At 41.4% G+C, this 72089-nt stretch overlaps 1 protein-coding gene and 1 pseudogene across 1 annotated transcript; both read right to left on the bottom strand.

Annotated features, from left to right (window-relative positions):
• Window positions 1-15774: 15774 nt before the first annotated feature.
• On the bottom strand, window positions 15775-64708 carry LOC112918237 (mitochondrial adenyl nucleotide antiporter SLC25A24). Its single transcript, XM_072754462.1, has 10 exons — window positions 64304-64708; window positions 52986-53112; window positions 49052-49139; window positions 36049-36160; window positions 34061-34219; window positions 31657-31809; window positions 27072-27179; window positions 25010-25177; window positions 20205-20355; window positions 15775-17709 (listed from the first exon to the last, which is right to left on the bottom strand). The coding sequence occupies exons 1-10, from the start codon at window positions 64484-64486 to the stop codon at window positions 17525-17527; spliced, it is 1434 nt and encodes a 477-aa protein (XP_072610563.1). The 5' UTR covers window positions 64487-64708; the 3' UTR covers window positions 15775-17524.
• Window positions 39702-41608, bottom strand: LOC112918236 (segment polarity protein dishevelled homolog DVL-3 pseudogene; annotated as a pseudogene).
• Window positions 64709-72089: the final 7381 nt, after the last annotated feature.

Here is a 72089-nt window from a genome sequence, read left to right as displayed (position 1 = left end):
CATATATGTGAAAACAAAAATTTAAAAGACATATATGTGAAAATAAAAATAAAAGCAAAAGCAGGAAGGAAAGAATGGAACAAAGCTGGCCTTGTTTAACGTACCTACACTGAGCAGATGTCAGGTGCTGGGGTGTCAGGACGGGGCGGTGCAGCCCGGCAGGAGGCACGTGCAGACACGTGGAACAGGGAGCCGAAGCCGCTCGAGGACCCTAGACATGAGCAGGAGGGGTGAGAAGTGGAGAAGTGTGTGTGTGTGGGGGGGGGGGGGGGGGGGGGGGTGAGGGGCCAAAAGTGAAGGGGCCTTGAAGGCCGCTGTGGAGGGTGGATGTGGAGGGGGCAGGGCCGGGAGGTGGGAGAAACGGGGGAAGCGAGGGCTGAAGTCCCATCAGCGAGCAAGCAAGAGCTAAGGGGGCCCAGCAGAAGGGCTTTGGGTGGCCAAACCCAAAGCACAGATGACCCCTGGACATGGAGGAGGAGGCTGGGGATGGCTGGTGGCCTTGTAGCCCCAGTGACCGGCTGTGTCTCGGAAAGCCGGAGTTCAGGAGGCGGCCGCCTCCCCGGCTGCAGGAGAGGGCGGCCGGGCTCTGCTCCTAAGGCCAGGCCTGGCCGAGGTGTGGGTGCAGGCCGGGCGGGCGGACGTGCGGGTGGGGGTGGGGCCCTGCTGGCCTCTGGCCTCCACAGGCCCCGGAAACGGCACCCATCTCCTGGCCAGTGACCTAGTGCTGACCCGTGTTCCAGAACGGCCCCCCTCCATGTCTCAGCTCAGCTCGGTCCTTCTCGGGCATGTCTATCCCCGTTTATACCTTATAAGCTGCAAGGGCTAAAGAAACAAAAGATGGAAATGTGTTATCCTGGAGTACACTCCCCGGTATCTGTGTGCTTAATCTTTCATATTTTCAATTAAATCATGAGGAAATAATTATGCAAGCCAGAATTTCACCATCCACAGGGAGATGATTAGTTTATTATCCTTGAGAGGTTTGTACCAGGGCATCTAAATCTTTAGATAAGGAGCTAATTTAATTTTGGTCCCCCTTCTGCTAAGATTTCATACTCTGGGGTAATATATCCAAAAAAGAGAAAACATGTGAGATCTCTGGGTCAAGAAAATTAACATGATTATTAATAAATAGAAAGTTGGCCATTTTACCTCAAAGGCCCACCAAGTTCTTTCTCACATATATTTACTCTTAAAGAATACACATTTATTCTTAAAGATGATATAAGGCAAAAAAAGTTCCAAAAACAAAACAACCAAGTTATACCTGAGGCCAACTGTTCTAGGAAAAGTCTTGTTTTTATATGTTTATGTTACCAAGCTTACAACACCTTGAATCATAGAGTTTTCAGCCTGAAGGAGACCACTGTACAGAACTCCACTGTTTCAGGGGTGAAATGAAGGCTCCAGGCAGAGCAATAGCTTGGTGAAGCTCACTCAGCTGGCTAGTGGCCCAGCCAGGGCGAGAACCAGATTTTCTGCTCTCGATCCAGCATTTTCTCCTCTACATTATACTGTCTCCCCTACTGACATCTAATCATTTGTTTAAAAATTAAATTTTAATTGAAATTTAGATTGGGGTGCCTGGATGGCTCGGTTGGTTACGTGTCTGCCTTCAGCTCTGGGCTCCCTCCTTAGTAGGAGCCTGCTTCTTCCTCTCCCTCTATGGCTTGTGCTCTCTCTCTCTGTCAAGCAAATAAATAAAAGCTTAAAAAAGAAAAAAGAATAATCTAAAAATTAGGTTCTAGGGGCACCTGGGTGGCTCATTGAGTTAAGTGTCTGACTCTACATTGGGCTCCACACTGAACGTGGAGCCTTCTCAAAAAAAAACTTTAGTTTCTAGCATTTCTCCTGTTATATGGAAATGTTTGCATTTTCATGTCTTCCCAACAAAAAGTGCATATCATCTATTTTTTTTTACATACGCCTAGTGCCTCACAAAGGTTCTATCACGTGGTTAGCACACAACAACGAACACTTGCTGAATGGATTACTGTGTGTTCGGAGTGGTACCATGAACACTTGGTGCTGGTGCTTCCCATCAACATCTAGTATGTTCTGGTACGATTTCTTATGTCTTTACAATTGTCTACATCTCACTACTTCTTTTCATTCTATTTATGTACTTCAAATGGAAAAGGCAAAACCTGACCTCTTTTCATATCCCTCAGGCTCTTCTTTATTAAGCTGAAACTGAAAATATTAAACCACAGAAAGATTTTTGCTTCACGCCCCTTCTCCTGTAGATAGCAATGAGGACAAATGTTCTTTCACTGGATTTGATTAATTCTTTCATAATGGAACAAAAATTAACTCCACAGCCACAGTACATACAGCCAGAGGTAATTCAATGCCTAATGAATGAAATATTACATAACCAAACAGCTTAAGTGGCTATTCTTGATTCAAAAGGCACAGCCTCCATATTTTACAACATTTAATTTCCTTCCATTCTTTCTAATTTTGTCATTGTGCAGTAATTACTAGTCTTTGAAAACCGTGCCTTCCGCTCCTCCCGCTCCCACCCTAGTGAATGAACCAGGCCCACCCGCACTAGACTTCGCAGCCTTGATCCAGAAAGAGCACGAACCAGCAGGTCCTCGCTCTGTGTCCGGGTCGCTCCTGGGCACCCTCCTGCTGGCCCATCTCGCCGTTGCTCCCACTGCCTTCCCAGGTTCCCCTGCACCCTGACAAAGGGGGTTTGTGCCATGGCCCCATACCTTCTTAGTAACGTGGACTGATGATTCCGTTTGGACTTGCTGTCCCTCCAGGCTGGAATCCCTCCATCTGCCTCCTTGCCCCCTTCTGTGACAGCCAGCGGGCAGTGGTCCACCACTGGCCACAGCACAAGCTCCAGGGGGAGCCCCCATCTCCAGGGGGAGCCCCCAACGGGGGGAGGCTGGAAGGCATCAACACTGCTCACATTCCTATTTCCACTCATCCTCCTCTCGGGTCTTAAATTCTCCCCCTTGTCAGCCTCCCTAAAACCTTAGCCTGTATAGCTCTGTACCCCGTGCCCCACCTCTCTCATGCCCCCTCTTTCCTTCTAGAGCCTACCTCTCCCGTGAGGACACCCCTGGGCCTCTGCAGGGTAGGGGGTGGGGAGGGGTGCTCCTCACCGATCTCTTCAACTTTGAGACCATTGCCCACACGCACTCTCAATAAAGCTCTGCTCCTCCAAGGTGCTGCCTTCTGACCACTTATTCCTTTGCCACCAACACTTTTTGCCTCCTTCCTGGTTACTTCCTCTCATTCAGTAAAGACTTTCAGTAGTTAGCTCACCGGAAATTGTTCTCACCCCACACCGTCTCTCTGTCAGAGTTACTACTCAAAATCTCAGTGGGGCCCAAGCCCTCTCCTCCCAGGTAATCTGCAATCATTCCCACCACCTCTGTTCTTCAGGCCCTGTAGGACCTCTGGGCCATCGACCCACACCTTTCTCTATACAACAGTCTCCCGCCTTGTGCTACTCTGATTCCGGGGTCCTCGGGGGTTGCCACCGTCCCTTCCTCTCTGTGCTTTCATACCCTTGCCTGTTGAATCCTAGGTGTATCGAGCTATCTGACGTTTAGGACTGCGGGAGAAAATCCGATGTGGCGTGGTAGGCTTTGCTCTTGTGTCACACGCTTGTCTCCCTCTGGCCACCTCCATGGAGTGAAAACCAAGGGTCCTCTCTCAGCCTTCGCCTTACCTAAAGTGGCCTCCAACACACCCCCAAGTTCTGGCTTTCTCCCTACCTCGCCGCTGCTCCCGCCTCACCTCTCTGACCTCTCGCTGGAGGCTGCACTGGGCCTTAGGCCTCAGTGAGCAGCTCCTCCCCCTTATCTACTCTTGCTGCTTAGGTAACCATCAGATCTCCCGGGTTAAATACCATGTCCATGCTGAAGACTCCCAGACGTGTGTGTCTAGCCTGGCTTCCAGAACTGCCTTCTTGAACTTTTGCCTAGGCTACCTCATAGGCATCTTAAATTTCATGTGTCCCAAGCCCAGTTCTCCACGTCCCCACTCGGCCCCACCTCTTTTGGGATTCATGCAGTCTGCCCATCTCAACAAGAGGCAGCTTCATCATTCTCTCTCTCTCTCTCTCTCTCTCTCTTTCTCTCCCCCTCTCTCTCTCTCTCATCAAAAACTTGACTCAACAATTTTTGTTAAACCTTGACCTCATCTGTCAGCTAATCCTGTCAGCAATCCCTCCCATCTCCTCTCCGTAGGAGGGCTCTGGAGAGCGTTGCCCTCCTCATGTCCTTTCATCTCAACCGTTCATAACATCATGTATATGCAGTGGTCACGAGGCAACCAGTTTTCAGTGGTTCCCAGCCTTGGCTGCACACTGGGATCACCTGGAGGGGCAAGGCCCTTACAAACTCTGGTATCCATGTCCCACCCCCAGAGATTCTTATTGAAATGGTCTGTGGTAAGGTAAGGCCCTCCTGGGAGAGGGGTGGGTGGTGGGCTAAATGGGGAGGGGCATTAAGAAAGGCACTTGTGATGAGCGGGTAAGAGATGAATCCCTAGATTCTAGGCCTGAAACCGTTACACTATATGTTAACTAACTAGTATTTAAATACAAATTTGAAAGAAAAAAAAACATAGAAAACAAATAGTTAAAAAGCCCCTCCTGGCCCCCACCCAGGTGGTTCTAATGTGGGGCTAAGTTTCCTAGCCCCTGTGTTAGGGCTTAAAAAAGAGAGATCTGGGGAAAACCATTAGTATTAAGCAGTGTTTATCAAGTAGATTTCAGAATCAGCATCACGCTAAAAACAATATCCCCCATTAAAATAGACAATAATAAGAATTAAAACTGGGAAGCTTTATCACTATGCTCTATTCTTGTGAACAAAGACTTATCATCTTTACTTTTATTTTATTCTTTCTTCTTTTTATAAGAATCTTATCCGTTTTAAATAGTGATCATTTGGTGAGAAAAGCTTACCACTGGCTAAAAAACTGACTATCCCTAGATCTCAGCTCTGGATTCTCTGTTTTCTTTTTGAGCACAGCCATTTTTCTGTGACTTTTGAGGGAAATGCGCTGAAAAGCTCATCGCAGTTTTAGGCAGCCTCGATGCAGCTTAACAATTCGACAAGGTCGGTTTCACGACCTTGACTTTCTTTTTCAATTTTTTCTCACTTTTTTGGCAAAGGCATGCAGGCTGTGCTGGACCGGCTTCTCACAGGTGACCTGTCTGCAGTTTTTTAATGCTAAGTTCACGAACAAGAGGGAAGAGATAATTGGGGAGTCTAGAAGGATGCTAAGGGCACAGGAGGAGTGGTGGGCGGAGGAAGGAGAGAGGAAGAGGGAAGGAGGCCAGCACCCGGGCCTCTCCTCAGGTCCCCCCACCGGGGGGCAGGGGCAGGAGACCCTGGGAGAGGCGGCCTCCCCGACCAGTGGAATCTAACAGTTCTCTTCCCTAATTTCTATTTTTCTCTGATCGAAATTTGGAAATGTTTCCACCTGTTTAATGGAATTAATGAATACTCCAGGTTAACCCCAAAATACAGATTGAGTGGTCTGGTTTTCTTATTAAATTCTTCTTCTGACGCTCATTGTTCCAGGGATTCACCAGAGCATGTTTATCTCAATCTCAGTTTGAACCCTAAATTGTATTTCTTTCAAAACATGTCAAGCAGAGTATACTACGTGAATCCATTAAAACAACTTCTTGTAAAAAAAAAAAAAAAAGAAAGAAAGAAAGAAAGAAAGAAAGAAAGAAAGAAAGAAAGAAAGAAAGAAAGAAAGAAAAAAAGAGGGATCCCTGGGTGGCGCAGCGGTTTGGCGTCTGCCTTTGGCTCAGGGCGCGATCCTGGAGACCCGGGATCGAATCCCACATCGGGCTCCCGGTGCATGGAGCCTGCTTCTCCCTCTGCCTATGTCTCTGCCTCTCTCTCTCTCTCTCTGTGACTATCATAAATAAATAAAAATTTAAAAAAAAAAAAAAGGAAGAAAAAAAGAAAGAAAGAGAGAAAGAAAGAAAAAGAAAGAAAGAAAAAGAAAGAATCCTGAAAGAGAATGGAGCAAATTCAAGTCTGTGGTGCATTTTGCTTGTTTGTTTTGTTATTTTTACACTTATTTTACTGCCCTTGCACTTCAAGCTGGAATTATGAGGACACTTCTCAAATTATTTTAAGCAAATGAAAAAAAGATCCGTCACACTCTGAAAACAAATATCTCAAAATACCTCTTATGGTTACAATGTTCATATCTGAACACCTGACTATGACCCTGGCTAGGACCCGTGATGTTTGTTTTTCAATCGTTTGTAAGTTGATTCGCAAAGCAATTTTTAGAAAATTGTCTAAAACATGAGAATAAGCCTTTGTGTGCAGGGCTCCGTATGAAGGTCCTCCTTTGGTCACCTTCTGTCCCGGGATCGTGACGGGCCGACCCCCTTCCCTCCTCTAACCGAGGCGGAGGCTGCGCCGGAGGGAAACCGAGGGAGAGGCTGGGCCCGCGCGGAGGCGGCGGCTGAAGCCGCGGGGGGCGGCGGCGCCGGGGCCTGCGCGGGGCAAGGCCGCCGCCCGCTGGAGGACTCGCCGGCCGCCAGCCCGCCCGCTCGCATCGCCGCGCGCCAACAATCCGCAAACCCGAGACACAAACACTGCTTCCCACGGATCGGCGCGCGGCGGCGTCCCGCACAGAAGCGCCCCCACGGCGGCGCCCGCCGAGGCTTCTGCAGCAAACGCCGCACCACCAAGCCCCCGCGTGTCTTCCTACACGGTGCAGACCCGGGTGGGCAGCACTTCCCCCCGGTTATCAGGATTAAAGTCGTACTGTGGCTTTCCTGCGAGAACCACTTCCAGCGGCCCCTCCCCAGGCAATAATTGGTCCCGGCGGGGGAGCGCGGGGCTCGGGTGCCGCGGCTGGGGATAGGCCCGCCCTAGGCCCGCCCTAGGCCGCGGATGCGCTTGCGCGCTCCTCTTCCCATTCTGTTTGCCACGGTGTTCTGGGTGGCTTTAGGCTTTATTTATTTTCCCTTTTTTTTTTTTTTTTGCTTTATGTTTTAAATGCTTGTTTTAAGATTTTATTAAAATAGCACATGGGGGATCCCTGGGTGGCGCAGCGGTTTGGCGCCTGCCTTTGGCCCAGGGCGCGATCCTGGAATCCTGGATCGAATCCCACGTCGGGCTCCCGGTGCGTGGAGCCTGCTTCTCCCTCTGCCTGTGTCTCTGCCTCTCTCTCTCTCTCTCTCTCTCTGTCTCTCTCTGACTATCATAAATAAATAAGAATTAAAAAAAATTAAAATAGCACATGGGGATGAGCACTGGGTGTTCTATGTTGGCAAATCAGATTTAAATTTTAAAAATAAAGTAGCACATAGACCGGTACGTATTTGAAGGCGTCGGCCCCCTGTTTCCCCTCCGACAGGAGCCCTGTCCCCTAGAAGTAACCACTTGTGGGCGTGTAGGGGCTTCTTGCTATGCAGCATCCCTGATCTCGCAGTACACCGCGTCCGCTGCTGTGCGGCTCCGTGGATGGTGGACTGTTGGGGTTTGGGTTCCCTCCAAAGCAGCCCAGGAGTACGGGGTCCTGGGCAGGAGGGGGACGTAAGATGAAACAGGGAAGGAGGCCAGGAAAGGGCACAGCCCCAACCAGCTGCCACTGCGGGCACCTGGAGCCAGACCCCGTGCAGAAGTGGGAGCCAGCGGAAAAGCGAGCCCGGCCTCGGTAGTTTAGGGCTGCTCTTGTCACCGGGGCAGCCGAGTGAGCTCCAGCAGCAGGAGAAACTGAGGCATAGAAATGCAGAAGCTGCCTAGTTGGACCCAGAGCCACTGTGCAGTCGTGGTCAGGGTCAGGCCCCCCGAAGGCCATCTTACCTAGATGAGCAGGTCCCTAGCACACGGCCACCCCCCCTTCCCGTCTTCCCGATTCATCATTTTTAGTCCTTCCTTGGAAACCTACTTCACTTTAAGGATAAACTAACAGCTTTCTTTTTTGTTCCGTCCACAATAAGCAGTATGTTCATCCTCTAACATGAAGACCTTAGAGCCCCCATACCTCCCTGGGGCCCCTCCTCCTCTCTCCTACCTCTCTTCTGCTTATGTTTGCCTTCTCCTTTACCTCATTCTAGAGCTATATTTAAGTCCCAGATGCTCAGCCTAGAGTTTGACTCTAAAAAGCACACTGATGGGACAGCACAGGATTTTCCACCACAGAGTTAGTGTTCACTATCATTACTTTTCTTTTGTATTTGAGCTTTTTAATGTTTCCTGAGATTTCTAACTACCTTTTAATGCTTTCGAATTTTTGGCCTGTATATTATATTTACATTTCCCCCTAACCTCTTGTGCCAATCAGGGATGGAGTGGTTTTTTGAGCCCCTTGCTCTCCCTAGAGTTTCTGTGCGTGTCCTACAACCTCCTGCTCCTTTCTGGAGTCCTTCTCTGCACCTACTGTCATCCTGAGACCTCCTGGCACTGCTTCCCCAGGCTGGAGCTGCTGTTGCCTGTATCCTGTTCCCTCTTTTTTCTTGTATGTTTACTCTTCATTTTGCTTGAATATATCCTAAGAAGCTGTGCAGGAAGTAAATTTCCTTTCACTTTGGACATTTATTTTTCTTATCTTTCACTTAGCAAATTAATGCTTTTACGTCTAAATTGAAAATCACTTTTCTACCTTCTAGGGATATAGTTGCAAAATCTGATGTATTTTCTTACTCCTTTGCAGATGATTTATGTTTCCGCTTGCACCTCAGAGGCTTTTAAGATCTCTTTATCCTTGGTGTTCTGAGTTTTCCAATCATGGGTGTAGACATGTGTGTCTTTTGTTATTTATTGTGCTGGGCAGCAGGGGAAAAAAAATATCCTGGCTTCTCCCTTCCTCTGCCCTTCAATCTCCTGCTAGTGCCTCCTATTGACCAGCTCCAGCTGCAGGCAGCAGACCAGGAGCTGGAAAATATAGTTTGGAGAGTTGGCCTCAGGATACAGAGCAGGGTATGGGACAGGTAAGGAATGAATCTGGGAGCAGACATGCCCAGGACCAGCACAGTTAAGAGGACAAAATGTCATATAGAATATAATCTAATACTGCTTTTTACAGTTGTAAAGATTATAAAAGTAAAACATATGTAAAAACATATTGCTTTTTATAGTTTTAATGACTATAAAAATAAAAAGATTTAAAAAGTAAAACATGTAGAAATATGAACAATATGTAAGTCTGTATTTAAAAGTGTAAGTACTTGGGGCACTGGGGTAGCTCAGTGGTTGAGCATCTGTCTTTGGCTCAGGGCATGATCCCGGGGTCCTGGGATCGAGTCCCACATCGGGCTCCCTGCATGGAGTCTGCTTCTCCCTCTGCCTGTGTCTCTGCCTCTCTGTGTGTCTCTTATGAATAAATAAATAAAAATCTTTTAAATAAATAAATAAAATACAAGTGAAGGTTCTCATGCACACCCTACCTATGGCTACGTCCTGCCCCAAACAATGATGCTGCTCTGAGTTTTTCACCAGAGATTCTTATCTAGGCATTTACAAACTTTAGAAATACATGGATATGCAATAGCTATACATAATATGTTCTCGTTGTTTCTTTTACATCCTCTTTGCTCAATTTTGTTAGGATGGTTAAATTCCCATGTTTGTGCTCTTTTCTTTGAAAATATTAGAAATTATACAGCTATTTCCAGCCTTATGGTTTTGATTCTTAAATATTTCAGTGAAATATTCTATATGAAAAAATATACGTATCTTTAAAATCTGACTGGGTCTCCATTACCCAGCCTGAGATATCACAGTATTACTGAATATTCAGAATGCTCCCTAAACTATAATCCCCTCCCACTCAGCAGTACTCAGTAATCTGAATGTTGCTTTTCTTAAAATTGTATTTTCAATTATTTTAAATGCTATATTTGTAACTGATTGTGGTGGGAGTTCTTTAGTTTTTAAGATTATAAAAGGAAAACATACATAAAAACAGTTTTTAACATACGTTTTTTTACAGTTTAAAGATTATAAAAATAAGGTTAAAAAAGTAAAACATGGGGAAGCCTGGGTGGCTCCATTGGTTAAGCATCTGCCTTCAGCTCAGGTCATAATTTCAGGGTCCTGGGATCGAGCTTCATATTGGGCTCTGCTCAGTGGGTCTGCTTCTTCCTCTCCCTCTGCTCCTCCCCACGCTTGTGCTCTCACATTCTCTCTCAAATAAATATATAAAATCCTTTAAAAAAAAGTAAAACATACAGAAATTGGAACAATATATAAATCAACATTTAAAAGTGGAAGTTCTCATGCACACTCCACCTATGGCTATACCTTGCCCCAGAGAATGACCCTGCTCTGAATGTCATATTATAAGCATTCTTCTGCAACTTGCTTTTTTCACTCAATGTTATGGGCCTTTGTTGGCTTCCTACATATTGCTATCAAACTATCAAACACTACTGGGGGAGAAACATTTTAAATTAATACATGGAAAGGTATGCATTCTTCATGGGTCAAAATGTCATATAGAATATAATCTAATGCATCAAAAAATGTTATTTCTCTCCAAATTTATCTATAGAGTCAATGTAATCCCCAACCAAAGTTTTCCACAAGCTTTATTGTAAAGACTGAGAAGCTAATTCCAAAATTCATATGAAAATGCAAAGGACCTAAAATAGCTAAGCCAACCTTGAAAAAGAAGAACAAAGTTGGATGATTTACAGTACTTGATTTCAAGACTTACAAAACTACAGTAACAAAGACTGTCAAGCTGACTTAAAATACATAAATAGATCAACAGAACAGAGTAGACTCCAACAATAGAAGCACATTTCTATGGACAAATAATTTTCAACAAGGTACAAAGGTTATTCAATAAAGAAAAAACATCTCTTTCAACAAATGGTATGAGAACAATTGAATATCCATTTTCAAAAGCATAAACTTTAATCCACACCTTGGACCGTATACAAAAATTAACTCAAAACAGATCAGACTTAAAGGCCTTTAAACTGCAAAGCTTCTAGAGGCAAACAGTAGGAAATTTTTGTGACCTTAGCTTTAGCAAAGCTTTCTTAGATGCAATACTATTATTCATAAAGAACAAATTAATAAGTTGGATTACATCAAAATTTAAAACTGAACAAATTGATAAATTGGACTACATCAAAATTAGAAACTGTTCTTCAAAGACATAGCTATGAAAAGACAAGCACCAGACTGGGAGAAAATACTTGCAAACATGTATATCTGATAAAGGATTTTTATACAGAATAAATAAATAAATAAATAAATAAAATTCTCAACATCGTTAGTCATTAGGGAAATATAAATTAAAACCACAAGAAGATGGCACTACTCCTATTAGAATGATTAAAATTTTAAAAGACTGGCCACAAATCAAGAATGTGAAATAACGAGGACTCTCACTGATGGGAATAGAAAATAGTATGAAAACTTTGGTAAACAGTTTGGCAATTTATTAAGAAGCTAAACATACACTACAAGATGATCCAGCCAGGCCACTCCTAGGTATTCACCCAAGAGAAATAAAAACGTATGTCCACACAAAGCTTGTATGTGAATGTGCATAGCAGCTTTATTCGTAATAGCTAGAAACAACTCTAACATTCTTCAACAGGTCAATAACCCATAAACAAACTGTAGCATAGCCTGGAATGGAATACTACTCAGTGAGAAAAAGGGATGGATTATTATTATTAGTACTTTCAGCGACATGGAGGAAGCAGTACGCAGAGTCAAAGAAGCCAGACATTTATGTGAAATTTATTAAATGCAAGCTAATCTATAGTGATTTCCTAGTGGTTTCCTAGTGGAGTAGGAAACTTTTAAGGCTAATGGTATGCTCATCACCTTGACTGTGTTTATGGGAATACACATGTCAAAACTCATCAAATTATACACTTTAAATATGTGCAGTTTATTTTATCTCAATTATACACCAATAAGGCTGAGAAAAATATTACTTACAAAGACCTACTTAAGAAGTTACAATGTCTAAATGTGATTCTTATAAATATTAATTCATTTTTTTCTTCCAAGCAGTTATATTAAATTTATAACATCCTCATTAATCCACATTCTATAATGTACTATAAAGTATAGTAAGTACTATTACTTCTCCCTTCGCCCCAGGAGATATGTTCCAAGGCCCTCAGTGGATGCCAGGATCATACCGAACCCTATTTATACTGTTTTTTCCTATCTATATGAATGTACATGTGATAAAGTAAGATATTAACAATAATAACTAATAATAAAATTGAAAAATTGTAACAACAGATTATAACAAAAGTTATGTGAACATGGTCTATCAAAATATCCACTGTACTGTACTCACCCTTCTTGTGATGATGTGAGAAGATAAAATGCCTACATGCTGAGATGAGTGAGGGGAATGACGTAGGCGTTGCACGACGTAGAGTTAGACTACTTATTGACCTTCTTATGATTTGTCAGAAAAGGGATCATCTACTTCAGAACTGCCTTTGACCATGCAACTGAAACTGCGGAAGGCGAAACCACAGCTAGATAAGGGGAGACTTACTGTGCATATATTCTATGTGTAATCCGCATGATTTACATAATTCTTGGCTCACGTTGGAAGTCCAGGAGGTTCAATAAAAATACCTGTCTGCTCTAAACGGAAGTATGCACTGCAGTGGATGACTCCTGACAGTGGGGGGAGCCTGGACAGTAGTACACCTAACTAGATTGGCAATTACGTATACCCATTTGATCTCCCCAACCAAAGCAGTCAGTATCCCTGTGAAAGCTGCAGTCAACAAGGATGCAGAAATATCCCCAACCTCCACTCAGAGGCACCATTATATTGTATGGGGAAAAAAAAAAGACACTTTTTGGAAGGAGCATATAGAGTTTGGATTAAAATTTATGTCAGTCAGAAGTATCATCTTTGGACCCAACCAGCAGAGGTAAACTTGGCCCTACCTCAAGTTTGCATATCATCATAATCTGGATCAACTAAAATTTAACAATCATATTAGGACTATGTGAAAACAAATACAAGATAAACCATGGTGTTGAAAATTTAAAAATTGGGGTTAAACAGTTTATATGTTCTAAATGGTGGTCACTAGACTGCTGTGGGGGAAAAGTCCCATGACCAGCACCTTCAAAGTTCTGCTGTTGTAAGCCAGGTGTCATTATTTTACTGGTCCTGTGCTATTGCCACAATAGGCGAAAACCAGCTTTCCTATTTCATTTTGCATTGGATGATAGGAACCACTTAGAATTTTGTAAGTCCTCTGTAGTCAGTAAAACAAAGGGTAGACCATGGCAAAAAAGCCTTGGAAAATTACTACCTCTGGGCCGAGGCTCTGGGTCATTTGTCATGTGACTATCCATCCATCCAGGAACGAATGAGCTTGATTGTATTAGTGTTCTTCCCAAAGCCTTGCTGTTTATTTCCGAAGGTAATTTATAAAAGCTCAACAAGGGAAGGCGTGAAATGGGCTGCAAAAGTCATAAATCTATTCTGTCTCCCCACCCCCTTCAGAAATTATGCACACTTGATACTTGGAAGGACTGTACTAGAGATCCGTATTTATGGTTCTTGGTGCCCCAAATAGGCAAATCTGTAATTGAATAACATCATGAGCAATTATTAGTTATAAATAAGGATGTCCGTTCACTTCTCACCCTAGGGACCTGCCCACGTAGCTGTACTGAAGCAACATCTTGTGCTCCTTCTGCCCAGTCCGCTGACCAAGAGGAACTCCACTGTGGGGAATTCTGGAAGGGGGAGGGAATACCTCACCAGCATTACCATCTGATTATTAGCTCATAGTACCATAACAAAAAAGGGAAGAACTTTGTTGAATAACCTTTTTGACCAACGTATCTCTCTCGACGTTCTGAATCTTTTTGTTCATGCCTTACATGAAAAGTAAGTGAATTATTAAGGCTTGGCTGAGAAAGGAAAGTCTCCCCATAATAGCTGATCAAAATTCTCTAAAATAATAGTCATATACTTTTATTAGTCAAACGCACATAAAAAAAAGCAAAATTTTCAAACTACAGCAAAATTCTTCAATTGTCTGACTCTTTCCTCTCCTTAACATAGTTCTATTACTTTACAGAAGATGTTCTCTTATCTCTCCAGGATGAACATCTTTAACAAACAGTAAAGTAGGAAGGGAACAAGATCTGAAGAACAAAGATCACAAGTGGATGTTATAAAAATTCTTCCTCACCTTTAGTTTTCTTTCAGGTTCTTCTACTGTAAAAGCTTAAACACCTGACTCATTAATACTACCTATATTTCTACCCTTGTACCTTACCATCTATATATTCCCTACATGATCCAAAAGTTTCAGAAACAATTCTAGACTCCAAGTCATTCTTTTCCACATTACAAGTAATTTTTCCCTCTATTTCCTATCTCTTCCCAAGCCCTTGGGGAGTGTTGACTCTCCTTGACATTGTTAACTTTCCCGTTTAGACATTGTTTATTGAACTGTCTATGAAGCTACATTGCCATATATTAATAACGTTTTAGGGATTTAGAGATTCAGTAGGTGGAAAAACATGTTGGTAAGTTTAAGTTTGAGAGTACTTTAGAGTGTTTTTAAAATCCCTGGCCAGATCAGCACATTTTTCAGGAGTAACAAGATACAGATCACTTCTTTGTTACTGTTATCTTGACTTTGTGGAAGTAGATTCAAAGCAGGACAATTAACAACTAACAAAAAATAAGTAAAAGAATTGTTTTCAATATTGTACGACTTGTAAAAACAAATAAACAAATCCTGGGCAAATACAAGGTGGTCAGAGGATATGAAGATAGCTAGAGCCTTGCTAGTTTGCTAAGGCTGAAGATCTCTGTCTAATTCTCAGGAAAATATCTAGAAAGATTTTAAGGTCTCTACTCATTTTTTTAAATTAAAATTCTCAAAAAATATTAAAATTCTTCCTGGAGAGGGAGAGGCATATGGCAGCCAACAGACATGCTACCTAGGGAAGGGGCCAGTATGTTGGGACTGCAGTAGGGAAAACTGTGAGATGGACACGGAGGTTACCAGAAAGGAAAGGTGTTTTCAAATATTTCCAAGAAGAAAGCCCTACTCCCAGAGGAGCCCTACCTCCAGGAATCTTGTCCTGGAGTCCTGGGGACTGAGAAATGGAGAAACGCTCAGCTAATATGTCTCCTGTGGTAACCCTCTGGCTGGCAACGGTTGCTTACACCCTCCCTCTCAGGGTTCCTGAGAAAAGACAGAGAAGGACTGATGATATGTTTATTCCTGGAGTCTTGGTGGCATTTGAGTTGTAGCACAGACATTTCTTTGCAGTCTTAGTTTTATTATTTTTATTTTTTAAAATCAAATTTTGTATTTAAGTATAATCTTCATTGTAAAAAAAATTAATCACTTACCAGTAAACTTATTTAGCTTTGCTTCCCAAGCTTCAAGACAAACTGATACTCTACCAATTTGTGTCAAGAAATCCCATGATTTTGAATTCTCCTTGACATTGTGAACCCCCAGAGGTGTAACTCTAACTAGTAAATGTGAAATTTGGACACCAAGAAAAACATCATCTTATGCCAGTATGTATGAGAGACAACTGTTGTGGCTGTTCAGGAAAAGGCAAAATATTTGGAAAGACTGTAAGACTCAGATATGAAAAGAATTATTCAAACTGCTGCCAGTGATAGAAGCTGTATGATACAGCCTTTTTTTTTTTTGCCTATTTTTTAAAATGAGGAAACAAGTCATTTTTAAAACAAGTATATAGCTTTTTTTTTTTAATATAAATGGAAAGTACATATATAGTAATACTGGAAATAAACATCTTCAACTCTGGGCTCTTTTCAAAAGACACAAGATTATTTAAAAGGTACAAGATGCACAGATAAATCACATTCACACCTTATAAAGCTAAATAGCAGACAACTTAAATTCATAATGAACAATGACTGTTTTTCAGTAGCTCGAAATTCTGGTCATTAACTCTATAATCCTTATGAGTAGAAAAAGAAAAAGCTAATCATGTACCTTAATATTGTCATTTCTGTATTACTCAAAAATATATAAACAACCATGAAGAAATAGTGGAGTCTCAGGTTTATCACAGGTATAAATACCAAGACATTTATCAGGCATAACTAATGTATGAAACCTGTATTTTAGAATATGTTTCACAAACACAGCTCCAACATTTCTCTTTGGTTCAGAAAATGTAAGAGGTAGGTTCAAATAAAGTGTGCCCATCATGTCACTGGACTTGCACTAAAATGTTGGCAATAATAGAAATCACTAGAAATCAAACATGTGTTTGGGAACTAAATTAAAAAGCTACAGAATAACTTCAACTAATAAACATCTAAGCCCTAATTACACAAATCAAAACAAGATGGTTGACTACAAAAATGTTTCAGTAAAATAAAAATATGCTATCAATATTATAAATTTCCTATATCATAGCATGTTCCCAAAACTTGGAGCAAGGGAGACCATGAACATGTTCATGAGCATATAAGTATATGCTTATAACTTGGGCCTTTCATTTGAACGTAGGTACCTAATATATAATATCAACACATACTACTATTGAAATGCACTAACCTCCTAGGTGTGTGCTGCCCAAATTGAGAACTGCAGGTTCAAACAAATTCAACAGTGGGGGGCAATGAAAATGTCATCCACCCATGATCAACCTACTTCATGTAATTAAGAAATGTCAGATTACCAAGTATGCTCTCTAGGAGCCTTCCTGATTAAAACAGAATCTGATTCAAGGAGGAAACAAAGGACAAAGTAAAGAAGCTCTGAAGAAGCTGATAGAAGTAGAAGGGTTTTGTTTCCTGGTGCTTTTCAAAGCAAAGACAGAATAAGTAGGATCTTTCAAATAGGTTGCCTTCCATTGATAGTTTGACAATCAATGTGTCATTCCAGGAACCAAAAACAGGCAAGGAAAATGGTGAAGGGTAGACTGAAATAAATATCATCTCATCACTCCTCCTTAAAAATATAAATGGACTAGAGTATTTGCATGGCTGGAATTTTGGCACTTAAGTTCATTCTCATTCAGCTTTAAGGAAGATAAGGATACAAGCCCTCTACTTATTTGGTTGCTGTAAGGTAGGAAATCTATAAAGACACTCAAAAAATATGTAAAACAACTCAAGTTTCAAGTTTTTATGATCATTTTTTTAGAAAAAGACATTGAAGTATTAAGGAACTGGCATACACTTGAACCACCCAAAATAAAGATTAATGATTTATAATTACCACACAAAACAAATTTAATTTGAGCAATACATTTTTCAGATTTAGGACTCAGGGCAGATTTGTAGAAAGGTACTATCAAGAAAAGATAAAATACAATTTTTATGGCCCTTTCAAAATTGTATGAGCTTATCAAAACTATGATTTTTGACATTTCTGTATATATAAAATTGAGCCCAAATGTTTGAAGTAATCATTGATACGCTCTTCCTTTTTGCGTGTGAGAAGTATATGACTTCTTTTGCCATAGACTTTTAATTCTAAGAGAAAAAGTCATTCCAGAGTTGTTGAAAATTTCAATAATCATGCTAAAGCAAAAAATTCAACATGTCATTTCTGGGTTACTCCTAAAGTTTGCTTCATTTTTTCATAAGCCACATAACTGATGCCCACAGCAGGGAGAACCTTCATGAAGTTTGGAGTGATGCCTCTGTAAAGACCTGGTATTCCTTCTTTGGAAATTATTTGTTGAAAGAGGCCAACCATGTTCATTGGTTTGTTTCCTTCTATCATGGCTAGAAAAAGAAAAAAGAAAAGAAACCAGGCAAATTTAATATTTAGGCATGTTTTGTTATTACTACCATAAATTATTATGATTCAGAATGACATTAGAGAATACAATGAAAGGATAATATTTACTCCAAGCAGCCTAAGAAGTACCCCTTTGTATAATTCTCCTTGCAGGGCACCTAAGAGCGAGTTCCATAATTATAATAACAATGATAAAACAGTTATTTGTTGAGTGACTACTATGTGTTAGATACTGGGTTAATTACTTTACATACCAATCCTACAAGGCTTATACCCATTTTATAAATGAGGAATTAGGAGTCTTAGAAAGATGGAGAAACTTGGCCGAGTACACTTAGCCAGTAAGTGGGAGAGCTGAGAGCAGGTGGTCTTTCTGATTCCAAAGTTCCACCACCCTGCATGGCCACCACCACCCCTCCTCATCAACCACGTGCTGAAAAGAGAGTAGTTCAATCCTGGGAATTGAGGGGAACACTTTTGTGGAGCTTACAAAAATGTAGAGTCCCTGGGCTGTGAATATGACCTCAAGAGGCAAAAAAGGGAGGAAGGGACAGTCGTGTTGCTGCCACAACAAAGACAAAGGTGGGAACATGCATGTGCCACAGGGGCACTACTGATGTCAAAGTGGTTATTGCACAGGGGGTACCCAGCAGCAGGAGGCGGGCAAGGCAGGGCTCTTGGGGAAATGGACAGGAGGCGAAAAAATAAAGTGGGGCCAGATGACGACAGGCTTTGAAATTCCCACTACGATCTTTAGAATTTATTCTGAGGACACTGGAGAGTCACAAAGATTTCTGAACAGGAATAAAACAATCAGACGTTGACTTTAAAAATGACAGATCTGTCGGCCATGAGGGGACGGGGACTGAAATGTAGTTGGCAGACGGCAGGGAGGACTTGCCAGGTGACGCTTTCAATCAGACAGCCTGGGTTTGAAGTCTAGCTCCACTATTTACCAAATGTATAACCTAATGGAAGTCACTTAATCTCCTTCTGCCCCAGTTACTCATCTGTAAAATGCAGATGATGTTAGTGTCAATCCCGAAGATGGCTGTGGTGGTTAAATAAGAGGATACATATGAAATATTTAGTTACTACTTTGCATTTTTCTCTCCAGCCATATGATCTCCCAGCACCTCAAATGGTCCCCGTTTCTCCTGCCTCAGTGCCCTCACATATGCTTTTCCTCAGGCTAGAATGCTCTTTCTTTCCCAACCCGCCCACCATTGCCCAGCTAACTCCCACCTGTCTTCCCAGGCTGAGCTTAACAACAATGTTCTCTGGTTCCCAAGTAAGGCTAGAGCTTCTTGCTCTGTGCTCCCCTAACAAAGGGGAGGTGGCTTACTTGGTGTTGACCGTGTGTCTTCTCCGCTCAACAACGGCAAGGCCCACAACTGACTTGTGGACTGCTCTAACCTTAGCATCTGGCAGTTTCCAGCGCCTGCCCACGGCTCTGCAAGTATTTGTTAATTAACGAGTGAAGGCTTGGTTGGGGGGTGGTGAGGGAGGTTGGTACTTCAAAGAGAGACTGGGGACAGAGCTGTGGATACCCAGGGGACACTATTTAAAGAAATGATAGTGGGTGAGACTGGCCAGCAAAAGAGCCAAAAAGAAAAGAAAGGAACAGGCTACATACTTTAAATAGCAATAAAAGCCAGCAAATCTTAAAAGAATAATCAATGAACTGGCAGAGGGCCAGGAAGACTCAGTATAATCAAAGCCAAGAAAGGGGCGCCTGGCACAAGCATCCGTCTGTTAAACATCCGACTCTTGATTTTGGCTCAGGTCATGATCTCAGGGTGGTGAGACCAAGCCCCCCTCAGGCTCAGCACTGGGTGTGGAGCCTAATTGAGACTCTCTCTCTACCGCCCTCTCTAAAGCAAACACAAAAGCCAAGGGAGAGAACAATGGCACAATGAGGAAGGATCATAGTTCAATAGTTGTAGGGTCCAATAATAATAAATAATTCCAGCCACCATTTACCAAGAATTTGCCAAAGGCCAGGTGCTTTACATATATTGCTGCTAATTCTCACAACACTGCAGTTTTCATTTCCATTTACAGATGAGAAAATGAAAATCCAAAGTGGTTTGGGGCAAGAATCTAAACCCAACCCAACCCATCTAGATACTAAAGCTTACATACTCTTAAAACATGCACTGTCGATATGGGCAAAAAAAAAAAGATCTCAGTTTAGGCATAAAGCACAGATATGCAAACAGTACATGCACAGTGTATCTGTGGTATTAAAGATTCATGAAGGGACACCTGGGCAGCTCAGTCAGTTAAGCAATGGACTCTTGGTTTTGGCTCAGGTCACGGTCTCAGGGTCATGAGATCAAGCCCCATGTCAGGCTCCCTCCTCAGTGCAGCCTGCTTGGGTTTCTCTCTCCTTCTCCCTCTGCTCCTCCTCCCCTTCCCGCATGCTCTGTCTAAAATAAATAAATAAATGAACCTTTAAAAACAAAACACAACTCACCTTGAGCCTGCATGCGTGTTCTCACCAAAGCCAAGGGGTAGCTAGCCAGCTGACCACAGGTGCTGGATAAGGCACCACATCCCAGCAAGACCATGACTCCAGGGTTTACAGAGTCTTTGGCATAATTATCCAGCCAATGGGCCTTCAAGAGCTGCCAGAGTAACAGAAAAGAAGAAAATCAGTGCTTGCACTCAGCACAAACATTTTCACAGTCACTCTTGTCCTTACAAGAGACAGGCCACACTTCTGCAAGATCAAGTGGCACATTCTCAGGAGCAGCAGCCACTGTAGGAGGCAGCAGCTCTGCAGAGACAGGGAAGGGAAGCCACTGGGGATTCAGACCATGTGAGGTTTGCACTGGTTGCTCATTTTCTTCCAAACAAATGTCAAGATCAACAGCACTCCAAATACAGTATCTCAAGAACATTTCCTGTAGTGAGTATTAATAAAAACAATATAATTCTACTAATTGCATCTAATTTTGTACTTTACACATATGTTATTTCATTTAGTCCTTTCTCCGAGGTGGAGTTATTCTTACAATTTTAGAAATGAGAAAAATGAGTCTCAGGGCAATTTTTTTTAACAAGGGTGCAGAATCAAGAGTACTGATCCCCAGGCTATGCCTTTCCCCCTATTATCCTACATCCATGTATTTTCATTAGAAGGCAATTGAAAGTAATTGTATAAAATACATATGCTAATCTACTTTTTAAATATACAATATTTTAAGTATAAGAATCTATGCTAATATGTAAGGGAAATTATTGTTATGGTAGCACAAGCATAGTAATACACTACCTAAAGCTATCTACGGATTCAATGCAATTCAATTCCCTACCTACTCAAATCCCCATGGCATTTTTTGAAGAAAAAGAGAAAACGCCCTAAAATTCATATGGAATTTCAAGGGACCCCAATAAACCAAATAATCTTAGAAAAAAAGAATAAACTTGGAGGCTTCATACTCCCTGATTTTAATTAGACACTACAAAGTAACAGTAATCAGATAATGTGGTACTGCCATAAAGACTGACATACAGACCAATAGAACAAAATAGAGTCCACAAATAAACTCTTAAATACATGGCCAAATGATCGTCAACAAGGATGCCAAGACTACACGCTGGAGAAAGAACAGTCTCTGCAACAAACGATGTGGAGAAAATTAAATATCCACATGCAAAAGAATAAAGTTGAAGCTTTACCTTATACCATGTACAGAAATTAACTCAAAATGGGTTAAAGAAAAAAAAAATGGGTTTAAGACCTAAACATAACACCTAATACTATAAAACTTCCAGAAAAAAACATGGGATAAAAGCCTCAGGGCACTGAATTTGGCAATGATTTCTTAGATAGGACATCAAAAGCAGAGGAAACAAAAGCAAAAATAAATAAATGAACTCCACCCAACTTAAAAACTTCTGTGCAGCAAAGGAAACAATCAGCAGGGTGAAGGGCGATCTATGGAATCAGAGAATATATTTGCAAACCACACATATGATTATGGGTTATTAACCAAAACATATTTATAGAACTCCAATAACTCAACAATTTTTAAAAAAAACAATTAAAAATGGGCAAAAGCAACAGATATATGAAAAGATGCTCAACATTGCTAATCATCAGGAAAATGCAAATCAAAACCAAAATGAGATATCACCTTACCTATACTGAAATGACTTTTTTATCTAAAAGATAAGAAATAGGGACACCTGGGTGGCTCAGGGGGAAAGTACCTGACACTTGATTTGGCTTAGGTCATGGTCTCAGGATCGTAAGATCAAGCTGTGCATTGGGCTTCATGCTAGGTGGGGAACCTGCTTAAGATTCTTTCTCTCCCTCCCCTTCTCCCCCTCTGCCCACAAACCCCCTAGAGCTCACTCTAAAAAAAAAAAAAAAAAAAAGGAAGAAAGAAGAAACACTGTTGGCAGGGATGTGGCACAAAAGGAACCTTCATGCGCTGTTGGTAGGAGTATAAATTGATATGGCCACTGTGGAAAATAGTACAGAGGCCTGTCAAAAAATTAAAAGGTAGAACTACCGTACAATCCAGCAATTCCACTATTGGGTATTTACCCAGAGAAAATGAAAACACAAATTAATACCCTTATGTTTACTGTAGCATTATTTACAATAGCTAAGACACGAAAGCAACCTAAGCGTCCATAGACAGATGAATGGATAAAGAAGATATGATGTGTGTTCATGCATGTGCACGTGTGCATGTGTATACACACACAATGGAATATTATTCGGCCATAAAAAAGAATAAGATCTTGCCATTTGCAACAGTGTGAATGGACCTAGAGAGTATTATGAGGGTATTAAGTGAAGTAAGTCAGAGAAAGACACATACAATATGATTTAATTTATATGTGGAATCTAAAAAATGAACAAACAAAACAAAAAAAGTAGAAACAAATTCTTAAATACAGACAGTTGTCAGATGGGGGTGGGGGGCTGGGGAGGCAGAGACAGGCAAAATGGGTGAAGGGGAGTGAAAGGTAGATGCTTAAGTCATAGAATGAGTCAGTCACAGGGGTGAAGGGTACAGCACAGGGAATAGAGTCAATGGCATTGTAATTATGCTGTATGGTGACAGATGGGAGCTATACTTGTGGTGAGCACAGCATAACATATCGTCGAGTTGCCGAATCACTATGTTGTGCACCTAAAACTAATACAACCTGTGTCAGCTATATTTCAACAAAGAAAATTGGCAAAAAAAAAAAAAAAGCAAAAAAAAAAATTGGCAAAAAATTTTGGTAGACATTTCTCCAAAAAAGATGTATAAATGGACAACAAGCATATGAAAAGATGCTCAACCTCACACATTATCAGAGAAATGCAAATACAAACCATAATGAGACATTGCCTCGCATCTGTTAGGATGGCCACTATTAAAAACAACAACAACAAACTATCAAGTGTTAGCAAGGATGTAATTAGAATTCTTTTTTTTTTTTTTTTTGTAATTAGAATTCTTTTTTTCTTTAAATTTATTTATTTATGATAGTTACACAGAGAGAGAGAGGGGCAGAGACACAGGCAGAGGGAGAAGCAGGCTCCATGCACCGGGAGCCTGATGTGGGATTCAATCCCGGGTCTCCAGGATCGTGCCCTGGGCCAAAGGCAGGCGCCAAACCCCTGCACCACCCAGGGATCCCCTGTAATTAGAATTCTTATGTACTACGCGTAGGAATGAAATCGGGTACAGCTACTACGTAAACCAGTTTGACAGTTCCTCAAAGAGCTCAACACAGATTTACCATAGGATTCAGCAATTCTACACCTCAGTATACACCCAAAGGAACTGAAAGCAGAGACCTGACCAGATACTCGTATCCAGTATTTACTGCAGTATTATCCACAAAAGCCAGAAACTAGAAACAATCGAAGTATCCACCAACAGATGAACAGATAAACAAAATGTGGTATATACATAAAATGGGATATTATTCAGCCAACAAAAATGAAGTTCTGACACATGCTACAACATGGATGAACTTTGAAAACTTTATTCTAAATGAAATAAGCCAGACAAAAAAGGAAAATATTGTATGATTCTACTTGCATGAAATAACTAGAATGGATGAATTCACAGAGACAGAAAGAAGATCAGAGGTTACCAGGGGCTGGGGGAAAGGGAGAGTGGAGAATTATTTTAGAACAGTTATAGAGTTTATGTTTGGAATCATGAAAAAAGTACTGGAAATAGTGAACTGTACTCTTAAAAATGGTTAAAATGGCAAATTTTATGTTACATACATGCAGAAGGCAGACACTCAACCACTGAGCCACCCAGGTGTCCCTGAATTGTACACTTTAAATGAATGACACGTATGGTATGTAAATTTTATCCTAGTAAAACTGTTTAGAAAAAAATGGTAAAGTCCCCTAAGAAAACGTGTGACACATTCCATGCCCCGCCTTCCCCCGCTCAGCTATAGGCTTACTTCTATCACAGCACAACTACCTACCCAACACTGCTTCAGAGGTTTCTTGTCTCTCCCTGACCAAAACTTCAGTTTTTTAAAGGCAAAAACCGAGACTGTCAGATTCATAAATTATTAAATGGTTTAAATGGCAGAGCTGGTCCAAGATTTGTGATCTGAGCCATCTTTTCAGTACTGGGGATGAATCTGTGCCAGCCACATCAGTCTCTTGGCTTTATTGATGTCAGATTTTAACAAATCAAAGAAAATGTGCCCTCTTTGCTTATTTCCTCTCCCCTCAAAAAAATCCCTAGGACCATCTTCTAAGATAAACAATTTTATTTTTTTGGTGTGTAGGGAGCCAGATATGTATCAGGGGTCAATGCTGGTGGACAGAAGTTTGAGGAAAGAGTCCGGGAGAGAAGTAAATTGTGATGCAAATTTGACAAAGCATAGGACAGCCTCACAGAATCTCTCGCCCATCAGGGTTTCCCGTGTTGGGCTGGGCCTTCATCTCGCTGCCTGGCTCAGTGTGGGCACAGGGCTCTCCATGCAGGGCCTGTGGCAAGGCAGCTCTCTGCTAAGTGGAACAATTATATGTGAACGTGAGTTTGTGCTCTTCCTTAATAAAAGTAATTTGCAGGGAAATCTGATACAAAGGCAACCACAAGCATATGGAGTCCCATGTTCAAGGTACTTGGCAAAAAAAAAAAAAAAAAAAAAGATCAAGTAACACACTCCTGAATCCACTTTTAGTCACAAACTATTTCCTGGTATATATGTACTTCTTTACATAAGGTCAAATCCTAACAATAAGAACTATTTAACTACATTTTCAGATTCAAAAGATTGCTACAAACTTACCTCGTAGACAGCAAGATCTATGCCTGCATAAGGTATGATGCCTAGTAAGTTGGGGACATAGCCTTTGTAAAAAGCTCCCATGCCTTCATGTTTCAAAATCTTCTTGGCACAATCAAATATTCCAGAATATTGCCTAGTTTTGCCTATAGCCAGCCTGGTCTTCACAACCTAGTTATAAAAGAACGTAATGAAATATTATCATTTGTATTCATCCTGACATCATGGAATTCAAAGGAAGTAATTTTACAGAGAACAAATACCTAGCACATGTTGTCTCTCAAATGAATGCCCAATTTGTTGATCTGTCATCCCTCACATATTATGTCTATTGAAGGGCTAAGACCAGAGCCAAGAAGACTTATTTATTGTTTTTTTTTAACATTTTTATTTATTTTTTATTTATTTATGATAGTCACAGAGAGAGAGAGAGAGAGAGAGAGGCAGAGACATAGGCAGAGGGAGAAGCAGGCTCCATGCACCGGGAGCCCGACGTGGGACTCGATCCAGGGTCTCCAGGATCACGCCCTGGGCCAAAGGCAGGCACCAAACCGCTGCACCACCCAGGGGTCCCAAGACTTATTTATTGTAAAGAGGATCTGAATGAGGGTAGAGGAAATAGAAAATAATTTACAGATGTCTTAAAATTGACTGGTGGCCAATGAGATATGGGAGGTGAGGGAAATGGTAGCATACAGGATGGTCCCGGGTGTCTAGCTTGGATCACAGGAGCGGGGAGGGAAGGCAATGCTACTAACCGAGATGGAGGATATAAGAAAATGACATGAATTCAGTTAGAATAGTTCTTGAAGGGTGTGAGGAATAACATGAGCAATCATATTAAGAAGCTGACCAGGAAAGCTATATTAATAGGCATACCACACAGGTGAAAATTAAGGGTATATTTTGCTTAGATCTTTTTAGTTGTTGAAAGCCCTTTGCCGTATCAATAAAGGTAGCCAAATCTACATTATCATTTTTGCTCTAAGGCAAGAGTTGGCCAACTTCTCCTGCAAAGACCAGGAGTCTTTTAGTCTTTGCAAGCCTAAAATCTCAGGTCTGTTGCATATTTTTTTCATTTTCTTAACCAACTTTTAAAATGTATAAAACCATTCTTAGCTCAAGGGCTTTACAAAGTACTTCCCAGGCACGTGGTTTGCCTACCTATGCTGTAATGGTAGGATGTCTAGTTAGGACTGCCATCAACTCATCATATTTATTATTGAATTTGGCACAGTAACTCTTTGAAGAGGAATGGGTGTTAAAATTCCCATCAACACTGTGGCAGCCAGCCTCCAAGTGGGCCCCCAACTATCCCTGCCTCCTGGTGTTCTCACAGTGTGTAGTGCCCTCCCATGCTCTCCCATGGGTGTTCTGTATGACCAACAAAATACAGCAGAAATGACAAAAGATTGCAGCTTCCATCTTGAGTACTGGCTAACACACATTCATTCTCTCTCTCTCTCTCTCTTTCATATCACCGAGTTGGGGAAAACAGCTATTATGGGGGATCCCTGGGTGGCGCAGCGGTTTGGCGCCTGCCTTTGGCCCAGGGCGCGATCCTGGAGACCTGGGATCGAATTCCACATCGGGCTCCCAATGCATGGAGCCTGCTTCTCCCTCTGCCTGTGTCTCTGCCTCTCTCTTTCTTTCTGTGTGTGTGACTATCATAAAATAAATTTAAAAAAAATAAAAAAAAAAACAGCTATTATGTTGTGGGGGTACTCAGAGAGCCTAGGGAGAGGCCCCGGTGGTAAGGACCTGACATCTCCAGCTGTAATAGCCAGTGAGGCCCAGTAACAAACACATGAGTGAACTTGGGACGCAGACTTGTCTCCAGCTGAACACTGCAGTGACTGCAGCCCTGACCTGCACCTTGACTCTAGGCTCAAAGAAACCCTGAGCCAGGAGCACCCCATTAAGCTACTCCCAGATTCCTGACCCACAGAAACCCTGAGATAATAAATACTGGTGTTAAACTGCTAACCTGGGGATAACTTGCTGCCCAGCAATAGCTAATGACACAAACACCACCAACACAGTCAGACTTCACAATGGTACTTACCTCCATAGGATAAATAATAGTCTGTGCAGTCGCTCCAGCCAGGGAACCAGAAACAAATCTCTTAAAGGTTCCTACTTTTTGTCCTTCCTCAGTAAGCAACTTCTTGTACTGTATAAATACATTTAAAAATGTATATTAATACCTGCTAGAGACTGAATCATGTCTCCTCCTCCCAATCATGTTGAAGCTATAACCCCTCCCCACCAACTGTGGTGATACTTGGAGATGGGGCCTGTAGGAGATTATCAGGGTTAGATGAGGTCCTAAGGGTGGGGCCCTTGAAAGGATTAGTGTCCTTAAAACAGGCACCAGAGAGTTTTTTCTCCCCTCCTTTCCTTTCTCTCTCTCTCTCTTTTTTTTTTAAAGATTTTATTTGTTTATTCATGAGAGACACACAGAGAGAGGCAGAGACATAGGCAGAGGGAGAAGCAGGCTCCCTGTGGAGAGCCCGATGCGGGACTCAATCCTATGACCCTGGGATCATGACCTGAGCCCAAGGCAGACACTCAACCACTGAGCCACCCAGGTGCCCTTCTCTTCCTTCCCCTTTCTATACACTCATGCACTAAAGAAAGACCATATGAGCACACACAGCAAGAGGGTAGCCACGTGCAAGCTAGGAAGAGGGCCCTCATCAGAAACCAAATTGGTCAGGACCTGGGTCTTAGATGTTCCAGCTCCAGGACTATGGGAAATTCAATTCTGTTGTTTATTTAAAGATTTCACATATTTATTTGACAGAGAGAGAGAGCACAGACAGGGGAGTAGCAGAAGGAAAGGGAGAAGCAGGCTCCCTGCTACCGTGGGACTCAATCTCAGGACCCTAGGGCTATGACCTTTATGACCTGAGTCGAAGGTAGACACCTCACTGACTGAGCCACCCACGCACCCCGAAGTTCTGTTGTTTAAATAACCAATATGGTATTTTGTTATTTTGGCAGCCTGAGCTAAGTAAATACCAAAATACAAATCAGCTCTTAGTAACCAATTAATTGATAATATGATGATGTTTTTCCAACTGCATACACTGCATTAGCAATACGTGGCAGAAAAGCAAGGCTCAAATGCTAAAACATTTAGTTCACTGGAAAGCGGTCTTCAAGTTAGATTTCCACAGAACACAGATGTTCCAAAGATGGGACCCAGTTGTTCCTTTGCTAAAACACAATAATAGCATTCTTTCCCAGAAAATACAGGGTTAGGGGATGCCTGGGTGGCTCAGCGGTTTAGTGCCTGCCTTTGGCCTAGGGCATGATCCTGGAGTCCTGGGATCGAGTCCCACATTGGGCTCCCTGCACAGAGCCTGCTTCTCCTTCTGCCTGTGTCTCTGCCTCTCTCTGTCTCATGAATAAATAAATAAAATCTTAAAAAAAAAAAAAAAAAAAAGAAAAGAAAAAAGAAAATATAGGGTTGGTAAAGTGTTCACAATTTTGGGATGTTTTCCTTTTTTAAGATGTTTATTTTCCCCAGTATAAATAAAGTAAGTGATAGATATTAACAAAACAACTGAGAAAGACATTTCTGCAGGTGACAGTCACACTACCACGTCAACCCGAGAGCCCAGCTGGCCCACCAGTACTAACACAACCAACAGAGCTGATCAGGCCAAAGGTAAAATCTGATCCCAATGCAGTCAAAGTAACCGCAGATCACGATGGAAATAGGACGGGCTGTGGAGTCAGGCAGATCCGGGCCGGAACCCCAGGAACCTGTGGCTCTGAGCAAGTTCGTGAACATGTTCCCTCATCTGTGATAACAGGACCTTTTCTCACATGGTTGCCAAAGGATTAAATAAGCTAATACATATAATACAGCATAGTGCTGAGCCCATGGCAAACGTTCAGGAAAAGTCATTACTATCACCACTCTCTTCTACAACTTGGAAAGAAAGGCCCTGCCCAAACACAGACTGTGGTCATAAACCAGGCAAACCAGATTCCTTGTTTTAGAAAGGTGACAGTGGGTCTACGGAGATAATTATCCACTGACCTCGGAGGGAGAAGTGGACAAACGAAGAAAGAGAAGTGGGAGGCTGAGCTCTCAGAGCCACCCTGAAATCCTCTTGCCTATCCTTTTCTCTTCCATTTGTTGTAACACCTATTTCAGTGTTTCCGTTCTCTTCCAGCTGCCAATACCACTTCCTCCCTCATTCTCAGGAAATGTTCTTTCTTGGGAACACAGGGAAGAACAGAGGCCACCAAGCAAGAATATTCCTGCCCACCTTCCACAGAATTATCTACATCTACGTATATCTTTTTTTCCCAAAATGACATAAGCAGAGTGAGTCCTCTGTGCCATCAAAGCCACTCCTTCCCAGGGAGGAGCACTGGTCATAGCACTCGTGTCTCCCCAGCCCTTCCACCCCCACACATACCTCCTGTGAACACCTGCTGCATTCACCAGCCTCTCCTGTACTTTTAACTTCCATTTATTGTGTTGACATGCTTCCTTCAGCAACGGGCACATTAAAGTAAAACATATCAAAACCTTCCCTGGGCCCACCATCTTTCTTATCTATCACTCTTCCTCATTTCCTTTCCTTCCCTTTATTCAAGTCAAGCTCCGCAAAAATGTGTCTACGCTGGACAATTCTGGTCACCGCTGGGTGTACTCTCACTCATTTCAGAATGGTTCCTCATCTCTTCACTTCCCTGGATCCTTACACCAAGATCTCCCATCTGTGGGTTGCTCAATCCTAAAAGATACTTTTCTTAGTGTGTGTACCACTGTGTAGCCTTCCCGTAACCCTTTTGCATCCTCTCACTTCTAGGCCACCAGTCTCGGCACTGCCTCCTGTGTCTCTGGCTGTTCCTTCTCAGTCTCCTCTACAAAGGGCTCCTTCTACTTCTCCCCGGGCATATTCCCAGAATTCTTCTGTTCTGTAAGTCTTCCTCAGTGATCCATTCCAACGACTTCAACTCAAAAACCACTTCTCCATCAGAGATCAAAACTCCTACTGGACCGCTACCTTTCATGTTGCAGAGATGCCCCAAACTCTGCATGGCCAAAATGGAACCAGTCATTTTACCCCAAAACCTATTCCTCTTCTTGTAGTCTCCATGTGTGTAGTTGCCCAAATTAGGACCCAGAGTATCATCCTTGATTCCTCTTTTCTTTCTCACCTCCATGTCCACTCAGTCAGTGAGTCCTGGCAATTCTATTTCCAAAATATTTTTCAGTTCATTTCCTTCTTCTCCAGTTTCTCTAGCCACCACCTTACCCTGATGCTCATCATTTCTTACCTGGGTGACAGAATTATTTCCTGAATAATTTCCTGCCTCCAGTCTGGCCTTGCTGTCCTCTAATACATTCTCCATTTCTTCCTAAGTTGATATTGATATCAATATGATATTAAATGTAATAATATGTAAATAAATGTAAATAAAATGTAAATAGTATGATATTAAATGTAAATATACTCATTTCACTTCCCTACAGAAGATGCTTCAATAGCCCCTTTACCCTCTTCAGGATAAAATCAAGACTCCTATTACACTTGGCTTCTGTCTACCTGTCCAGCCTGCTTTCATCATTTTCTTCCCAGAAACACACTCCACTGCACTGGAACCAAATGAACCACCTTCAACCACCTTTCCTTAATGAATGATGCTCGCCTGTGCCTATATTTCTGGTCACATGCTGCTGCTGCTGCTGCTTCTGCTCAAAATACACACTTTCCTCTTCACCTGAGTGGACCTGAGATTCAGGCAGGCTTAGGCTCAAAGTCCACATCTGGCACTTCTGTGTTTTCACTCATTCAGTGAGGATCCACTGGCACTAGACTAAGTGTTGAGAATGCAGACCTGAAAACAAATGTTGCCTAAGTAAGCTCAATCTTATTAAGGGAGAGATAAGTACTGCGATCATCCAGTGTGACTGTTCAACAGAGGACAACAAAAAGACCTGTAACAATGAAGAAGGTTTCTTGGAGAATGTTTGCCACTATCTGTCATTCACCAACCTGAGTGAGTCAAGTCTTCGTAGGATGTTCACCCCTATCTGACATTTGCTTCAACAAACACTCACAGAGCACTTATCACAACGCCAGGTTCCAAGTGCTACAGTCCATGGAGAAGTAGCCAAGCCCCTGCCCTCATGGAGCTTTCATTCTAAATTCAGTTCAACTCATTCAAAATGAGTAAGCAAAAATCCTGTATTTCTTTTAAGAGTTGCTATGAAAAGAATACAGAAGTCTTTTTAAAATAAATAATTTGAAATTGAGAATTCTAAAATCTGTTTATTAGGAATCTGAATTTATGTAGTCTAATCTCCTGTCAGAGAAATTTCTCCTGGAGTATAAGTGGAAAATTATTATATAGTAAAACAAGAACCCCAAAAGAACTATGTGTTCATTGCTACTGAATCAGTTTTTTTAAAAAAAGATTTATTTATTCATGAGAGACAGAGAGAGAGAAAGAGAGAGAGGCAGAGACATAGGCAGAATGACTCTCCTGCGGGGAGCTTGATGTAGGACTTCATCCCAGATCCCAGGATCACACCCTGAGCCAAAGGCAGACACTCAACCACTGAGCCACCCAGGTGCCCCACACTGAATCAGTTTATTAACTCCACAAGTGACAATTACCTGTTCATACACCCAGAACTTAATAGCTGTCTCAGGAGCAATTTTAATGACATTTGTACCGTTTCCTCTCCAAAGGGAGCGGATACCTCCTTCTTTCACCATCTGTCGAAAGCCACCATATATGTTCATTTTGCCTGATTTTGAACCATGGACCTAAAAATAAAAGCAAAATGATATGAAACATTGGTGGCATGTTACTGCTACTATTTCTAAAGTAACTGTGCAATCCACCCTCTTTATTTTAATACTATTTATTACTGTAAGAAGATGTATTTAAAAATAGAATATAGAAAGTTCAGATAATGTATAATGATAGGAACAATTATTAGAGGCCATTTTAGAGGCCTGACTCTAAATCTAAAACTAAAAAACAAACAAACAAAAAACCCCAGTATCCTCAGCATGGGAAAGAAGACGGAAAGGACATAATCTAAATTAAAATTATTATGAACAACATTCATAAGATAACATGAACCAAATTATGTATTAGGTTATAGAACACCCCTTGGAATGCAAACAAGTTCACTTTAAGAAAACTTTTCAAAATATACTGCAGGTAATATACTATCTTTCCCCCTTAAGAAGTAATACCAAGATGAAATATAAAGAGGCCTGAAAACAATTTTGTATTATGTATATCAGAGCCGTAGACTCTGGAATGCACATAGCCTGGAAAGAAAAGTAAAAATTATACCTTCTATGGATTACTTCAAAGCCTCCCTAGGCAATAAATTCATGAAGACATGAATGCCTCGCCCCGTCAATACTTGGTTTAGATAACAGAAGTGATCGCTGTTTAAATACACTACACCTTATAACGGCCTCTATATAAAAAATCAGTAAATCTAACAAGCCAAAACAAATAAAGAAATCAGCTCTTCTTATTGTTTTGGCTTACACAAAATAAGTGACTACTGTAAAAAATAGAAAAACAAGATGTAAGAGGCTGATGATTGAAGGTCAGCCATGTGGGCAATATGTGGTTGATCCGCAATAAAGACTTGGGTGAACTTTCTTGGCTGGCTTGCAACACTGTGCATATTGTCACACATCAATGCCAGGAAAGGAGCACATCGTGACTTTACAGGGATTAGACAACAAAAGCTCTGCATTTCGTACTTTACAGGACTTGTCCTTATATGCTTTCTTTGGCTGATTTTAATCTGTATCTTTGCCCTGTAATAAGCCACAACCAAGAGTGTGCTTTAAGAGTCTTACTGAATTATTGAACCTGGAGGTTGTTTTGAAAAACCCCACTCATTCACCACACAGAACTTTCAAGAAATAAAGTCCAGAGATACCCATTTTCTTTTAAGTAAGCTTCACAATAAAATATGATAAAGGAAAAGAGGAATGCTTATTCAAGCTCAAAGTCAACTTACTATCATCCTTAAAGAAAAACACAAGCACTGATTCCTTCTCCTTTTTCTTTAAAGGACTATTTTTACCCCTACATGTATTTTGAGATTTAGGTACATTCTGAATGGTTGTTAGCTTAAAATATTGTCGGAAATCTTTTTATATTATATGTGAACTAAGGATGAGTACTAAAAAAGTATGTACCATAGGTATGACACAACACAACTTTTAAAACTATTTTCTAAGCAACTACTATATTCCAGTAGGGTGTTCCAGTGTATTAGGCATTTGCACATGCTTTATCATTTAATTCTTATAATCAGCCTTGTTAGCTATTCTTAATCCCACTCTAGGATAAAGGAAAATGAGATCTCAGGAGTTTCATGCAGTGTGAGAACTACAAGCTCTACAAAGATACAGTATTCCTCATCTAATTTGTTGTAAGGGAAAAGCCAATTACTTATCTGAGCCTCAGGTTCTCCACCAATAATGTGAGGATAAAATACCATTGCTATGAGGACTAAATGGGTTACCATAATAAGGACCAAATGAATAACAATTCCTTTCCTTTCTCTCTCTCCACTCAGATCAGACCACATTGCTAGTAAATAGCAAAGCCAGTCTATAAATCCAGATCTTTTTTGCTCACCTCATCTTTAGAAACACTTTAAAAATTACATCCATGTTTCAAGGGTCAAAACTTTAGAAATATCTCACTTTTGAGAATGTATATAAAACAAAAGGAAAATATTATCATTTCCTACAATAATGGGTAGATTTTTTTCCTCACTAAACATTTGAAAAGTCATGGAATGCCAGAGATTAAAAGTCCATCACACACTTGTACCCACAATTTAAGCTTTGGTGAAATACACATATGGACCAGAATCAGGGCTAAGAGCAATAAAATAGAGATTTCACACCTTTTTTTTTTTTAAAGGTATGAAAGAATATTATGGAGAAATTTTAAAACTTCCTTTTCAAAGCACTACATTTATCATTGTTTTAGAAATATGTAGGAGAAACACAAGATCATAAAGTTCACCTGCATCATGACTTTCAGACGATCCAAAGGGGCAGTGCTTGTTCGAGAGACAGCACCAGCAATACCTCCTGCCAAAAGTTGCCTCCACCACTGTCCAGACTTCTTTTCATCTTCCGTGAATTCATCCGGAATAGTTAAACTATCTCCTATGTCAATACCCTGTTAAGATGGAAAAAAGATCCCCATTCTCCTTCAATTAAAAAAAGATCACTGCAGAAGGTTTGTTTTGGAGAAGAATCGTGTTATTTTACAGTGAAGATCAACTTCATTCCTTCATTCCTCATTCCAATTTGAGCATGTAGATGATTTTAAATAGCTTCATCACACTAAATGAAGTGCAGAATCAGTTCACAATAAATGAAAGTTAACAGTACATTACAAATTTACAAAACCAACAATTACAACAACTTTCTTTCTTAATAGATTAAGTAAGAGTAACTTTTCTCCTCTTGGTCTAAGTCAGAATGAAAGGTCAGCCTTTTTGGCAGATGTGAATCCTTTTTAGCTACAGAAGAAATGAGTTTTGTCAATTCTTCAAAGATACTCCCTTTATCTCAAAATTCTATCCATGTTATTCTTTATACCATGCTATGTGCTTTAGACCTGTAAATAAAAATTAGATTAATGCTTTATATGTGAAAACCTCAAAACTCATTTCCTATGTAGATTGCTTATAAATATTTTTACAGACTTGTCATTTAAACTATGCAACAGATTCTTTATAAATTTTAGCCAACAGGGAGGTACTGTTTAAAAATAATCCTTCCTCCAATCTACTCTATAAACATTACCACAGATTATAAATATAAATATAATATATATTATAAATACAATATATATTATAAATATGCAGATAAATGGGAGTTCTAGAATGATAGTATGTTTACAACTTTATTATCTAAATGATTCTGCTGTAAAAGATTTTATAAGTAGGAGTATAGGAGAAAGAGGCTATGCTATAGTAGTAACCCTCTCTTTCTTTGTTTCAGTATCAAAAAAATGAATACATGATTATAGCTTCAACTGTCAACAACTATCTCCAAAAGTATAGTAAAAGTCTGATTATGTAAATATAAACTGACATAGATAGAAAATATATCTAGGTAACTGAACTACTAATATAGTATATTATTCTATACTCAGAGAAGAGGCATTAATCACCAGAATTTTATAATATTCTATTTAAGTTTGGCATTGTTACTAGCAGCAATGTGAACCCTAGGCTTCATTTATTATGTGTAAAATTTATTGAAATCCATGAATAAACATAGCAGACAAGCCCACTAGGAAAATTAAAATTCCCTCCAAGAGTTCCATTGGTTTCAGGAGCAGATTGCACAATAAACTGACCTTCATTTATACTAACATATGTTAGCAAAGTATTAATGAAATTTCACTAAAATTTGAAAGTTTTGAGAAATACAAATAGGTGTGATTGCTAAACAAAAGAGCCAAAATTGTTTTAACCTTCAATAATTGTAAGTACCTTATCCCAGAGACAAATCTAGAGAGTTGATAAAATAAGCAAAAATTTCAGAAGTCATCTCTAGCCATCATTAATGGCGAAGGAAATAGAATCTCGCAATCATGAGGTGCTGAGATTATTTAAGCAATGTAGTATCTATAAAAAGTAAAAACCTATGACTTTCACACTTCTCTTGGCAAAATACTTAAATGCAATAAAAGCTAGGCAGCTCATCTTCATAAGATTTTTAGAAGTGTATGATGAGTATTGTTGTACTCCTCCAACTATTGAACATGACAAAAATGGGTACCGCATTTGCAATATTTATGTAGCCTCAGGGTTTTAAGGTGTTGTTTTTTTTTTTAAGGTATTCTGAATATACGCCTAACAGAATAAGCAGAACTCTACAAGCTAAGGAGCCCTGGGAATTGGGCACCCCGGCCCAGAAGCCTTAGAGTATTCTCGTGTGATAAATAACTATGGCTTACAACTAAGTGTAATGTAATACATATGGCATACTTACAGTAGAACGTTTCCAGAAACGGATAATTTCCTCAATGTCTGTAGCAGGATTTAGTAAGAAATAGTCCCTCCATTCATTCCAGTCTATTGTCATTGTCCCATCAGTATCAATACTGAAAATTAAAAGAAGCTAATTAAAAAACAAGATAAAACTTATAAAAGTAAAACATTATTGGCCATTTTGCAAAATGACAGTTTCTTTTCCAACTCAATGTTCTTATCAGAAGATCCCAATTCACAATAAGAGGTTGTTAGAAATGGCAGCAAGCTCTTAATGTTGTTAGATAGCTTTAATCATTTACATGAAGAAGAACCCCAAAGTCACAGAGAGCTTTCACTAAAGACTAGTTTTGGGACTGTGTCAAACTCTAATCAATGAGCTATCAAACAGTCAAGCTGGGAGACTGAATACTGAGAGTTAGTAATGAATGGATTTATGATCCATTTTTTTCTTGCATTGGCTCACAAAGCCATTTCTTAACGTTCTAACATTTGGATGTGATTTTGGAATATACTCAAAATATTCTATCAGTTTCCTTCTCCAACTTCTTCAAAGCTAATAAAATTAGCAGTGATTATTTAAAAAAAAAATCTAACCTGGTTACTGGGTCCTTTGAGTCTTAAGAAATCCTAGTACCTCATCTTCAACATTTAACATTAATGTATTATAATAGCCTTAGATATTTTCCATTAACATTTTGCTTGTTTTACAAGTTCTTGGCAGTGTGCTATTTGTCCAGTTTTTTCCCAAGTCCAACTCTGAACTGGGCCAGGACCTTGTTTTGTTCACTCTCCATACCCAGGACCTAAAGTGGCTAGCACAAAGAAGATGCTCATTTATTTGCTGAATTAATGACTGTCTCTGAAAAAAAGTTTAGATGTCTCCTATAAACCTTATATTTATTCAATCATTATTGAATCTTTATGTATCTTTATGTAATCTTTATGTAGATAAAGCTGGCATAAAGATGGCAGTCAAATCAAATGTAATTTTCAGGTATTAATACTATCATGTTCTCTAGTGCCAATTTTAATTTTGGTCTGCATGTGTGAAATTACACAGACTTTAATTTGTCTCAGCACATGGGTGTTAACATTTCCCATGAGGATCCTAGTTACTACTAGGTCTATAACATTATTCTGGGTTGCAATATTTATAGCTCTGTTTTTATCAGTATTTTCTATTCTAATGCACTTATTTATCATCTGACCCTACCCCTCAACCTCCCATACATGCAGTCATGAGTATCCTCCACAAGGCAGGGATTTTTTATGGATTTGTTCACTGAGATGACCCAAGTGTTTAGAACAGTGCCTGGCAGAGACAATGTTTACTGAATGAATAAATGAATTCTAAATTCTGACAAACTTCTTAAATAAAATAGTCTCACTGTGCATTTAAATTGCATTTCTCTTCAAACCACTAATGGGGCTCCACATCCCTTATCATATTCACTTGCTTGTGTAAATGTTTCCCCTTGTGTGAAATGCCTGTTTGTCTCTTTTGCCCATTTTTTTTAATGGGTTGAGTGTCTTTTTCTTTTAATATGTATAGTTCATTATATAGTTATTTTAATACTTCATTATAAATTATCAAACCCTTTGTCTTTTTACTGTGCTAATGGTATCTATGAACAGATGCTTTTAATTTTAATATAGCTGAATTTATCAATCTTTTCATTTATGCTACTGCCTTTTGTGTCTTTTTAAAAAATAAATTCCTCCCTACACTGAGGTAAAGACATTTCCTTTTCTTCCTCCAAAAGTATGATAGTTTAACTTTCATGTTTAGGTTGATCTTTGTGTATGGTGTGAGGTAGGTACCCAGCTTCATTTTTGCCCGCATAGATAACCAGATGCACTGGCACCAAGTACAGCATAGTCTCTTCTTTTCTGCAAAGTGATCTGCAAAGCTACTTCTTTGTGTGACAAGTCCCAAATATGGATGGGTCTGTTTCTGGGATATTATGTTACATTTCTCAACTTGTCTATACCTGTACCACTATCATTATCTTAATACGAACTCTCGATATCTGATGAGGAAGTCCCCTGCTTCTCATGGCTCTTCAAGAATGTCTAGATTATTTTGGGGCCTTTGCTTTTTGATAGTAATTTGAGACTCAGCTTAATAAGTTTCTCAAAAAAAAAAATTACTTTTTTTTTCCTGATGGCATTGTATCATTATCAATTTGGAGAAAAGGTACATCTTTTCTGTACTTAGTTATCTAACACAATATTTTAAGTTGCTCTTTTTTTTTAAGATTTTATTTATTCATGATAGACATAGAGAGAGAGAGGCAGATACACAGGCAGAGGGAGAAGCAGGCTCCATACTGGGAGCCCAACGTGGGACTCGATCCTGGGACTCCAGGATCGTGCCCTGGGCCGAAGGCAGGCACTAAACCGCTAAGCCACCCAGGGATCCCCATAAGTTGCTCTTTTGTAAGTATTGATTGTGGTACATTACACTTTCTATATACAGCTAATTTTTTATCTATATAGCTAACAGATCACTATGTTTTTCTCTAAATCACAATATTTTCTCTAAAATATTTATATCTACGAGTACCTGGGTGGCTAAGTCAGTTAGGCATCAGACTCTTAATATGCACTCAGGTCATGATCTCATGGGTCATGAGATGGAGCCCACGATCTGGCTCCACGCTTAGTGGACTATCTCCCTGTCCCTCCCCCAACTCACACACTCTCTTTCTCTAAAATAAGTAAATCTTTAAAAAAATATGTATATAAAGTAAAATATTTACAAATGTGCCATAAATGATGTTGGCCTATAATTTCCTTCTTTCATTAGTTGTCTGCCTTTGCTGTTATGATTATTATGGCCTCAACAGAATGGATCGGATACTGTGTTTCTACAGTCTCCATATATTTATAGACCTATTTTTTGATAGTTTATAAGGACCATCTGGGCTAAAATTTTTACGGGAAAATTTTTAATTATTGATGTAATGTGCTTGTTTAGATACTGTTGGCTATTTCTTCTTGATTTAGTTTTGGTAAATTATATATGTCTGGAAATTCTTCTGTTTCATATGTTTTCAAATTTATTGGCAGAAATCTGTGACATTATCTTTGAAAAACTTCAGATGTGTCTATTTGCAATCAAACATTTATCTATTATTTCCATCTCAATTTTTTCTTCATCAATATCTCCAGAAGTTTGTCTTTTCTTTTTTTTAGAAAAAGATTTTTATTTATTTATTCATGAGAGACACAGAGAAAGAGGCAGAGACATAGGTAGAGGGAGAGACAGGCTCCCCACAGGGAGCCCAACTTGATCCCAGGACCCCGGGATCACGACCTGAGCCAAAAGCAGATATTCAACTGCTGAGCCACCCAGATGTCCCAAATTTGTCTTTTCCAGTAACCAATGTTTGGCTTTGTTGATCTGATTTCTGTATCTCTGCATCCTATTTCCACTGCTTCCTTAATTATCTCCTTCTTTCTACCTTCTTTGAGATTATTTTGGTTTCTCCCTTTAAATTAGCACGTTAATTTTCAGACTTAATTCTTTTCTTTTGAATTTATTTATTTCTTTCAGGTGTCAAAGTAAAAAAGATGGACAGATGGAGAGAGGGATGCAGCTGGCCCCAGGGTGGGAGTGAGACGTAAGTGGGGGATGTGATGTCCCGTTCACATCACATCCACAAGGAACTCACTGGGTGTCCCATAGCCGTGCAGAAGGACTGTCTGCTGGTGGTCATAGGGGCTCCTGGAGGCTCCATGGCCACAGGTGGTGGCAGCATCATCAGCATGGGGGGACCACTGAAAGAAGGTATGCCATGGGGGGCTGCAGCTTGGGTGCATGTGGTGACTGCACAAGTTGGTCATGGAGTGGTGGCTGACTGCAGTGGCTATGCTAGCTGGGCACCTGCTCCTGCGGCCCCAAAGGCTACTGTGGGTTGTGTCCTACTTGTTGCTGTTGCTGCCCAACTTCAAGTCCCCAGCCTTCAAGTCCTTCTCCTTCCACCTGTCACTGCCCCCACCAAAGCTGTACTCCAGTTCTGGGAAGCCCAGGTGTAGGCTATAGGGGTGCAGGAGCAGCAGGTACTGGTAAAGGAAAGCCTTGGACCAAGGCATGGCCCTGCGTGTGGCACTGGTCAGAAGTGCCACGGAAGCCATTGTGATCATGGAGAGCCACGTTGGTTCTGTTGCCACGGGGGTCGCTAAAGATATAGGAGCACTGCCCAGAGAAGGTGACCTTGTTGACAGTGTGATGGATGAAGCTGCTTTCAGAAGGTTGCTGGCACACCTTCTGGCCTCTCCCTGGTCAGTGAAGCCTTCCACATTGTGGTACAGCAAGTCTACCACATCCAAGCCAATGAAAGTAATGGGGATGGTAATCTTGGGCCACATGCGGCCACCGACCCCCAGCCCAGATTCAGAGGCGGCCATGGCTTTGACGATGGAGCCATGTCACTATGGCACTCTGTGTCATGAATGGGGCTGGTGAAAGAAGAGCCAGTGGAGGTGATAGAGCTTAGGGGCTCATTCCACAGGCAGGAGGGTGCTGGGCAAAGCTACAGCATCAGTGACCCAGGCTGCAGGGTCAGTGGGCCCAATGGCCTCACTCCTGAGTAGTATGAAGCAGTCACATGGGCTTGGGTCCCAGCCCCTTGGCTATAGTCAGGGTGATGGCCCCAGTCTGTGCACAGTGCCACAGAACCCATACCATGTTGTCATTACTCATATTCTTAAAGCTCTTCTAGGTTGCCTGTAATAGCATATCATCAGCAGCCATGGCCTCAGCCTTCATGACAGAGCTGATACAGACACCTCTATTGCCACTCTTGTTGCCTTGGGCCCACAAAGGAGATGCCTAGAAAGTTGTACTCTTCCATGAGAATGACTGTGATGATGCTGAGTGACACGGTGGAGTCTGTGGTGCTGCTGAAGGACCACAACCACTCGGGCCGTGAAGCCTCCTGCTTCTGCTGCCTCGCTTCTTCCCATGAGGTGGGAGGCACTGCCCTGCTCTATAGAGCTGCTAAACCTGTGAGCGCAGTCATCCTCATCTAATGAGAAGAAGCTGCTGGTCTCTAACTCACTGCTCAGAAAGGTGCATGAGCTGTCACAGACCCCTAGCTCTTGCCACTGCTCCTCACGCTGGGAAGATACGAAGGAATCTGTCTCTGTATCATTGTCTAGGTCTTCCTTGCTGCCCCCACCAGCACAAGGTTGAAGGACGGGGCCGGGAGTCCCCATTGCCTCCTGTGCACTCCATGGGCAGCGGCAGTTCTGATGAGCTGTCAGCACAGAAGGAAACTGGCTCTGGATGCAGCCCTCAAGCAACACCAACCTCAGCTTGGCATTGTCATCCCACATCTCTTCCTTCACCACTCCAAAACCGCGGTCCATTGACTTGAAGAACAACATAAAGCTGGGTCACTACAGGATGCCCCTGAAGTCTGCTAAGGAGAGACACTTGGTGGGCAGGAGCAGCTTCACCAGGTACCATGTCTCCTGCCCATCCAGCTGGTAGATGATCTTGGTCTCACTCATGGCTCTGGCCTGGCAGGCCATGCACCCCTTAATTCTTCTCTACTCTAAGCTTTAAAGCTATAAAATTCCCCCTAAGTACCACTTTAGCTGTATCTTAAAAGTTTTCATATGTGATATGCTTTCAAGTCAAAGTATCCTTGAATGTCTACTATGATTTTCTCTTTGACCCAAAAATTATTGAGAAGTATATATCATATCCAAAACCAATGGTATTTTAGAACTTACTTTTGTTACTAACTTCTAAATTAATACATGTGGTCAAAGAAAATGGACTTTGTGATACCAGTTCTTTGAAATGTGTTGAGCCTGGCTTTATGGCCTACTATAAAATCAATTTTTGTACAAGTTATATGTACATGAGAAAAAAATTTTTTTTCTAATTTTTTGGTACAAGGTTCTATTGTATACCCATTAAATTAAGCTTCTTATTTATTTCCCTTCCACCTTGACTAAATTTTTTCTCGGCTTGATCTAACAGGTCTAGGAAGATGTTTGTTAAAACTTTTCACAACTACAAAGGATTTGTCAATTTATCCCTGGTATTCTATCAACCAGCTTAAAAATTGTATGCCTTTGTGGTGAACCTTAAATGTGATGACACTTTAGTTCCCATTAATGTTTTTTTACCTTATAATGTTATCCAATATTAATTAGCTACCTCGACTTGCTTTTAGTTTGTAGGATTTGGTCTTCCTTTTTTCTTACATCTGGCAATCTCTGTGTTTTAGTAAATACTGTTAATTTTTATTTTGATATACATTAAAAGTCCACCATAAGCAGGGATCACTAAAAAACACACAGAGTTTCATGCTACTGTGAGGTTAATAATATTTTTCGATGAGTACGTTCCGTCACAACACCAGGAAAATACTGAAAGTCTTTGTCCCCACCAGAGTATACACTGAACTGGGAATATCCTGACCAACCAGAGGCAATAACCGTCTAACTTCCCCTTCTCCCACCCCACCTCCACCGAAAAGATTGCAACTTTACTCAACCTGGCCCAGTTGAGAATGGAAGTAAAAGGAAAACAGGACTTAACATTATTTAGGGCACTTTTTGGTGGGGTTTTATTGTGCTTACACTTATTTTTCCCATCTTATTTGCTATTTGTCTCATTTTTTTTCTTTGTTTTTCTCCTTTCTTTACTTGTTGAACTGCCTGAATTTCATGCTTGTTTTTTTTTTAATTCCATTTTTCCCCCTCACTGGTTTAGAAGTTATATACTCAATTCCTATACTTGTAGTGGTTTACCCTGAAATTTTGCCACGTATGTATAAAAAAACTAAAGTTATTATTTCACCTCCCTTTCCTGAATAAGAATCTTAGAACAGTTTAAAACAAATAATTCTCCCCTATTACTATCTACCATTGCAGCTGTTCTTTTTCTTAAATCCCACAAATCGGTCATTATTATTATTACATTCGTGGCTGTTTCCGATGAGCCAGACAGCTCGCAGACCACCAGCTAAAAGACCACCAGTGCTCTGTTCTGAAAAACACTGTCTGACCCATTCCCCAAAAGTGCTTGGAACCATGCTTCCAAGTCTGCACAGGACTTGCCCTCTACTAGAATGTCCCTCCCCCCATCCGTGTCACTAGGATAAATTCTACTCATTCTTCAACACTCTTCAGTATTTTCTGAGGGCACACTATTACAAGGTACTGAGTGCAGAACACAACAAGACAGAAGTGGTCCCTGCCCTCAAAACTTAGCACAGTAGGAAAAACAGGCACTAAACAATAGCAAATAATAGCTAATATTCATTGAGCATTTGCAAGACATTGTTCTAAGCACGTCACGAGTGAATTCATTTAGTACCTAAAACAACCCTATATACTTTCTACAATCTCCATCTTATACACAGAGAGAGGCTAAGTTTTTGTTCTGGGTCACAGGCTGGTAAGTGGAGTAGAATTAAGTATTTTAACCCAGGCATTCTAATTCAGAAACTCTATTTCTAACCACTAAGCTACAGAAACAAGCTCATGGTTCCAACCTGTACAAATCATGAAGCAGAGAACAAGTTGCACAAATAAAGAAAACCACTGTAGAGTTGGCAGGGGGTGGGGGGGAGAAGGAGGCTGGTTTAGGGAGGGCAGGTGGTTCTGAGGTAAAAACCGAAGGGTAACAAAGGATAGGGGAGGGGAGGGCCTTAGTGCCTTAAGCAGTAACTACTGCAAGCGGAAGTCTCCAATGTTGGAAGACTTAAAAAATTCAAAGAACTGAAAGAAACATGATGAGAGCATAGTCAACAGATTTCACCTGTGCCTCGCTTATCTTGCTATTTGAAGCCACAGAGAATGGACAGTCACTAAGAGAGTGGCAGGCAGGAATAAGGTGGTAACCATTTGGAATAATCACTGGGGAAATGGAAGACACAGGTGACCAGGAACACAGACACATAAAGCTTCAGCCTGAACGTCTGGTAGAGAATAAAGGCTGTGCTGATTTTAGGGGTATGAATCAGAACAATTTCATTTTTCTCTAGAAATGTTTAATAGCCTAAATGTCAGGGTAGAGAAGGCAAGTGGTAGGATGCTTCAGGGATGGGAGAAAGTGACAGAAGGAAATGTCTCAAGAAATTGAGGAACTGGAGTAAATGAAGGAGCCAGAGGTAAGTCAAAAAGCAAGTACAATGAGAGCAAGACAACACAAAATCTGGAAGAGGGGTCAGAAGGTAGGATACAGGTGTTTGAGACTTCAGAGGAGGGGAAGCTTCAAGTGATGGTGTAATCCTGAGAGAGGGAGTGGCTTGCCAAAGCAAAATGCAGATGCAAGTCTTAGCTAGGCAAAAGATCAATCACCAGCTCAAATACTGAAGCTTCCTAGGACTTGGGGTAAGGCAAAAATGACTGATTGGTAGGTACCAAAGTCCTCAATAAATGTCAAGATAAGAAAAAGAGAGGAAAGAGGGATGAGGATGAAAGCCTGATAGGAAAATGGATTTTTACCTGGGAGCAGAAGATGAAGATATATGAAGAACACATATTTGGAAGAGACTGCCATTCCACCCATATTTCTACTGAAAAGTCTACATTTCAGCATACTCTGACGACCTAGCCATAGCTGTCGCAAGTAGCACCTTTCAGATTTCTCTCTCATGAACTTCAGGTTTCGGATACTAAGAGACAGTGACATGGAAGACAAGAAGCTGATATTTGCAGGTATATGAGCCACACCGACAGCTGAGGACTCCAGAGGGTCCATGGCCCCCATTACTGAAACCCTAATTACATGCTACCTTTTTTTTTTTTTTTTAATTTTTATTTATTTATGATAGTCACAGAGAGAGAGAGAGGCAGAGACACAGGCAGAGGGAGAAGCAGGCTCCATGCACCGGAAGCCTGACGTGGGATTCGATCCTGGGTCTCCAGGATCGCGCCCTGGGCCAAAGGCAGGCGCCAAACTGCTGCGCCACCCAGGGATCCTTACATGCTACCTTTTAAAACCTACCTACATATACATTAGTCTCTGTCCCCAGTTCCTGACACAGAGCTCCTAAAACCTTTGTAATTTCCCAAGTGATAAGAGCCCTAGGAGCCTCTCTTGTTCAAATATCTGGTCTTTAGCCCACCCCTGACACAGAGCTTTAAAGCCCTTGTAAATTCCTCAGTAATAAGGGGCACCCGGGTGGCTCAATGGTTGAGCTTCTGCCTTTGGCTCAGGTCATGATCCCGGCATCCTGGGATCAAGTCCCACATCGGGCTCCCCGCATGGAGCCTGCTTCTCCCTCTACCTGGTCTCTACCTCTCTCTGTGTCTCTCATGAATGAATAAATAAATAAATAAATAAATAAATACATACATACATACATACAATCTTTTTTGGAAAAACTCCTACATGATAAGAGCACTGAGAGCTTTTTTGTTCTAATGAGGTGGCTGTTGGTGGGCTCCTGGACGCAGGCTGGTCATCAGATATACCAAACCACGATCAGAAGCTTAGAATTTTCAGTCCCCTACTCTAAATTCTCCAGAGAAGGGAGAAAGGCTTGCAATAGAATTAATAATTGAACATGTCTATGTGAGGCAGCCTCCATTAAATCCAAAGTCTGGGGTTCAGAGAACTTTTAGGTTGGTGAACACATCCCTACCAGGAGGGTAACACACACCCCAATTCCACAGGGACAGAAGCTCCTACACTTGGGACCCTCCCGGACCTCACCTTATGCATCTCTTCATCTGGCTGTTTACCTGTATCCTTCATCACATCCTCTAAAAAAACTGGAAAACGTAAGTAAATATTTCCCTGGGTTCTGGAAGCTGCTCGAGCAAATTAATCAAATCAAATGAGGAAAAGGGTCACGGAAATCTCCAACTTATAACCAAGTTGGACAGAAATTGTGGGTAATATGGGGATCCACTACTTGTGATTGGCATCAGAACTGGGGAGGAGTCTTGTGGGATGAGCCCTAAACCTATGGGATCTGACACTTTCTCCAGGTAGACAGTGTTAGAATTAAGTTAAATTGTAGGATACTCAGGCTAATGTCACAGATAACTGCCTGTTGTGGGGTGGGAGTGGGCGTGGGGAACCTACACTTTTGGTGACCAGAGGTGTCAGAAGCAAAGTGTTCAATGTGAAGAGTAAAGAAGACACAAAGGAAAAATGGAGGTTTTCCCAGTATAAACACATTCTGGTATTTTTACTGAAGAAGTACAAATGCTAGTAATAATAATAATAATAATAATAATAGCACAACAGTGCAAAAGAATACATGATTTATTAGCCATCAGGGAAATACAAATCAATTAACGAGATATCACATAATACCCGCTAAGATGGGGATCCCTGGGTGGCTCAGCGGTTTAGCGCCTGCCTTTGGCCCAGGGCGTGATCCTGAAGTCCCGGGATTGATTCCCACATCGGGCTCCCTGCATGGAACCTGCTTCTCCCTCTGCCTGTGTCTCTGCCTCTCTCTCTATCTCATGAGTAAATAAATAAAATGTTTTAAAAAATACCCGCTAAGATGGTAAAATCCAAAAGACATCAAAGAACAAGTGTTGGGATGGCGTGGAGAAACTAAAACCCTCATACATGGTTGTTGGTATTATAAAATGATGTAGTCACTTTTAAAAACAGGCTAGTGATTTTTCAAAATGTAAACAGAGTTATCATATAACCTAGTCTTTCCACCTCTAGGTGTAATACCCAAGAGAACTGAAAACATATCTTCACACAAAAACTTGTACATGCATTATTCATAACAGTCAAAAAATGGAAACAACCCAGGGGCACCTGGGTGGCTCAGTGGTTGAGCGTGTGCCTGTGGCTCAGGTTGTGATCTCGGGGTCCTGGGACTGAGTCCCACATCAGGCTCCCTGCATGAAGCCTGCTTCTCCCTCTACCAGGTCTCTACCTCTCTCTGTCTCTCATGAATAAATAAAATCTTTAAAAAAAATGGAAACAACCCAAATGCCTATCTACTGATGAATGGATAAACAAAGTATGATATATACTTATAATGGAATGTGACTTGGTCTATGAAAGGAATGAAGGGCTGATACACACTAAAACATGGATGAACTATGAAGACACCATGCTAAGTGAAAAAGCCAGACACAAAGGGCCACATATTGTATGATTCCATTTTTTGGTGAAATGTCCAGAACAGACAAATCCAAAGAGACAAAAAGCAGATCGGTGATTGCTGGGGGCTTGCAGAGGAGGAATAAGGAGTGACTGCTAATAGGTACGGGGTTACTTTTTGTGGTGATGAAAATGCTCCAAAATTAGGTAGTGGTGATAGTTACACAACTCAGTGAATGTATTAAAAAGCCACTGAGCTATACACTTTTTAAAAGAGCAAATTTAATGGTATGTGAACCATATATCAATAAGCTGCTCTAGAATATTTACATATGCAATTATTTAGCCACTTTTATTTATTTTTAATTCTAGTAAAGTGAACATGAAGTTCATGTTCATGAATCACATGAATTATAGTGATTCAACAATTTTATACCTGGTGCTCATCACAACAGTGTACTCTTTAATCCCATCACTTATTTCACCCATCCCCGACCCTCCTATCAGTTTGTTCTCTATAGTTAAGAGTCTATTTCTTGGTTTATCTTTTTTTCCCCTTTATTCGTTTGTTTTGTTTCTTAAATTGCACTTGAGTGAAATCATAAGATATTTGTCTCTGACTTTTTTCACTTAGGATTATACTCTAACTCCATCTATGTTGTTGCAAATGGCAAGATTTTGTTCTTTTTATGGCTCCGTAATATTCTATTGTGTGTGTATATATACATGTGGTATGTGTATACATATAGACACCACAATCTTCTTTATCCATTTATCTGTCGATGGGCATTTGCTTCCATAATTTTATTTAGCCACTTTTAAATATCCATCCTTTTGTATTACCCATTGTCTATTCTAGAACTTGGGCTTCTAATCTGCATTATTCCTAAAACTATCATCAAAAGGAGTAGTGGAATATGATGTCTGGCCTAAGAAGCAGAGAAAAACCTTCACTTCCCCAGAGGAATGTGACTTCAGCAAGAGAATATTACATGTCTCATATCTCACTGCCAAAATCCAGTTTACCCCTTTTCATTTTTAGTTTCTCATTTCCTCAGGAAAGCCTCCCTCCTCCTGTTAACAACAGCAACATCATGCCCAGCTCTGAGACATGGGTCCTCCTGTACCAGGGGCTTTTATAAGAAATTCTGAACAGTCAGAAAGGAGAAAAATGGTACTGGTACAGATATAAAAGGAAATAAATTCAACAACAAAGCCACTTAGCAGAAACTTTTTAGTTTCTTAAACTTAACTAAACTTAAGTTTAGTTAATCTCAAAGACTGAAAGCATTCACAGGAATATAAGCACCCTTTTCTGCTTTCTGTTATCATAAAAAAAATAATAAATTAGTCCTTATGGTGTGTTTGCAAGAGAAGAGTTTTCAAGGGCACTGAGACTTCAGAGATTATTGCTCTATCCTGTGAAATAAAATATTAAGTCTGTAAAGGTCTGATTCACTAAATAGTTGAACCAATTATCCTGGGCAATAATGTTCAAATCAGCATCTCTGTTTTCTGGGAGTTTAAATCAGTGTTTCTTTGTGAGCCTTTGGAATTTCCCTCTTATCCAGTGACATGGAGGTTAAGTAATATGATGAATCTGCTGAATGGCTTCTCTTGGAACAATGAGTTTCATTATCACCTTAGAAACCAAATGGGAAAAATGACACTAAAATGCTTAGCTCCTTCTCTATGTACGATTTAATGCCTTACTACCATTCTACTGCCCCAGAAGCCTTGCAAGAGAGAATCCAGTCTGAGCTTCCACTTCCCACTCCTACACTTTAAATGTGTGCGTATGAAACAAAAAGGAAGACAAAGAAAGATACTGAACATAGGTAATTAGTAATGGTAAGCTGCAGAGTTTTAAGCTACACTTAAAATGAAGATCTCTAATACAAGATATGAAAATTAATGTCAAGATAAGATAATAAGATAAAGAGCTTACCTTTGAAGAATCAACTCTGCTTGTTGTTCAGAAATAGTTAGACCTAGTATCTGGAGAGACTGGACAATCTCGGAAGCCTCAATTATTCCTTTAAAAAATTAAAAAGAGCATAAACTCAGACTCAGAACTGATAAGGGTCTTAGAAGTCGTGAATTTCAAATCTCTCATTTTGTAAGGGAAAGCCCTGGACTCATTAAGGCAAAATCATGAGTCTAGGTGAGTCACAGACTTGCTTACACATATACTGCAACACCAACTCAAAACAAATACATGAAACAAGTACACAGACGTTAGTTCATTCAGAAACCTTAAAGTCTTATAGGTAAATAATGGTATTCCATCTAAAGAATAAGAGACTGAGAGCTTACATGGCCTCACCAAGTAACAAATTAAGCAGCACCAAGACTGAGATTCAAATCAAGATGCTCTGACTTTAAAGCAAATTCCATCAGGATCTATTAATTTCACAAGTATGTGTTTCTGCATTTTTAATAAATGACTAGGCAATTTTCATATGCATGAAGGTGCGTTGCAAGGAGTTCAAAGGATGTAGAAAATGACTAAAAGAAGCCAAAGAATAGGGATCATTCTTTTGAGAAATCGGGCAATAAAAATAAAGAAAGCAAGAATGGTAGGACGATGGAAGAGAGATGATTATCATTATTAGAGAAATTAGAGCATCTTTGCAGACAGAACAAGAGGACTCAGAAGAGAAGAAGAAAAAGAAAACAGAAGTGATAAATGGGAGTGATAAATGCCGCATTTCCCTCAAGCAGCTCACAGACTTATGATCCCAAGACCAATATGCATGAAATAGGAGGAAACCAAACAAAGCATGAGAGGCTCTGATGCCAAACAGTACTAATGGCAAAGTTCTCCAGGATAAGAGGACAAAAATTACTGTTAGAGGTGAAAGGAAAGACTTCATTTAAGAGAAGAACTTTGAAGAAATTCCAGGATTTGGAAAGAATTTTCCTGGGGAGAGGAAAAGAGAAACAGGAGAATCTGCACAGTGTAAAAACAGAGGGATCTATTTGTTCGCAATGAAATTCCTTAAATGCCACTCTGCAAATTCTCTCTTATAATCTGCACTCTTAAAGAAACACAGTCAATTCTCGTTATTCACAGTAGTCATATTCTACAAGGTCACTAGGAACCCTGAATCATCAAACCATGGCCCTTATGGGGAATACAGGGTTACGTCCCTTGAGCCTCTGGTCACAGCATATTTATCAACCAACCAATATAAAACCTTGTCATATGTGTGTGTAAGTACCATAGAACCCCATATTACACTGTTGACTCGGTAACTTTGAACTCATGGCCAAAAATGCTACAATTCATGCCTGAATGAAGTACATGTGATAAACACATTTTTCTTCCTCAGGCACACACACTCTTCTTGCATTTAGGAATGAATGCTAAATGGCACTTCAGCACTATGCTTGGGAGCCATTTTAAACAGCAAAATTGCCAACAAAAAGCACAAAAATGCAAGAAACATGGCACTAAATAGACTGAGAAGGACACCTGTCTTAGTATGAGAACTAAAATGAGAAAGCATATTCTTCTGTCTCAGCTAGAAATGTGCTCGCCAAGCAAATGAAGTTAAGTCCATGAAGGAATGGAAAAATGCTGCAAGCACTGATTTTGGAGTTACTTTTGGGGTTAAATTTTAGCAAGTAGGCAAATTCTCAAATACACAAACGACAAATAAAGAAAGACTGTTTATGCTATAAGAAGTTTGATAAATAAAAATATGAACTCGAAATAAGAAACTGTTTGAAAATCTACAAACAAGATAAATTAAGTAAAAATTATTTTCGCTGATCAAAAAACTTCACCTTTAACTATTTCCTCTGGTTCATGTAGAATTTTCTGAAATAGAGAACGGATATGGGTACAGCTTACATCCTGGGATGATTCACCTCTGATTATCTGATATATGACCCCAAGGTAGCTCCATCCCCCAGCTACTGCCTACCTTCACACTATAAAGACAGTCCTACCTAAGTGGTTGCACCTTAGTGGACTCAAGATAGGACGAAAGTTTGCAGAGAAGTAAGGCTGATTGTAAGAACTGCATTTTGCAGGGCCCTGGGTGGCTCAGTTGGTTAAGCGTCTACCTTCAGCTCAGGTTGTGATCCCAGGGTCCTGGGATCAATCCCCAAGTTGGGCTCCCTGCTCAACAGAGAGTCTGCTTCACCCTATGCCCTTCCCTCTGTTCATTCTCATGCACTTTCTCTCTCAAATAATAAAATCTTTACGAAAAATTGCATTTTGCTGGAAGATTGTACTAAAGCTAGACTTGGGAGCATATACTCTAAGACTTAGAGGAGGTAACAAATGTTCAAATAGCACTACCTTCCACTACAAACGCAGCCTCCTAGATGAGTGTCACAGACTTGAGCCACCATCAAAACCATTCAAAGGGTTTAGTTGTTAGAAGAAATTTGCTCGATACCTAAACTAAAGTTAATATTCAATATAAACAAGGGGCCAAATAAGGTCTATTGCCTGCTTTTGTAAATAAAGTTTTAAAGGAACACAGCCATGTTTATTCATATACATATTGTTTATGGCTGTTCGCAGTATGATAGCAGAGATAAGCAGCTGCAACTGAGACCACATGGCCCACAAAGCTAAAATATCTGGCCTTTGACAAAAAAACTTGCCCAACTCAGGTATGAGTCATATTTTTTCCTCAATCTATTTGTTTAACTTGTTTCTTGAATAACAAGTTTGTGAATGGAATGACCCTGACTATTCACATACAGGGAAGGTTTTGAGGATGCATTTTAGGCTTTATTTTACCTTTTTTTTTTTTTTTTTTTTTTTTTATGATAGTCACAGAGAGAGAGAGAGAGGCAGAGACACAGGCGGAGGGAGAAGCAGGCTCCATGCACCGGGAGCCTGATGTGGGATTCAATCCCGGGTCTCCAGGATTGCGCCCTGGGCCAAAGGCAGGCGCCAAACCACTGCGCCACCCAGGGATCCCTATTTTATCTTTTTATTAAGTTTTTATGCATTATAATTTTTTAAAAGATTTTATTTATTTATTCATGAGAGACAGAGAGAGAGAGAGAGAGAGGCAGAGACACAGGCAGAGGGAGAAGCTGGCTCCATGCGGAGAGCCCGAAGTGGGACTTGATCCCGGGACTCCAGGATCACACCCTGGGCCGAAGGCAGCGCTAACCCACTGAGCCACCTGGGCTGCCCTACATTATAATTTTTAAAAATAAATTACCACTTCCTGTCAAAGGCTACCTCTGGTGATAAGGGTTTCATGGCTCCTCCCTTTCTCCTACTGTGGCACTTGCTTTTTGCTCTATACACTGGAATTCTAACTTTAAACTAGTAATCTAAATAGTGAAACCAAAACCCCAACCAGAAGATACATCTTTAGGGGCTACTCTGGACTCTTGATCTCAGAGTAGTAGTAAGTTTGAGCCCCACATTGGGGGTAGAGTTTACTTAATTAAAAAAAAAGTTACATATTTAAATATTTTTTTCTCCCAATTTTCATGATCAGAGTTGCTTTAAACTCATTCTTTCAAAAAGATTATTAAATGTAAGATAACCTGAAAGGTGTTTTAAATTTTACAATATGTAACATTATGTCTATATATGAACAAAACCAAATATCTCTTGCCCAGAGAACATAATTATTATTTTTAACCTATAACTTTAAGTCAAATCAGCATAATATTTATAGTGAACATACACACAGTTTTTAATTTGATAGACAAAGCTATGCCTTTCCCCACTAAAAACATAAATTCTATAGAAAAATCACATTACTATGAAAGACAAGTACTAAAACTACTAGTAATTATTTTCTAAAAGAAGAGACTAAATGCACATTGTTTTATACTCGTGGATATATGAGAAGTGCTTCTTCATAGCTGGTGAGGAATACAAAATGAAGACACACCATCATTATTTTTGTCCAAACTCTTAAATGCCAATTTCATTTTTTTCTCATGGTCTTTAAGGTACTTCATAAATTCTTCAAAATCCAGCTTTCCATCTTTGTTGGTATCACCAGTAGTAAAGATTTTCTATAAAAAAGAAAAAAAGATTTTTTTAATAGGCTAAATTACTAAATTATTTGGATATACATATACTTTGAGCAGACTGGCTGTTTTCCTCTAAGACAAGCATTTTATAAACTACAAGATACTTGACCTAGCATGCGATTTAGATGCCCAAAACAGTATTTTTCCTGTGGTGCCTGGGTGGCACAGTCAGTTAAGCCAGGGACTCTTGATTTTGGCTCATCACAGGGCCATAAGATCAAACCCCACATCAGGGGGCAGGGGAGCCTGTTCAAGATTCTCTCTCTGCCTCTCCCTCTGCCCCTCCCAACTCCTCCCCACACACGCTCTCCCCCAAAAACCATAAATAAAAGCAAATACATTTATATTGTTACTGAAAAATAATTACTGCTTATTTACTTTTACAGATTAGTTGAGGATCACGTTCATCTGGAAATTACATCCTGATTACTCAACGTATACCGAGATGTGCATAATCCAAGAACAAATGGCATAGGATTCTGGGTCCCCACTTACATACTAAAGTTCCATCTAAGAAGTTTATATTTTGGTCAATGGAAATACCAGAAAATGGTATTTTCTGCATGAAAATGGTATTTCCAAAATATGATTTTGGAAATTACAAGCTAAAGGACATCCCTGACCCTATCTTTGAACAGCTTCATTTATTTTTACCCATATTACTTTGCCCTTTCTTATGGCAAATCAGGACTCCAACTTACAATAATGGGGCAAGACTAGGGGTTCCCTTTTTAATTTTCTTTTGTATTCCTCTACAGAAATAAGTGAAAACCAGTCAAATGAGAAAAGCAAAGGCTATTTGTTCTGAGCTTACTATAGCAAGGGAATCAGCCACGGTCAGTTTTGGCTGAACCCAAAGGCAGGCAGAGGACTAGGCAAGCTTTATTGGGGGGAGAGGGGGGCTTCAGGTGTGTCCTGATTGGTGGCTCTTGGCCTGGGGAAGCTGTAGGCAGGCTAATTAGAGGTTGTGCACCCTGTGTGGTGGTTAGGGGTACATACTTCACTTTCTCTACTTGGTCCTAGATTGGAAGTAGGGATAAAACTTCGGGAAGCTGTCAGGTAGCGATCAACTTCTGATTATTTGGGGCTGATTGTTATAGAAGTTATTATTTTGCTACCCGGATTGTCTCTAGAGTTAGCAATGTGCTGTCCTGTAAGTCTGACTTACAGCAGGTTGGTTCCCTGGGTTGTTTACCATAGAAAAGAGGTTCGTGTCCTGAGCAGGTTGGTCTAAGTTGTGGGTCAAAGTTAAAGTTTAAATATGAGCAAATCATTGTCCACTTTTATATTCAGTCTCTCACCCTTCACAGTAAAAAGTCATATAAAAAAATCATTCATAAAAAAAAAATCATTCATAAAATCTATTATCAAAATAAAAAACTCTATCCTTTCTTTCTTATCACTATGTAAGTACCATTTCTATTTTTGTAATCGATGAATTCTTAATTTACATAAATAAATTTTCTACTAGGGAAGCTGGGGACATGTGACAGACAGAACTGGCTAAAGATGTTACTGTCACCCGGGGAGGAAAAGCTACATCACTGTTCCCCTGAAATATAAGGTTCCCTGTGGATCTGGATCTCTCTCTCTCTCTCTCGTGAATAAATAAGATCTTAAAAATAAATAAACAAACAAACAAACAAACAAATAAATAAATAAATAAATAAATAAATGCGGGCGCTCCTCCAGGCCTCCCGGCAGAGCCCCGCTGGGGGTGAAGGCTCCGACCTCCGCCGGCGCCCCCCGCGCCCAGAGCCCCCCGCTTCCCTTCACGTCTCCCCCTGACCTCGCCTGCTCCCCCAAAATGGTAAGCGGGGTTTCACGGTGAACATTCCACCTTGGGGGTAACTGCTTCCCTGGACAGGCTCACTGCCCTCGCGGCCGACTGTCGGGTTCCTATGGATCCCGGGCCCGGTCCTGGGTCGCTGCAGGGACATCCCCCCCCCCCCCCCGCCCCCCCAGCGCCCAGCAGCCGCGCCCGCAGCCGCCCGCAGAGCAGAGCCGCACCGGCGCGCACCGGGCACACGCACGCCGCGGAGCAGCTCTATCCGCGACCCAGAACCCGGGAACCACCAAGGCGCCTTTCAGTGGGTGAAGGCACGAGTAAACCGGGCACGTTCAGACGCGGAGTTGACTCAAGGCTAAAAAGAACTAAAGCATCAAGGCACGAAGACAGGGGGACCCTGAAGGCCCATTACATACTACGAAGTGCAAGAAGCTAATCTGGAAAGGCCGCATGCTATGGGACTCCAGCTATAGGACATTCTGGAAAAGGCAAAATTAGGAACACATTAAAAAGCTCAGTGGTTGCCAGGGGTTTGGGGGAGAGGGTGGCGGAATGACTGGGCAGCGCCCTGGGGATTTTCTTACGGCAGAGAAAATATAGTCCCTATGACACTGTAAACATGGATGCAGGTCACACTACACATCTATCCAAACCCAGAGAATGCCACCAAAAGGGAATCCTGTGGCAAACTACGGACTTTTGGTGATGATGTGTCAATACAGGTTTATCAGTCGTAACACACGTAATAGGCTGGGTAGGGATGTTGACAATGGGGAGGCGATTCATGTGTGGGGGCAGGGAGTATACAGGAAATCTCTAGGACTTCCTCTTAGTTCTTCTGTGAACCTAAAGCTACTCCAAGAAAATAATTAAAAAAAAAAAAAATCACAAAGCAAATTTAACCGGGCCGTTATCTGTTAGCTCTGGCTCTACTCGTTCATCCTGTCAGGTACTGATAAACATACAGAGAGGGGCCTGCCCCACCTCTGTGAAATACCCACAGGCCTGCCCCAGGAGGAGGCTGCACCCCGTGGCTCCAAGTACCACCACAGGCTTGGCAATGCACACTTCCCCCCAGAGCCACTGGGAAGTGGCAAACATCTAATGCCGTTTCACAAGACGTGCTGTGGCCCAATCAAGAACGAATTCTCCCACACAAGAGAAATGTACAGCCTGCGGGGTCCCTGTGCACTGCAGAGAAGACACAGAGTCCCAGGGAGTCACAGCACACAGACGTCCAGGCGGGGCACAAGGGTCCAGTGGTCCAAGGAGGAAAGACAAGTCATGGCCAGAGTAACAAGGAAAACAGACTGATGGAATTTTACACAACTGATAGGAGGGAGCAAAAGATCCAGTTGGTGATCTTATCTAATTAAAGGGCAACTATTTTTGTTGTAGTCAACAATGCTTTCTACTTTTAAAAATGATCCTAGGGGCACCTGGGTGGCTCAGTCATTGAGCATCTGCCTTCAGCTCAGGTCATGATCCTGGGTCCTGGGATCGAGTCCCGCATCGGGCTCCCCGCAGGAGCCTGCTTCTCCCTCTGCCTGGGTCTCTGCCTCTCTCTCTGTGGCTCTCATGAATAAATAAATAAAATCTTTAAAAAACTAAAAATTATCCTGTTTCTCATTTGTTTCTAATTACCATACCCACCCATCCAACACAAATAGACCTCCTCTACGGAAAGTTGGGAGGACACAGTTGAGGAACCTGTCTTGTTCACCACTATATCCCCTGGTCATTGAACAGTGTCTGGCACTATTCCAAAATATTAATTGAAGGAATGTAATACTTGTACTACTACCCTGTAGCTCTGCCCATGCCAAGTTTGCATTTGGGGTAGGTTTCTCGGTATTAAAGAGCTCACCCAAAGTCACAAGTGTAGCAAATGGTGAAAACATGTGAACTCTGGTCTGATTCCACAGCTCATAGGAATAACCACTACACACATTGCACCAGAGAATGAAGTAGATACGATATTCTAGATTTCAGAATGAGGCATCAAACTTTCTCAACAAATCCTCTTGCTGTTTTCATAGATCCTGTCCAATGCAGACTTCTTAGTGGACCCTATGTGACCCTTAAAAAGATAACATCTTTGTAACTCAGAGTGGTCAAAAGGTGTCAAGCAGCATCCTTACAGTGTGTTGCCTTGTAGTAGCTTATTTACTTCTAAACATCTTAACTGGAATGTTTATAAAAGAAAGAATTCTGACTGCCCTAGGATAAAATTACAAAATAGGTGAGCTGAAGCCTTGAGCAAACGGGTAGTAATTTACCAGGTGGAAAAGAGGGAGTGAGAGCAACGCCAACCAGAGATAAGAAAATAAAGAGATAAATGACCATGACTGTGGCCCAGTCAGGGAAACAAAACGTTGGGATTTGGGAAGGAGACTAACAGCTAAGTGGAAAGGGTATTTTATGCCTTATGAAAGAATTCTTCCATTTTTTTCATTCTTTCCAAAATAGCCTCAAAGAAGGGATAACATCAGATTTCAGGATATAAGGAGAAAAACACAAAAGGTACGATATAATGTATTTTAGAACACTTGACATAAGTGTATTGGGAATTCAGTTTTTCTTATACCGTAATCTCCCTGCTATGATGCCTTAAAAGGTACCTCGATGACTTCTCTATTGTATTTCCTTTAGAAATTAAGTTTCTCACAACAGAAATGCTAATGAAATAAAGCCCTCTTGTTAATAGAGGAACTATGCCACAGAGTGAAACCCCGAAAAGAAATTCCATTCAAAGCAATACACATTCGCTAAGCTACTGTCCTTGTATGTGACCCTATTCCATCTGTAGTTACAAATATAAAATCAAAATAATCACAGAAAAAAAATAATAATCACAGAATATCAGAGTTGGAAGAGCCCTTATATTAGGTTGCCCAGTCCAGCCACTTGTCGGACACTTTTTAATCATTCAGCATACACTTGATAGCCCTGAGGACAGAGAGTCTAGGAGCCTGTTATCTAGTACCTGTGACATCAGATTCTAAAGGCTTTTTTGCATCAATTTTCATATCCAGTCACATGTGATCTTGATAAAAGCTCTGTCCAGGAGTCATGGAATATATTTGCATTTTATATTTCCATATTAAGAATAAGGAAAGTAAAGCAATGGGTTAAATTACTTCACCAAGCCTGAACAGTCATAGGAAGCATGGAACTCATTGGCCATGCTGCTTCCCTTCTTGCTCTAAGAGTCTTAGGCCCCTGATGGTGACAAATCTTTCTTAAGAAAGTTACAGTAAGAGTTTGTACACATGAAAATATGACAAACAACTCAGGGGTTTCTGTGTGTGTGTGTGTGCTTAAGGTTTATTTATTTAGAGAGAGAAAGATTAAGAGCTTGAGCACACATGCCTGAAGAAAGAATGGGAGGGACAAAGGGACAGGGAGAGAAGGCGACTCCTCCTGAGCATGGAGCCCCAGGCATAACTTGATCCCAGGACGCTGAGATCATGACCTGAGCCAAAATCAAGAGTGGGACGCTTAACCGACTGAACCGCACAGGTACACCAAACAACTTAGTTTTAAAACTGCCTGTAATTAAAAATAATAATAATAATAATAATAATAATAATAATAATGAATAAAACTGCCTGTAATTGAGGTGCCTGGGTGGTTCAGTGGTGGAGTGTTTGCCTTCGGCTCAGGTCGTGATCCCGGGTCCTGGGATCAAGTCCCACATTGGGCTCCCTGCAGGGAGCCTGCTTCTCCCTCTGCCTGTATCTCTGCCTCTCTCTCTGTGTCTCTCATGAATAAGAGATAAAATCTTAAAAATAAATAAATAAAAAGAAAACTGCCTGTAATTTACCAGGCCAACTAAACACATCTGTCAAGCCAGCCAGCTCTGAACTTGAACACAGAATACCTTTATACTCTACAAAATATGGCTCCCTTTCTCTTCCACACGCTAATAAAAGAGGAACCACTAAAATGATGCCAAGATTGGAGAAGAAAAAAATACCTGTAAAATCCTATTGGGCAAGATTCCTTTTTCATTTTACTGCCTTAATTCTTACATCTGGGAAATTTTTGGGTTGGGGGGGATGCAATGTTTGTTTTTTTGGCCCTGCCCTGCTCCAAATTCTCCCAAGCCTAAATTCAAACAAAATAAGCATACTTCCAGCTAAAACTGCTGACTCTTCTCCATCAGTTTATTTTCCTCACAAGTTCCATCTGAGTAAATTAAAATTCAGATTTTCCTCTATTCTTTAATGTTCTAAAACTTGTTCCTTAGAGTACCTCAAATGATATCCCAACATTGACACTGTACTTGAGAATATTCTAACATGGCCTTTGATGAAAAACACACAATAAGGAGGAGAAAGTATACAAAATAGAAAATACTCTAAAAAGCATACCTTGCTTTGAAGTCTTTTTCTCCCTGGGTAGTCTTGGAACACTTAGTAATGGTTAGTGAGCTACTGTATTCTGTATGCCTCTTTTCTACACTCTGCTTTTATATTTCATATTTTTTTCCATTGAAGGCCTACAGAAATTTGCTCTCTTCTAAATGTTGAATTCATTACAAAAGCTTGGAAACATGGAGAGGAGATAAAATCAGGTGGAAATTTAGAGGGACTTCACATCCAGCTGAGTATCTGTCTTAGATGCAAACTATTATCTTGAAGTCATCCCTTGAAGAGTCACCTCAGTTCTCATTTCTAGATACTCAAGTAGATAATCTCCCCCATCCTTGATATTATGCAAATCCTTGATTTATGCCGCTGAAATCTCACCCCACCCCCCCCAGACTGACCATGTAATCCTAATTCCAAGTATTTGGTTGGCTACTGTTTCCCAGGCCTGCCGCAACACCCTCTCTTCCTCCATCTATTTCCACACAGCCACCAGAGTGATCTTCCTAAAACATAAGTCTGCCTTTGTCCCTCTTACTTAAAACTTCCTAAGGCTCCCATTATTCATATAAAATCCAAACCACTGTAGGCAGGCCCCAAATGTCTTTCATGACCTGGCCTCTGTCAGCCACCGACATGACACTATTCTTTAAGATCAACTAGTCATTAGGTGGAAATTCAGTTACATTGAGGCCTCCTGTTCTGAAAGGAGTACTGGCTCAAGCCTACAGGAACAGATTCCTCTTCAGGTAAGGGTTTCCCTCTCCTGCCCACAGACGCTTAGATAACACCACTAACCTGGAGGCTTATGGAATGCCTGGTCCACAGGCATGAAATCGCCACATAATACACTCATGGTCTTAAACCCCCTCTCCCCCGACTTATTTTCTCCTTTCTCTTACCCATCACAAGTATTTCTCCCAATGAACCTTTTGCACACCCAATCCCGTCTTGGTTTCTCCTCCTCAGAAGACTAGAACTGACAATACCAAGAGTAGTCCAACACCAGAGGTGGTAACATGGGATTTGGAAACTGGCTCACTCACCACCCAACTGGCAGAGACCTGAGTAGAGTATGAGGCAAGAATAATGTCTTACACAAGGTGGGAGCCCAGTGCTGGCAATTTCCCAGTGGTGACCTGGGAAATAACTGAGGGCAACACTCTGGTAGTAATTCAGGAATTTGAAAACTAAGCTATAAGGATAGGCAAAAAAAGTATATTGTTAAAAGGATTGTTTCACCAGGAGGACACTCAAATGCTACATTTGAATACATCAGTAGTAGAGTCCACTATATAGTCTCTTTTTAAAATATAAAAGGGGAGGGCAGCCCAGGTGGCTCAGCTGTTTAGTGCCGCCTTCAGCCCAGGGCGTGATCCTGGAGACCCAGGGTTGAGTCCAGGCATGGAGCCTGCTTCTCTCTCTGCCTCTCTCTGTATCTCTCATGAATAAATAAATAAAATATATTTAAAAAAAATATATATATATAAAAGGGGAAATTGACACAATTATAAACAAAAGTTGGCAAATCCACAATCATAGAGGGAGTCTTTGCCCTCTTTCGGTAGTGATGTAATTAACAGTAATTAACGGTTAATTGATTGCTTATTAGGTACCAGGCATTTTTCTAAGTACTTTACATATTTTAATTCATTTATTCTTCACAATAACCCTCTAAGATAGGTACTAGTGTTGCCTCTGCCACAGTTGAGGAAATTGGACCTAGAGAGAGATGAAGAAAACTCAGAGAAAACCCAGAGAAGGGTGGGGATACTGGCAAAATGGATGAAGGGGAGTGGGAGGTAGAGGCTTCCAGTTGTGGAGTAAGTCATGGGGATGAAAGGCACAGCACAGGGAAGAGAGCTGATAGCATTGTAGGAGCGCTGTATGAGGACAGGTCATAATCTATACTTGTGGTGAGCACAGCAGAACCCATAGAGCTGTCGAATCACTATGTTTACACCTGAAATTAATGTAAGACCGTGTGTCAACCATACTTCAATTAAAAAAAGAAAAAGAAAATTGTCCAGAGTTAACTAGTAAGTATCAGAACTAAGATTTAAACCCAGACAGTTTGATTGGCTTTTTCTTATTTTCTTATGCAGGTAAAAAGATGTTTACCTGGCAAAACTATGGAGCCAATAAAAAAATCAGCAGTTGAGGGGCAAGGGTCAATAGGCAGAGCACAGGATTTTTAGGGCAGTGAAAATCTTCTGTATGATGGATACGTGTCATTACACATCTGTCCAAACCTGGAGAATGTACAACATCAAGAGTGAACCCTCAGGTAAGCTATGGGCTTTGGGTGATAATGATGTGTCAATGTAGGTTCACCCTTGGTTTAAAAAAAAAAAAAGCACCATTCTGTTGAGTGAGGCTGACAATGGGGGAGACTGTACATGTGATACGCAAGGGCAGATGATATATGGGAAATCTCTGTAACATCCTCTCAATTAAACTTACTGCTCTTAAAAAATAGTCTTCATTTTAAAAAACTGTTTATCTTATTTTATACAGCATTTATTGATATCTTCCAATAGGAAGATTTTTTGGTCATCTTTTCCTATACATGATAAAAATAGAAGCACTAAAAACTACTTTACAATTAAATTTTTATCTTTTTTTTTCTGTAATTTTCCTCACACAAGCCACTTCCTTATTTAGGCTGTTTGAAATCACAGTCCTAAGTCTGCTTGCATTACTCTGCCTAGATGACTAAGATGTGACCCTCAACTTTGAGATGCTTGGTCTCAGTGGAGGGTACAGTGGATAACTAAAAATAATACCTTTTAAAAATTATAACAGTAGTGACATGTGAGACCAAGGACCTACAGGTAGTAGGGTGTGATCAACTCTTAGAGAGGGCGGTCTGGAAAGGCTCATCTCAGAGGAGGTGATGTTTATAAAAACAAAACAAAAATAAAAGCCTCTTTTTACCCCCTAACAATAACAACATATAATTATTTTTAAAAGTTGAAATAATACAAAAATTGTGAAGAAAAAGGTAAAAATTTAACTCCCACTATCCATAAGTAGCCTTTACTAACCTTTTATTGAAGAAGGTACCAGTCAAAAGAATCCTGGGATTAGTTAATAAGATCTAATATAAGCACAAGGAGTGATATTATATATGAGTACATATGCTTATGCATAAAATATATATGATTGTGGGCAGCCCTGGTGGCTCAGCGGTTTAGTGCCACCTTCAGCCTGGGGCGTGATCCTGGAGTGGATCCCTCGATCTGGGATCGAGTCCCGCGTCAGGCTCCCTGCATGGAGTCTGCTTCTCCCTCTGCCTGTGTCTCTGCTTCTCTCTCTCTCTCTCTCTCTCTCTCTCTCTCTCTCTGTGTCCGTCATGAATAAATAAATAAAATATTTTAAAGAAAAATAAATAAAATATATAATTGTGATAAATACATGCTATCCTATTCTATGCATACACATGATTTTATAGAACTTTATAATTTGTTCACATATAAATTCTGGAGAACCAAACACATTTTTTATTCCTGTTTTTGAGTTCATATTTTATTAATCAAACTTGCCAGAGGCTTATCTATCTTATTCATATTTTCAGAGAACTGAAAAAAGTATGTCTTTGGAAACTGAAAAACACACATTTAAATAAATCATGGATCAAAGATGAAATCACATTGGAAATTAGAAAATACTTGGAAGTAAATAAAATACAAACTTGTGGGATGTGGCTAAAGAAGTAAGTAAAGGGATACTGAAGCTCAAAACTAAGGAATCAGGCATTCAACTAAAAAATTAGAGAGCAAATGAGTAAACCCAAAGAAAGTAGAAGGAAATACACAAACATAATGAGAAAAAAATTAAAAAAGAGACCATCAACAAAAAGTACCAAAAGTAAGGGAGGCCTGGGTGGCTCAGTGGTTGAGCATCTGCCTTTGGCTCAGGTCGTGATCCTGGGATCGAGTCTGCACATCGGGCTCCCCTCCCCATGGGGAAGACTGCTTCTCCCTCTGCCTGTGTCTGCCTCTCTCTGTGTGTCTCTCATGAATACACAAAATCTTTTTTTAAAAAAGGACCAAAAGTTGGTTCTTTCAAAGTATAAATAAAATAGACAAATCTTTGGCAAGATTGAAAGGGAGAAGGGTGGAGCTCGATATCAGAAATGAAATAGAGTATATCACTACACATATAGTCGAACTTTTTAAAAATCATAAGTGAATATCACGAACCTTGGATAAACAAGCAGTTTTCTAAAAATTGTAACTTACTAAATCTGATTCAATAAGAAACAGTAAATACACTAAAGGAACCTGGAACTACTAAAGACATCGAACGAGTAGCTTAAAATAGAACTGTGAAACAGTTGCTGGCTCTTGGAGTTTAATCCCCTTCCCTCTTGGACTGGGGAATGTCCTCTGACGTTTCAGAAGGGTTGGAGAGGTTCCAAGTATCTCCACCCTGCTAGAGGCGCTGAACTTCAGGGACAATTAAAATGACTCAGAGAAGTTGAAACTGCAGCTCAGCGACAGGCCAACCCTTCGGATCAATTGCTCAGGACACTAAGAAGGTCTTAAGCCATGGGCTGTTGCCTCTCTTGCCAGGCCGCGGAGGAGACAGGCGACTGGGTCTCCAAAGTTCTGCAGCAGCAGACCGGGCGGCCTCTAAGGGATGCAAAGTGCGAGCCTCCTACAGGACCCGGGGCCCGCGGAAGTCCGACAGCAACGAGGCCAGAACCAAACAGAAGTATGATTAAGTATTGGCAAAAGCTGAGAGTTAAAAAAAAAAAAATTCTTTGCGATCACATTTTGCAACAAGGGCCCCGGATGCATTCAGACCAAAAGTACTGTGGTCTCAGCGGGCCACGGCGCTCGCGCACGAATTCCCCCCGGAAAGACCGCGGCAGGCGGGGCTGCGGCGCCGGGGTCGGCCGGGGAGCGGCGCGGGGCCCCACCTCGGGGCCCGCGGGGTGGCGCCCGCGGTCCCCGCCCCCCCGCCGCCCCGCCGCCCCCCGCCGCGCCCCGCGCCCGCGCCCCACCTCCTCGGCCTCGCGGCCCAGGGGGATGCCCAGGCTCCGCAGCCCCTCCTGCAGCTCGCCCACGTCCACCACGCCGTCCCGGTTGTGGTCCAGCTGCTGGAACAGGGCCTCGTAGCGCGTCCGCCGCTCCGCGTCCTGGCAGGCCGCCGTGGGCGCCACGGAGCCCCGCAAGCGGCCGAGCATGGTCGGGGGCGCGGGGGCCCGGCCCGGGGGGGGGGGGTCGCGGCGGGGAGAGGGGGAGGCGGGAGGGGGAGGTCCGGGGGGGAGGCGAGGGGGCACCCGCGCGGGGAGGAGGCGAGGACCGGAGCGGCCCGCGGGGGGAGGCGAGGACCCGCGCGCCCGGGGGAGGGAGACGAGGCCCCGCGCGTCGTCGGCGGGCGGCAAGGGCGCAGGAGCCGAGCCCCCGGCCCCGCCCGGCCGGCGCAGGGAGTGGCCGCGCCCGTCTCGGGAGGAGCCTGCGCGGCGCCCGCCCCCGGGGAGGCGGGAGGGGAGCGGGCCGGGGGGAAGGAGCGGGAGGCGGGGGCGCTGCGAAGCCCGGGTCCCGGCCGCGAGCCCCCCCCCCCCCCCAGCGCCCGGGGGCGTCCCCCGCGCAGGCCCCGCCACGGCACCGCCCCCACCGCCTCCCGTGGCTCCAGGGGCACCGCATCTCTGGGCCTGGTTTCCACTGACAAAAATGAGGAAGTTGGGTGTTTGCACCTGGGGTGGGAATTCTGCTGGAAGAAGCAGAGGAGTTAAATCTGAAAGCAATTAAAAAAAAAAAAAAAAAAAAGTAACACCTAAAACCACTAGGCATTATACTTCACCTATACCTCAGTAGAGCTGGGGGCAAAAGACAGAAACTCAAGGCTCTTTGGGTCAAGGTTCATCCAGGCAGGGGGTGGTAAAACCTGGGATCTCCTTTGCTCTACAGCTTAGTATGATCCGAACCCTGATAAATCTCAGGGAGCATTTGCCAAAAGCACTCGGCAGGGAAACCTCGGGCCCCTCTCAGGAAGAGCAGCTTCGAGGCCTGGGGCTCACTTCCTACCACGGAACTTGGGAAGTAGGAGGTGCCCGGGTTCTGATCCGTAGCATAACGAGAGCAGGTTTTTCAAATCTGAAGATAGGCACACATGTATTGCCTGGACAGACAAAATGCCCAAACCTAGAGCCAAATTTTTAGCACTAGGCTTCAATAATTTGAATTTCAATTTCAAATTTGAATTGAATTTCAAAAGTTTTTCTTCCTGTTTTCCAAATTTTTGCTCCGGGTCGAGACCATTGTATGTAACCTCCCTCATCAGTAAAATCAGAGTATGAATATCGGCCTCATAACACAGTTGTATGTTGTATGAGGATTGCCTGTTTAGTTAAATCCTCCAAGACTTGAATGCTTTTTTATTTGTAGTCGTTACAGGAATTGCCTGTCAAAATTTTGACTGAGAAAATTTATGTTCACACAAAAAAGCAGCCTGAGTCGCTTTTATACAATGGAACACTACTTAGTGATAAAAAGGAATAAACTACTATACAATACACTACCTGGCATTTTGGAAAAGGCAAAAGTATAGGGACAGAAACCAGACCCACGGTTGCCAGGGGCTGCGGGGTGGGAGGTGTTGACTACATGTAAGAGCATAAGGGAGCTTAGGGGGGTGATGAAACTGTTTAGGTTTTTATTATGCTGGTGGTTATACAACTGTGTGACTTTGTTAAAATGAACAGCACTGTACACTAATTTTAATTATTTAATTATAATTATTTAATGTTTAATTTTACTCTGTGGAAATGTTTAATGTTTAATTTTACTCTGTGGAAAAGTTCGTAAATGTGACTTTAATTAGTACCTACCTGACTTAAACGTGAGTAAAAAAGAATAAGAATTCACTGTAAGGGCACCTGGGTGGCTCAGTGGTTGAGCGTCTGCCTTCGGCTCAGGTTGTGATCCTGGGGTCCTGGGATTGAGTCCCTCCTGCATCAGGCTCTGGAAGGGAGCCTGCTTCTCCCTCTGCTGCCTATGTCTCTGCCTCTCTCTCTCTGTGTCTCTCATGAATAAAGAAATAAAATCTTTTTTAAAAAATCACTGTAAAAATCAAAACCGTTTATGATGTTTATGATGTGTTACTCAAAGCTATGGTTGCAGACCAGCACCATCGGTATCATTTGGGAGCTTCTTAGGAAATAGTCTCAGGACCACCCCAGAGTTGCACTTAATGCAAGAGCCTTGGGTGATCCTTTGCTACATTAAAGTCTGAGATGTTCTGCTGGTATAAAGTAATACCACTCAAAGTATGGTTTGTACACTTGTGCCAGTTTGCAACCTGTTACCTGTTCACAATGACCTAAATCAGACATTAAGAGGAAGCATTTAGAAACTTTATTGGAGTTTTGATGGAGTACTTTTATGTTTGTTGAGTCTAATACTAGCTTACAGATTGTCTTTTTAATTTCAACTTTCTAATAAATCATTTTTACTGTATTTTATAACAGTATCTGCCCACAACAGATTAAGAAAACATTTTTACCATACTGAATAAAAGTAAAATCAACAATAGCAACTTCCTGCATGAGAGAATAAAACTTTACATAGACATTTAAACATCTGCATGAGAGAGGGCATCCCTACCCAATTCTATTAATAATTCCCAAAGACCAGTGGTTCCTGCAGAGGTCAAGAGGAGAAACCCCCGAACTCACTTAGGTTTCCTTAACCCAATTCATTTCTGTGGTCAGGACAGAAGTTGAGGGTTCAGCCCAACTCAGCTTGCCTCTATTTTTCCCAGTTTCTTTTCTTTTTCTTTTTTCTTTTTTTAAAGATTTTATTCATGAGGGACACATAGAGAGAAGCAGAGACCCAGGCAGAGGGAGAAGCAGGCTCCCTGCAGGGAGCCCGATGTGGGACTCGATCCCAGGACCCCAAGATCACGACCTGAGCCGAAGGCAGATGCTCAACCGAGCCACCAAGGCACCCTATTTTCCCCAGTTCCTGTCTTTCTTAAGTACTACCATCTTCTGTTGGGACAACCTTCAAACTTTATCAATTTCACCTATTTTTGTCTTCAAAGGCCTCTTTGAGCACCCGCTTTGAATACCTTATAGTTAGAAAGAATCCACTTGAATGATCATTCTAGATGTTCATAGTTTTAGCTGGTAAACAAGTTTACCGTTTTTTGGTTACTGAACCACGTAGTTATTGTACGGTGCTAATAAGATCAAGTCTCGGTCTCTCCAAAAGGACCAACTCTATGTCAAAATCCTAGTCACTGCTGCCTCAAAGTTAAGCAATTACAAAGTGGGGTATGTTAGAGAATTTGATTGGCTCAATATAAAGCCATCACCATCACTGGAAAGATAGTTTTATCATACAATGAATTTTAAACTCGAATATCCTAGTAGTCTTTAGAAAGATGATAATCATTTTAAGTTTTGGCTCTATCATATTAAGCTAAGTGAATATTCAGACTTTCCAAGTCATTTAGGAGACCGATTTCCAGATGACAAGGTGAATTCTGTCACCTATCAGCCTATCCAGTACCCCAACCCCTCCAAAAGTAAATGCAGACAGCTCAATCATTAAAACATGGCACTTAATTACTAAAAGTTTGTCATTATTACTAAATCATGTAAATACTTCCCATTTCAAAACAGTTATGTCAAGTTCAAACTGGCTTCAAAACCACATGCCTCATCACTTTGTAAGTAATTTTGTCAGACTGTGTTAAAATGTCTTCAGTTTGTGAAAATTTATATAAATTATGTTCTGAAGCCTGATAGATTTAAAATGAAAAAAGTTGCACATTTATTGAAGAATCAATAATTATGAAAATTGGATCAATATTCTATACTGCTATTTTTGCCTGTCAAGCCTACATCCATCTCTCTCCCCACCCTCCCTTCCATCCCCCTCCTTCCTTCATCACCAGCCAAAAGCCTTGAAGCAGGCTTGAGGAACTGCTTCAAGGACCCGGTTGGGTCAAAGCTCAGAGAAAGGGGATGGCCAAGCAGGGTAGCAGCCTACTGGGCTGGGAGGCTGGTTACATACAGGGGGCTTGAGCCGATAAATATATCGAGGATAAAGAGAAGTAGGCTTCTCGCTCTCAGAGAAATGAGTTACAAATATGCAGAGGGGAATGCTAGTATGAACTCTAGTGTTACATTCGAATTAGTGGTATTGACGTGAATGTATGCTTTCAATATTTTTGGATCTAGAAATATAAAGGGGTCTTTGTTCCCCTGGAGCATACAATTTAGTCAGAGGAGACAAGACATACCTTAATCTTGCCTCCAGGGTTTTATAGCTACAAGAAGTTTGGGTTGTATGAATAACAATAAAATTAAGAATCTGTAAAACAATTTTTAAATGGCTCCTCTACATTCATTTTTTTAAAGATTTTATTTATTTATTCATGAGAGACAGAGACCCAGGCAGAGGGAGAAGCAGGCTCCATGCAGGGAGCCCGACGTGGGACTCGATCCTGGGACCCCAAGATCACCCCCAGACTCAACTGCTGAGCCACCCAGGGATCCCCCTCTACATTCATTTTTAAAGTTATGCTGTGCAGAGAGAAATTTCTAATGCCTCTTTTCCCATTTTAAGGTGTTCATCACTCATTTTTAAAACGGAAGTTCTTGCTGTTTTTTCTTTCATGCCTTTGTGCTACTTATATTCAAATTTTAAAGGTCTTAGTCGTGAAAGTTTGTCTATGTCTTTGTGATGTCTTCAAACTCACCATCACTTGTTTCTTTGTAGTAATGTGACTGTACCTGGATGCTTGTAATAAGTATCAAGGGGTTTGAGAGCAATTCAATTTGCAGAAAGTTTGTCTCTTTTGTACACTTTCAAAGCGGTGCTCTCCTGAAGGAAAAGCAGCCACTACCGTGATGGTGCCAACACGTCAGTAGAGGGCGCTGTAACCTAAGATGAAGGTGGCGGGTGCCCACTAGAGGCTGGGAGGGAGCTCAGGCAGGAGGATGGAAAGAAAGAAGGAAGGTGAGTGGGTCTTTTTATTTTTTAGCCATCAACAGAGTTATGGATCCCTAAACTATACTCACAAAAGATACAAACTAAAATCATTTTAAACGGATGTAACAGCATTTTTTCCACTTATAAAATATTCTCTGTCCATATTCATTCACTGTGCACTCTAACAAAATTAAAGTAGATCAACAGAAGAAATTAATATATTCATCTTTGAAAGTTATTTTATATAGTGCCAAAACAACGCATCACATCAGCACGCTTCTGTCGGTAACTAAGTCAAAGGTTCTTCTGGAATCGGGAACTTTATAACCCCTGTAAATGATTCCTCAGTGACTCAGTTATCTATTTAAGCCCTGAAGTAGATAACATAACTTTGTGCTCCAAACGACGCCATGAGATGGTTAAAGCTCTTGAAGAAAAAAAAAAAAAAAAAAAAAAAAAAAGATTTTACTTATTTATTCATGAGAGACACAGAGAGAGAGAGAGAGGCAGAGACCCAGGCAGAGGGAGAAGCAGGCTCCATGCAGGGAGCCTGACATGAGACTCGATTCCGGGTCTCCAGGATCAGGCCCTGGGCCCAAAGGCAGCGCTAAACTGCTGAGCTCCCCCGGGCTGCCCAGTTAAAGTTCTTTTTGTGACACCTGAAACCTTCTATGGCCAAAGTATGCTACTTTTAAAAGTCGCTATAGTACTGTTTCTTGTTCTTGTTGTCGATTTTAATTAACCCTCCCTTTTAGTGTCTACATAGTTTCAAACGTCTTCTGGATGTTGACTCTGTATAAGGCAGGATATTACCTGTGTGTGTATGCAGTAAATTTGTAGTCAAATTAAAACCTAATTTTTATATTTTCTGTTTTCAAAAAAAAAATTTTAAGAGACCTTAGTAGGCTATCAGGAGATAGTATTTGGGGGGCCCTGGGTGGCTCAGTGGTTGAGCATCTGCCTTTGGCTCAGGGCATGATCCCGGGGTCCTGGCATCATAGTCCCCCGTCGGACTCCCCATAGGGAGCCTGCTTCTCCCTCTGCCTGGGTCTCTGCCTCTCTCTGTGTCTCTCATTAATAAATACATAACATCTTTAAAAAAAAAAAAAAAGGAGCTAGCGTTTGGAAAGCCCAAATGCCAGAAATCTGTTTTAACTTATGCAAAAGGAGGACTGCATCGGGGACGTGGGTGAGACAAGAGCCATGAACTGGAATATCCTCAAGATTCTCTCTCTCAGGCAGCCGGGATGGCTCAGCGGCTTAGCGCCGCCTTCAGCCCAGGGCCTGATCCTGGAGACCTGGGATCGAGTCCCACGTCGGGCTCTCTGCATGGAGCCTGCTTCTCCCTCTGCCTGTGTCTCTGCCTCTCTCTCTCTCCTCTCTGTGTATTCTCATGAATAAATAAATAAAATCTTTAAAAAAAAAAAAAAAGAAAAAAGATTCTCTCTCTCGTGTCTCTGTTCCCATCTGTGCTCCTGCTTCCATCTTCTCCCACAGCACACATCAGTTTTCCAGACATGGTCGAAAGCCCTCGATTTTATGTCATGCTCCCTCAGGCACCAGAGAGAGCCTTTCTCAACACTCTTTCTGGTTCTAAGTTCTCCAGATCTTCACCAGGGACTCCTCAGGAGTTTAGGTGCTCACCACTGGAGCAATCCGTGGGCCCAGGATTATGTCAATGTGCTGCAGCTCCCAGTGAGTCCAGATAAAAGGAAAGGGGAGGAGGGCATTTCCAGGAAGAGGATGTAGACGTACAGACAGATTTGCTTTATTAAATCTAACTTACTTGGGTTTCAGTGTGTCAGATTATATCTAACTTGTCAAATGTCCAAAAGTGAGTTCCACTTGAAAACAAGTCAGATAAAAGCAATAAAGCATCTCGGAAATTATTATTAAAGTCAATGGTAAGATGAAATTCAATTAACAAAAGCTAAGTTCATAAGCAACCTACAGGGACATAAATTTTGTATAAAGTAATGCAGAATTAACAGGCAGTTAAATAGAAGTTTAGATTAAGATACTGAGACAACAGATAACCTATTCCAAAATGGTACACAAGACGATAATGCAGAATTTCCCAAGGAAGTGGTGGCGGAAATTCAGTTTTGTGACCTTGAATGTGTCACCCATACTGAGGGTCAAAGGGGTTGGATTAGAAGAGGATGTTTGGAGATAGCTGCTGCAGTGCTGAACCCCTCCCCCTTTTTAACCCCCACCTTCCACCTAGGGGGCCAGATCTGCATCCCTCATGTCCAGCTTAGAGCAAGGAGCTTCAGGGGGATGACCTGGAAATTTGACATAAGTCTCATGAGTTTTGAGGCCCAGTGGACTGTGATGCACATGGTGGACTGGTACCTGATTATGGTTACAGAATGCCTGCTAACTACTCTCACAGTAAAGTGAAAGAGGAGCTGCTGCCTTAGGCAAGCTACACAGTCTGTTGAAAAAAAGACGTATGAATGTTTCTCTGTACCAGATGTGGGCTGTGCACACAGGGAACAGCTGCGCTGTCTCGGGTCCTGTCTGAAAGGGCTGAAGGGCTGTCTGAATTCAGAGATAAACTTCATCAGGAAAGAGAGGTAGGTGGAGGCACCATCAATTGTGTGGAGATGGAAGAAGAAAACATAAGTAACCAGCCTGGGAGAGTGCATGACACCTAACAAGAAACTATAGAAGACAGATTCCTAGTGCCCGGGTGGGGTGGGGAGCCTCCCCATTAGAGAAAGATCTCAGGGTGGCTCCTATCAGTACGTTAGTCACATAAGAACCCGCCTCCTGGCCCTTTGCTCTCCTTTCCAGTCTATTGTGACTCTTATGGGGCTCACAGGCTAGAGAAAGAAGAGT

This window comes from Vulpes vulpes, chromosome 3, assembly GCF_048418805.1.
Source record: "Vulpes vulpes isolate BD-2025 chromosome 3, VulVul3, whole genome shotgun sequence".
Classification (NCBI taxonomy): domain Eukaryota; kingdom Metazoa; phylum Chordata; class Mammalia; order Carnivora; family Canidae; genus Vulpes; species Vulpes vulpes.
This window is presented reverse-complemented; position numbering and strand designations above follow the sequence as displayed.

What these genes read in the sequence shown, in the direction of transcription:
- LOC112918237 (XM_072754462.1), bottom strand. Translation starts at nt 64,486, where the DNA reads ATGCTCGGCCGCTTGCGGGGCTCCGTGGCGCCCACGGCGGCCTGCCAG. An exon ending in TTTGGACAAAAATAATGATG is followed by an intron (nt 49,140 to 52,985) that starts GTGTGTCTTCAT and finishes AATTTTTTAAAG; the next exon opens with GAATAATTGAGGCTTCCGAG. An exon ending in TAGATCTTGCTGTCTACGAG is followed by an intron (nt 20,356 to 25,009) that starts GTAAGTTTGTAG and finishes TTACTCTGGCAG; the next exon opens with CTCTTGAAGGCCCATTGGCT.